Genomic DNA, 72089 nt, shown 5'->3' on the forward strand with positions numbered 1-72089 from the left:
ATACAGTTCCTGGGCAATCCTTCAGGGCCAATGGGACATGGAAGTGAGTTTGCAAGACCCTCTTCCCCAACTCCTTCCTACTGAGATCTCTTAACTCCCCCACTCCCAAGCCCCACTGACCAATCACTCTCAAGCACTGGATCACATAGATTGGGACGTGGCCTCTTCTAGGCCGAGAATTTCTCAAGTAACCTCCTTTTATCCATACTGAGAGGACGGGGTATATCCATTCCCTAAAACCATCTGCCCACCGAGGGGGGGTCTCTGAAAACAGACTCCCAAAATTCATTTTTAAAAAAGCTGTTATAAAAAATACCACCGGGTTGACCATATCCAGCCCCCCTTTGGACCTCGGTTTGCATGCAATGCCTCTCTTGACCATATTCATTTTGTTTCCCCACAACAGCAGAAAAAACAAAGAGCCAATTTTAGACCACAGTGGTTGTGGTAAAAAAAACATACATAACTGACATATAAAAACAATGGGATCAGATAGGTTTTAACAAGTCAACCCTTTCCCTCAGAGAGAATTTCCATCCTTTCCAGCTTCTTACTTTCTGGGTCGCCTCTTCCAGTTTCCTTTCCCAATTTGCTGTGGCATAATTGCCCTGGTCGAATCTTATTCCTAGAATCTTAATTTGATGGCTGGCCATGGGGAGACGGTCTGGAAGGTTGAATTCTCTACCTTCCTCCCCCATCCAGAAAACTTTACACTTGTCCTAATTTATCATGGAGTCCGAGGCTCCTGAGTATACGCCTATCAGTTGGTCCACATCACAGGCCTCTGTGTTTGACGATAGAACCACTGTGACATCATCAACATAGGCAATTACCCTTAGTGGTTCTCCCTGGCCCAGCTGCACCCCTCCCACCATGCTGTCCTCAATCCTCCGAATAAAAGGATCGATCGCAAACACGTAGAAGAGGGCTCAGGTGGAAACCCTGACGGACACCAGAGATCACCACAAAGGCAGACCCTACCCAACCATTAAATAGCGGGAAGCTCTCGGCCTTGCTGTACAATATGCGTAGACAATTGACTAACTTAACTGGAATGTCATACTTTTCCAGCAAAGTCCAGAGGTACTCATGGTTGACTCGGTCAAAAGCTTTGGACTGATCCAATGACAGTAAATACTTCCCCCACTTCTCAACCTTGCATCGCTCTATGGCCTCCTGGACACCAAGGACAGCACTAAATGTGCTTTGACCTTTCACAGTACAATGCTGAGAAGCAGAGAGCAACTGCCCGGAAAATTCTATCAGCCTATTGAATATGATTTTTGCCAACACCTTTCTATCTGTATTGAGGAGTGCTATGGGGCGCCAGTTCTCAACACAGACCGGGTCCTTACCTTTAGAGAGTAAGATAAGTGCAGAAAGCCTCATGGAGGGAGGGACTTCACCCTCTGCAAGGCCACTATTAAAAACCTCCACAAGACGAGGTGCCAGGATGTCTGAGAATTCTTTATAGAATTCAGCTGTTAAACCATCTGGCCCAGGTGTCTTTTTTGATGTTAAACCCCCAATTGCTTCTCTGACCTCCTCCACAGATATCTCACTCTCTAAGAAATCAATTGAGGCATCCGGTTCCACGAGCGGTGGTATCCTCCCTAGAAATACCTTTATCCTTTCTTTGCTAAGTGCCTTCTCGGACAGCAGATCAGTGTAATAGGTTCTGATGACTTCCAGGATGCTGTCTCTCCCCTCCTGCACTACACCCTTTCTATCAATCAGACCTCTAATTTCTTTTATCTAGATCCTTCTCCTACAACTCTAGTAGGGATCCGGGGAGTGGTATGTTCCGTAATCTCTCTCCTGAATCAAAGACGAAAGTCGACTATACTGCAACTGCTGCATCCGAGATTTCACCCGGGAGATTTCCCCATCATCTCCTCTTTCAGAGATCAGGCAATCATATTTCCTCCTCAGAGTACAGTAGGCAATTTTCTTTACCAAGATTTCTTTGCTACCAGCCATTTGAAAAACCCTCGGGTCCTCTCTTTGACCTCCTCCCACCACTCCGATCTACTCCATCCTGCCTCCAACAGTGGGGTATATTTACTAAAATTCGTTATTTCCCGGCTGAGGTTAAATATCTAACACGAATGACATTGAAAGTGTGATTTTGCAACTTTTTGAATTTATAACGACTAATTTACTAAGCTGTCGTATTTTTCTACTTCGTGTTTTGCCATGCCGATGTCATTCGTAGTTTTGTTTGGTAGAATGCGGCCAATTTAGTGGTTTTGCGGCCGTGTTCTGTGTTTTTTTACGGCTGCGTCACATTTTAGTCACGGCAGTGTTTGTCCGTTCACGGACGCTTTTTTTTCCTAAGTTTCGTTTTTCTCACTCATCCGTGATTGGTTTGATTCGTGATGGAGGAGTGTCTGTGCACATTACTATAAAAACGCCCCAAACCGTCCGCACCTCGTGGGTTTAGCTAGTGGAGAGGAGAGAGGAAGGTGTGTTAGGAGTTGGTGAGTTTTCTGGAGATTTTGGTGGATTTGTTGTTGATTTTTGCGATTGTTGAGTGCTGTACTGTGTGTGTAAGTAGTCTTGTCATACTTGTTGTGTAGTTTTTTCAAAGTTTGTCTAATTTTTTGTCCTTGTTTTTTTTTCAAGTCTATTGTAATTGTTTGTGAGTGTGTGTGTGTGTGTGTGTGTGTGTGTTGTGTGGTGTGTAGTGGTAGTGGAGGAGTGTGTTTTCTGTTTTTTTTTCTCTGTGTTATTTGTAGTTTGTCGGGATTATGTCCCAGTCAGAGGTCAGTGTGTTGGAGGAGGTGAGTGAGAGGGAGGGAGGAGGTGAGTGAGGTGGAGGAGGTTAGTGAGAGGGAGGAGGTGAGTGAGGTGGAGGAGGTTAGTGAGAGGGAGGAGGTGAGTGAGGTGGAGTAGGTTAGTGAGAGGGAGGAGGTTAGTGAGGAGGAGGGAGTCCCTGTTGCTGCATTCTCCAGTGATAGTGATGGTGTTGTGGCTCCGCAGCCACGCACCACTACAAAGAGTCACTGGGCGCAACGTGAAGTTCAGCTATGCTGAAAACATGGCTTTGGTGCGGGAGCTGATGAGGCATCATCGGCAGTTGTTTGGCCATGATGCTGCAAAGGTGTCCACACGTAGGAAGTCTGTACTGTGGGGGAAAGTCGTTGCGGCAGTGAATAGTGAGGGTGTGGTGAGGCGGACTGAGGACACATGTCGCAAGCGCTTTTATGATATAAAGCGCCGTGTCAAGGCAAAGCTGGCCAAGGAGGCCAAATCAGCCCGCCAAACCGGGGGTGGACCCCCCTTCCGTGCTTCTTATCGGGATTGGGAGGAGCCTGTGCGTTCCCTTATTCCACCCGAAGTGGTTGGTGCGCTTCATGTCCGGGATTCTGACCGGCCAAGGCAGGATGGTGAGTATTTGTTAAAAATTTAAAAGTGTTAACATCTGTGTGTTGTCATTTGTTGTTTGTAATTTAATCCTGCTAATTATAATTGTCACTTTGTTAATTGTTACCTTGTGTTGGTGATGTCGTGCAGGCCTGGGCAACCTGTGGTTCTACAGGTGTTGGCAAACTACAAGTCCCATCATGCATTGCCTCATTTTTGTTAATAGTGAATGCTACATCTGTTGCAGTGCATGCTGTTATGTGTAGTTTTACTACATATTCAGAGGCCCAGCTTGTCCATAACTGTTTGTTTTTTTTTAAACACAAAAAAATGCTGTATTTGCATTTCTGTTTATTGTGTGTTGTTGTGTGTTGTCCTTTTTTATTTTTTTATAGGCATATTTTTTTAAAAAACTTTTTTATGCAGATATTTAAGGCTAGTGTTGTATTTGTTGTTAAAAATTTGTAAGCTTAGCGTGCAATATTGTTGTTGAGTCAAGCTATGTTTTGTTTTTAAAAAAACATTATAATATTGTGCATTATTTGGCTTTGAGTATGGATTAATTAGTGTAATTGATACTTATTTAAAGGATACACACCCAATGAAGTCATCCAGTAAAAAATATACATAAAATTGTTTACTTATCATTAGGTTCCAGATGTTTACATCACAATAAGGAAATTCAGATAACAATGAGTGTTCAAAGTATGTTCATAATGTTTTTTAACATTTTTCAACAGTACGCCAGAGAAGCACCACAGCCAGGCCACAGCCAACACTGCCAAGTGATGCAGATGGTGGGAATGCAGTTAAGAATTCACTGTAATCACATATTCTGCAAACACATTGAAGATCAAAATATTAATGTTTCTCTTATCACATAGGTTCTTCTTCTGCAAGGCGCCCTCCACTAAGGCGACCATCACAGGGCTCGGTGAGTGTGCCTAGGAGGCCAACCAAGAGACGTCGACTTGAGGCTGAGTCTGCTGCTCCATCATCACCACCCCGGCGGCGCATCTCCGCAGTGTTGCCCCTGCCACCACAGTCAATTTTGGCAAGTCCACAAAGTGAGGAGCCACAATCACCTCAGCTGTCTGGTGAGTAAACATAAAATATAATTGTCACAAAAAATTTAAACAGTGTGGTCTATGAAGTAACCTGGATAAGGCTTAATGAATTGAAAAACCACTATGTGCAAGGTGTTCTATGCTGAAAAAGTGTAAAATAAAACATTTAAAATTCTGTTCGTCCCTGTTTGGCTTGTGCCTTTATCACCTTGCACATATCATTGGCTTTGCAAATCCTTAGGTCTTCTCCATGTTAATTCATCTGCACCACTGTTTGTGTAGTGTCAAAAAAATATTTTTGTTTAATTTCTTATTCCAGCCAATAATCTCAAACAACAAGCACATTTGTTTTTTGTCATTTTTTAGTTTACATTTTCAGATGTGATGTTGGCCATAGCAACCATTTTTTTGTTTTATTCTTTAAAAAAAAAAAAAAAACATAAATGTAATCTTGAATCCAAATGTTTGCCATGGCCAACATCTCCATTTCGAAACATAGGCCACCTTAAGACATTTTACTTCTTGCCTTAACTGCCTCCCTACATCTGTACTCACACTGTCACCAGATGTTTCTAACTCACCTACTTGCAGACTGTTTTCTTCATCAACATGTGGCAGATGTTGGCACAAACACAGATTATGAAGAAAACAGCAGCAGAACACAATCCTAGTCACCTTTGAGGGACTATACAACAAAAGCCCAGCAGATTTATCCAGACACCGAAACCTAGATTTCAGCACCCCAAAACATCTTTCTATCACATTCCGCGTAGACTTATGTGCATGATTGTAATTGTGTTCAGCAGGAGAATCAGGTTGGGACAATGGAGTAAGTAGCCAAGAGTAGCAGCCATAACCACCATCACCTGAAATACAGATATAGCCAACATTAGTACATGTGTATTATGAAAAAACACCTAAAAAAAAACAGGACTTTTAAGTTACCACACATACACACCACACACTTGGAACATACCCAGCAGCTAGCCATCAGGCATTTGTCCGTCCTCAAATTTATCAAAGAGGGATGACTGACTGAGGATGAAGAAGTCATGGCAGCCACCAGGGTAACCTGCAACCACACTCATATTTTTTAGATTTGCATCACAAACCACCTGGACATTAGTTGATTGTCTAGAATGCCGATTGGTAAAGACATATTGCCTGCCCCTAGGTGGTCTCAGCTCAACGTGTGTGCAATCTATTGCACCCAGCACATTGGGCATGCCAGCAAGCTCATAGAAAGCTACCCTGACTGCATGCCACTGCGACTCCTGGGTAGGGAAGCAGATAGAGGCATCTATATGGGGTTCCAAGACATCCAAAACCTGAGTGGACATTAATAAATATAAGGTGAGTGTCATGATCTGTAAACAATACAATACTGTGTTCTAAGACCTAACAGAAGCAACACTTAGACATAGACGTGTATGTATATTTAAACTCACCTGATTCAAATATTTGGAAAAGGTGGGCTGGGAGATACCAATGACGTCGCCTGTCACAGCCTGGAAGCTCCCAGTAGCCATAAAGTGCAACACAGCCAGGAGTTTGTGCAGGCCTGAGACAGAGCGAGAGCGTGCTGTCTCAGGGTCTAGGTCCAGTTTGACAAGGTCATACAGACGGAAAATGTTGCTTCTATTTAGCCGAAACATCTGTATGACCCTATCATCAGACAATGCGTTTAAGTTTAAACGCCCCCTAAAACAACGAGGCCGGCGCAACCTCCGCGGCACCTGTACAACCTGCTGACCATGTTCACTTACCTGGCCCTGATTTCTTGAAGACTCATGGAGCAGTCTCAGGTATCCCCCAGCAACCAGAAAATCAGTAGCACACACAGCAGCAGCCATTTCAGAGTGAGAGTTATTCAAAATGTGCCTGGGACTCTTTTATAGGGCCAAACATTCAGGTGTGACGAATGGATAATTGAATACACATGTAAACACGCTTATCAAAAGCAGGTCTACTTTTTTTTAGGACTTTTTTACGATTTGTATTTTTTCACGACCGCAAATGCATTTTCACGGAACACATTACAAATACGAATGGTTAGTAAATGACCGTGATTCATACCTAAACAGCCGCGTTTGGCCGAAGGTGTATTCATTCGTATTTTTTTACAAGAACTACCAAATAAATACGAATGCCCTCATCACTGCCGAGATTTTTGCTTAGTAAATTCCTGAGATGACACTTTGAAGAAAAAACGTCATCTCGGTCAAAATCGGGACCTTAGTAAATATACCCCAGTGTTTTTACCGTGCTTGGAAGAATTCTCTAAAGGATTGTCTTACCCTCTATTCCTTCAGGAGCTCTGAGTTCAGCCTCCATAGGCCCCTCCCTTTCGAGATGGACTGTGAAGCATTCAAAGAAAAAGTCAAGAACCCGTGATCCGAAAATTCCACCAACCTTACCTGTGAAGGCAAAGTCGTGGAAGTTTCTTTAACGAAAAACCTATCAATTCTAGATCTACTCTGACCACTAAAATAAGTGTACCCCGTGAGGTCTGGGTGATGACGATTATGAACATCAACCAACCCAGCCTGCCTAACCATTGACACTAAATAATTTGAATCATGGCCCAGGGTTTTTTTTGTGCCACCCCTGTCTTTTGGCCTAACTACGGCATTGAAATCGCCACCAAAAACAACCTGCTGGGCCGCAAAAAGAAATGGCTTGATCATCTTGAAAAGGCATTTCCTATCCCAGGCTGTCTGGGGCCCATAGATGTTGATCAGCCTTAGGTCGTGCCCTCTCAAGGTGACATCTAAGATCATACACCTTCCAATTTGTAACTCAATAACCTTGTGCACAGTTACTATGCCGGCAAAAAGTACAGCCACCCCACTGTAAAGCTCATCTGCAAGAGACCAATAGGAGGGCCCACCTCTCCACGCGCTTTTGGCTTTGTGGAGAACGGCCAACCTGCTAACCCGGGTCTCCTGCAAAAACAAAATATCAAAATCCTGGTTGTTAAAAAAATCAAAAGCCATAAACCTAGCTTTATCGGAAAGAATGGAAGCCACGTTAATCGTGGCACATCGTATAGGGTGGAGATCCATGTTTCTTTGGTGATTGAGTTTCACTACCCATTTTCCTTTTTTACTTCTCCCCACCACCTCCTTCACCATCGCCACCACCAACACCACATTCCATTCTTACGACAGCCTCACCTTCTTTCATCCCGGCTCCCTCCACGCCTGAACCAGGATCTGGGGGTTTCCAGGCAGGATCCATTGAAGGCGAATCCTTCTCTATTGTGGATTCCTGCACTCCCTCCCCAATTTCCTCCATGTTTGATTCTACATGATCACCTTTCTCCTTGTCCTTCCCCACTTATGTAGATCCTACCGGGTCCCACTCCAACTCACTTTCTGATTCTTCCCCTGAAACCTCTGTCAAACTTCCTTTTCTCTCCTTCTTCTTTCTTCCGCCTTCCCCACTCCCTTTCTCTCTCTTCCTTCTCTTCCTTACTTTCCTTTGCTTTAGCACTAGCTCTCCTTTTTCTCTCATTATTTCCCCCTCTTCTTTGTCCATAGGTGCCCCTTCAAACCTATTGAAAAGTAGTAAATTTTCTTTCATTATCCCTGCCTGCCTTTTTTCTCCCTTTACTACTAGTTGGAACCCCTCATCCTTCTCTTCCTTTCCTTCCCTCTTCCTCTTGCCAACTTCCATTCCACCTTCCCTTCCTGTACCTTCACTGATCCTACTTGCACATTTTTCTCTCTTTCTTCCATCTCCTTTGCCCTCCTCTGTGTTACTAACTCCTCTACACTTTCTCTTCTCCTCCTCCATTCCTTTGTTTTCACCGCTTCCGGGCATCTACTATATGGGTGACCTTCACCCCCACATAAATTGCAACAAATTATAATACATGTCTTTGAAGTATGGTCCAGTCCGCCGCATAGATTGCACTTGACCGTGTCGCACTCATGGTTCAAGTGCCCAGGGTCACCACACCTGAAACAAGTCTTTGGCTGACCCTGGTAGAACACCTGAATGCAATCGCGGCCAATGTATGCGGTGGACGGCAGTTGTTTTACACCTTCTCCACTTCTCAACAAGTGCACATTTGCTGTCCAAGTTCCCCCCCAAACCCCAAGTGTATAATCAGGTTTTTCCAAACTTAATACCTTTTTGCATTGGCTGCTGAGCCAGAATTTGATGTCATTTTCCGGTATTGTCTCATTTCTTACCAGTATAGAAACCTTAATGCTTTCAATCCTCCCCCACATGAAAAAGGAAAATTGAAATAACCACCTTCCTCTAGGTCGGTTAATTTCAAGAAGCACTCCAGCATCACCCTGTTTGCCATAAAGGCCACGCCAAACTCTTTCAAGTTCACAGGGTGGATGCAGGAGTACAATTGTCTGGCCGAGAACCCTAGGGCAAAGAATTCCCTCAAAAAATCTACCTTAGAAGGAGTTTCCCCTTTCCCATTCCATTTAAGATTGATTATTTTTCTCCTTCCAAAGCCTCCCGCCTCCCCTCCATCTCCCCAAACATCATCACTTTGTCCTACTGTTCACTCAGTACCTTTGCATAAGATATGTCACCATCCTTAGATGTACCATCTTTACCTGCAACAGGGACAGCGACAAACACAGGGGCAGGGGTTGGAAGAGGGACAAATGCAGACTTCACTTGCATACATTTTATAACAGGCACAACATTTTTACATTTATCTTTATGTTTTAATGTTTCTGTACTTATCAATTTTGCTGCCGCTCGCATCCTCTCTGGCACTTGCAGTTCTCCATAAACAGTGTTCACCACCTCCATCTCCTGTTTCGACAGTGAGCTTTTATCCAGTCTCGGCTGTCCTTGCACCATAGCAGGCTTCTCCATATTCCCTCCTTCTTTATTTGTTTTATCATTTTTACCTGTATTTTCTTTATTACTGCCTTGGTCCCCCTCCCACCTGAAAAGCCCAAGTGGGCCCCCTCCACCCAAAAAAATTTCTGGAGCCCCCCTTGCCTCCTTCACTCCTCCACTGCCAGGGACACTCATTTCCTGCCTGCTGTTTTCAAACACTTTGCAGATTTCCCTGCTGACCGGGACTCCCGCTGACGTCACCTTCCTTTCAGTCGGGATCCCCGCACGGGTCTTTTCTGTCTCCTTGATCTCGGAGTTTACCGCTCTGGCTACCGGTTCTTGGTCTTCTTGCTGCCTCTGCATCGCTGCTGGCTCACCTTCGTCCACGGACCCCGGCTTTTCCTCCGTCTCCATGGCAACCGGAGTTTCCTTCATGCCAGTTGCCGTGTCATCGGGGTTCCCTCGGCTGCCGCATTGGTCTTCTGCTCCCGGGACCACCTCCACACTGATGTCACAGGGAAATCCTTCCTGAAGCTGCACATCCTGCACCGCTGGCTCCTGCTGCACTACAGGGGAATCCTTGCCAGATGGCAATGCTGTTAACCCCTGTTGCGCCGGCAGATTTTCAATACTGCTCTTCTTACAGCTTTCTTCCCTGGAAATTATAATTTTCTCCTTAATACGAGCATGGTACAGTGTCAAATCCTCTATTTGATTTCTATACCTCTGCCTCTCCCACACTTGACCTTTATTCTGTCTTTTCTTTGCTGTTGTAATATGGTTATTAATTTTCTTTGACTCCATTATTAGCTCCTGTAATGACATCTTGGATAATATTTCTTCAGTGTCAGATGTGTCTTCAGAAGAAGAATTTTCCCCAATTCTGACACTTCTTCCATGCCGCTTTTCTCTTGATTAACCCCTAACCCCCCAGTATCCGCAGATATCCCCCCAGGGGATGGCATGCCCCCAAAGGTACTCTCCGCTAAGTCGAGGGGCTCGGGGGATGCATCATACCATCAAATTGATTCTTCAATTTTAATTTTAGTTTTTCCAACTAGCGGCACCCTCCGCTCCCCTCCGTCCTGCAGCTTCCCCCCAATCCTCTCACGGGGACCCCCGGTCATTGCAGCATTCTCCCTGGGAGCTGCACTACCCCTAGGGATACCTGCTGCTAGCACGGGAAGGGGGGCTGCCCTGGACAGGGACCATTATCTGGATTTGTTTATTTGCTGTGCCGTTCGCCGCTCCTCTTCTCCAGACAGACCCGCAGACACCACTTTCCCTTCTACGAGCGGGCCTTTCTCAGCTCCAGGATTCTCTGCTCCCACCGCCTCTTGCTTTGAAGTACCCCCCCTTTGCACAGAGGGGGTGCTTTGCCTACCTCTTGTTTTCACAGGTCCCTGGCATTCAGCTTTAGTCTCCTGTATCTTCTCTCTAGCTTCCTTCACAGCAGCAGCCGCCGCTCCTTCTTCATCATGATGATAGGGCACCACCAGGCACCCCCTGATGTTTAGGAATACAAGACCCAGCCAGGCAGGTGATTCCCTTGCTGCAGCTTCCCACTCCCCAGCTCCCACAGCTGGAAGAGGGTGCGGGATCCCTCAGGTAACCAGATGGAGCCCAGGAGCCCTTGCAGACATGTCCAGACACGTCCAGAACTGAGTCTGACACTGAGCAGCAAGAAACAGCAATGGCCTACTGTACTGTACTACGATATACTAATGGTCACTACAATGCTGCACTGTACTACTATATACTAGTCACAACAATGCAGCAGATATTGAGCACTGATATGGATACTAGAAGTGACACAGAGCAGCAAGAAACAGCAATGGCCTACAGTACTGTACTACTTTATACTGGTCACAACAATGCAGCACAGATATGGATACTAGAAGTGACACAGAGCTGCAAGATACAGCAATGGCCTACTATACTGTACTACTATATACTGGTGGTCACCACAATGCTGCACTGCACTACTATATACTGGTCACTACAATGCAGCAGATATTGAGCACTGATCAGGTTACTAGAAGTGACACAGAGCAGCAAGAAACAGCAATGGCCTACTGTACTACTATATGCTGGTGGTCACCACAATGCTGCACTGTACTATTATATATTGGTCACAACAATGCAGCACAGATATGGATACTAGAAGTGACAGAGCTGCAAGATACAGCAATGGCCTACTGTACTTTACTACTATATACTGGTGGTCACCACAATGCTGCACTGTACTACGATATACTGGTCACAACAATGCAGCAGATATTGAGCACTGGTCAGGATACTAGAAGTGACACAGAGCAGCAAGAAACAGAAATGGCCTACTGTACTGTACTATTATATACTGGTGGTCACCACAATGCTGCACTGCACTACTATATACTGGTCACAAAAATGCAGCACAGATATGGTTTCTAGAAGTGACACAGAGCTGCAAGATACAGCAATGGCTACTGTACTGTACTACTATATACTGGTGGTCACCACAATGCTGCACTGTACTATGATATACTAGTCACAACAATGCAGCAGATATTGAGCACTGATCAGGATACTAGAAGTGACACAGAGCAGCAAGAAACATCAATGGCCTACTGTACTGTACTACTATATACTGGTGGTCAACACAATGCTGCACTGTACTACTATATACTGGTCACAACAATGCAGCACAAATATGGATACTAGAAGTGACACAGAGCTGCAAGATACAGCAATGGCCTACTGTACTGTACTACTGTATACTGGTGGTCACCACAGTGCTGCACTGTACTACGATATACTGGTCACAACAATGCAGCAGATATTGAGCACTGATCAGGATACTAGAAGTGACACACAGCAGCAAGAAACAGTAATGGCCTACCTTACTGTACTACTATATACTGGTGGTCACCACAATGCTGCACTGTACTACTATATACTGGTCACAACAATGCTGCACAGATATGGATACTAGAAGTGACACAGAGCTGCAAGATACAGCAATGGCCTAATGTACTACTGTAAACTGGTGGTCACCACAATGCAGCACTGTACTACGATATACTGGTCACAACAATGCAGCAGATATTGAGCACTGATCAGGATACTAGAAGTGACACAGAGCAGCAATAAACAGCAATGGTCTACTGTACTGTACTACTATAAACTGGTGGAAACCACAATGCTGAACCGTACTCCTATATACTGGTCACAACAATGCAGCACATATATGGTTTCTAGAAGTGACACAGAGCTGCAAGAAACAGCAATGGCCTACTGTACTGTACTTCTATATACAGGTGGTCACCACAATGCTGCACTGTACTACTATATACTGATCACAACAATGCAGCAGATATTGAGCACTGATCAGGATACCAGAAGTGACACAGAGCAGCAAGAAACAGCAATGGCCTACTGTACTGTACTACTATATACTGGTAGTCACCACAATGCTGCACTGTGCTACTATATACTGGTCACAACAATGCAGCACAGATATGGATACTAGAAGTAACACAGAGCTGCAAGATACAGCAATGGCCTACTGTACTGTACTACTGTATACTGGTGGTCACCACAATGCTGCACTGTACTACTATATACTGGTCACAACAATGCAGCAGATATTGAGCACTGATCAGGATACTAGAAGTGACACAGAGCAGCAAGAAACAGCAATGGCCTACTGTACTGTACTACTATATACTGGTGGTCAACACAATGCTGCACTGTACTACTATATACTGGTCACAACAATGCAGCACAGATATGGATACCAGAAGTGACACAGAGCTGCAAGATACAGCAATGGCCTACTGTACTGTTCTACTATATATTGGTGGTCACCACAATGCTGCACTGTACTACTATATACTGGTCACAACAATGCAGCTGATATTGAGCACTGATCAGGATACTAGAAGTGGCACAGAGCAGCAAGAAACAGCAATGGCCTACTGTACTGTACTACTATATACTGGTGGTCACCACAATGCTGCACTGTACTACTATATACTGGTCACAACAATGCAGCACAGATATGGATTCAAGAAGTGATACACAGCCGCAAGATACATCAATGGCCTACTGTACTGTACTACTATATACTGGTGGTCACCACAATGCTGCACTGTACTACTATATACTGGTCACAACAATGCAGCAGATTTTGAGCACTGATATGGATACTAGAAGTGACACAGAGCAGCAAGAAACAGCAATGGCCTGCTGTACTATACTACTATATACTGGTGGTCTCCACAATGCTGCACTGTGCTACTATATACTGGTCACAACAATGCAGCACAGATATGGATACTAGAAGTGACACAGAGCTGCAAGATACAGCAATGGCCTACTGTACTGTACTACTATATACTCCTGGTCACCACAATACTGCACTGAACTACTTTATACTTGTCACAACAATGCAGCAGATATTAAGCACTGATCAGGTTACTAGAACTGAGTCTGACACGGAGCTGCAAGATACAGCAATGGCCTACTGTACTGTACTACTTTAATATACTGGTGTTCACCACAATACAGCACACTGAGCACATATATTGAGCTTTTCAGGCAGAGAACATAGCCACGTCATCTCCGCTCAATCTACAATGCATGAGTGAAAATGGCGGTGACGCGTGGTTCTTTATATGGAATACAAATCTCGCGAGAATCCGACAGCGGGATGATGACGTTCGGCCTCGTTTGAGTTAACCGAGCAAGGTGGGAAGATCAGAGGCTGCCTCGGACCCGTGTAAAGCACGTGAAGTTCGGGGGGGTTCGGATCCTGATGAACTGAACCCGCTCATCTCTAGTTCCAGGTACTGTACCTGATGTATCAAATGACCCTCTAATTATGCAGTATGAAAAATCAGCAACAGGCAGTGCTGTCTCCAGAGTTGGTGTTGTAGCGCAGTCCAAAATTCAACTGCAACTCTAAATGCTGTCAAAAGTCGCCAGCCGGGACTCACTGGCAATCAGTGTGGGTTCCCTATTTGAATTTTGGACTGTGCTGCAGTCCCACCTCTGGAGCCGCCGCTGGTAACAGACAGTTACTGACAGTGAGAGGTAATGCCTATTCTCAGGTAGAGTGACCCTCCAATCCTGTATCATCTGGCAGAGTAAGACCTTTCAGTCACACACTGGATGGGCCATTTGGTTCTTATCTGCCGACAATTTCTACGTTGTTATGTTTCTAATAAACAGCAACTTTCACTGCAAATGGCAAGACTAAAGAACATATTTGTAAACCTAGGAAAACCAGGCCACATTAAAGCATGTGCTCAAAATAAAATAGTTGTTTTAAAAAAAGGTACTACCAGTGGTGGCTCTACATAAAACCTTAAGGGGGGTGCACTTGCCTACCTACAGTTTGTTGTACATGGTAAAATATAAACATACTGTATAATTTACTTTAAATTACCTTAAGCTATGGTATACAGCGACACTCTCATATCAGGCCCATAAGACAGTTAGGGGGAGATGTCTTATGGGCCATGCCCCCTTTTCGGATGCCTGCGGCTCCGGCGGGCTGAGCCGGGGTGGGAGTGTAATAGTATTTCTTCACTTTTATCACTGCCTAGTACATTTCCCTCTAAATTTTCATGGGGGCAGATTCAATTTATGGTGGGAAATTTGAAAAACCCCTCAGCGCTAGGTTTTTTCTAAAACCGCAGAGTCTTGCTATACAATTACAGGACTGAAAATTAGATGCAGTTATTTTAATATAAATCACTGCACCTTTTTTTCTCACACCCCCAGAGCACATCTGATTTTTTTTGTATAATACTGTAGTTAACTTTTGGAAAAATCACTGGGACTTGCTCTGGAACCCCCTCCCCCATGACTAATTAAGCAATTGTAAGTTTCCAATTAGTCAGAAATTACTCACATTCCAAAGCAGTGTCTTCTCTCTTTTCCTCCAGCATCAGGAATCAGATTCCTGCAGCAGCGGTGAGTATATGAGTGTATTGAAAGTGTGAGTGTGTGTAATGTGTGTAAGTGTGTGTGTGTGTGTGTGTGTGAATGAGTGTGCTTGTAAACACCCCCACCTGTATTTCAATTCCCCACAGGGCAAGGGCTGGGAGAACTACATCTCTCAGCAGTCCTTGAGACTCCCAGCCTCCCCCACAAATCCAAGTAGCCCCCTCCCCAGTATACAGATGGAGGGGAGACAACCAGACAGGTGAGTACCAGTTTTTCTTCTTTACTCATGCTACAGTGTTTTGAGAGCTGAAAACTCCACAACAATTTTTTTAATTGGATTTTTACCTACAGTATATAAAACTCAATTGAATTCCCACGCATGTGTCTGAATATTCACCACCCAGGAGCTCCTTCATACTGTAAATTTCCAATATATTTCTGCAACCATACAATTCAATCACTACTGCACATCTGTGTGCACACACTGTGGGACACAGGAGCAGTGTAACTTTTTAGTGACTTAAATGAATGTGCAATTGAAAACAATTGACCATTTGTGTAAATATCGCCTGTCTGTGCAACTGTGAGCCAAATGTGCTTGTGTGCTACGGATAGGGTACTGTAGTACAGAGTTCACTATAGGAATATATAACATAAGTCGAATCAGATCCAATTAATTATCGATGGGGGTCAATTAAACATTGGATTTTTCCTTACATTGTTGACTCTTGTTTCGAGCAGGGGCAGATTTAGAGGTGAGGTCACCACTAAGCACAACTGTAATAGCTTCACCCTGCCTGCCTAATTTTATTATATTTTTATTGATTGGTTATAACCCCTGATTTGATGATAGCCAATTTGATAGAATAAATCAAGCCACTAACTATGAATTGAAGTATGTGCTAGAGATGAGCGGGTTCGGTTTCTCTGAAACTGAACCCGCACGAACTTCATGTTTTTTTTACGGGTCCGAGCAGACTCGGATCCTCCCGCCTTGCTCGGTTAACCCGAGTGCGCCCGAACGTCATCATGACGCTGTCGGATTCTCGCGAGACTCGGATTCTATATAAGGAGCCGCGCGTCGCCGCCATTTTCACACGTGCATTGAGATTGATAGGGAGAGGACGTGGCTGGCGTTCTCTCCATTAGAAATTAGATTAGAAGAGAGAGAGAGATTGTGCAGAGTCAGACAGAGTTTACCACAGTGACCAGTGCAGTTGTTGTTAGTTAACTTTTATTTATTTTAATATAATATATCCGTTCTCTGCTATATCCGTTCTCTGCCTGAAAAAAAACGATACACAGCAGCAGCCAGTCACACAGTGTGACTCAGTCTGTGTGCACTCAGCTCAGCCCAGTGTGCTGCACATCAATGTATAAAAGGCAAAGCTTATAATAATTGTGGGGGAGACTGGGGAGCACTGCAGGTTGTTATAGCAGGAGCCCCCAGGAGTACATAATATTATATTAATTTAAAATTAAACAGTGCACACTTTTGCTGCAGGAGTGCCACTGCCAGTGTGACTAGTGGTGACCAGTGCCTGACCACCAGTATAGTAGTATATTGTTGTATGTATTGTATACTATCTCTTTATCAACCAGTCTATATTAGCAGCAGACACAGTACAGTGCGGTAGTTCACGGCTGTGGCTACCTCTGTGTCGGCAGTCGGAACTCGGCAGGCAGTCCGTCCATCCATAATTGTATTACAATATATACCACCTAACCGTGGTATTTTTTTTTCTTTCTTTATACCGTCGTCATAGTGTCATACTAGTTGTTACGAGTATACTACTATCTCTTTATCAACCAGTGTACAGTGCGGTAGTTCACGGCTGTGGCTACCTCTGTGTCGGCAGTCGGCAGGCAGTCCGTCCATCCATAATTGTATTATTATTATAATATATACCACCTAACCGTGGTTTTTTTTTCATTCTTTATACCGTCATAGTGTCATACTAGTTGTTACGAGTATACTACTATCTCTTTATCAACCAGTGTACAGTGCGGTAGTTCACGGCTGTGGCTACCTCTGTGTCGGCAGTCGGCAGGCAGTCCGTCCATCCATAATTGTATTATTATTATAATATATACCACCTAACCGTGGTTTTTTTTTCATTCTTTATACCGTCGTCATAGTGTCATACTAGTTGTTACGAGTATACTACTATCTCTTTATCAACCAGTGTACAGTGCGGTAGTTCACGGCTGTGGCTACCTCTGTGTCGGCAGTCGGCAGGCAGTCCGTCCATCCATAATTGTATTATTATTATAATATATACCACCTAACTGTGGTATTTTTTTTTCTTTCTTTATACCGTCGTCATAGTGTCATACTAGTTGTTACGAGTATACTACTATCTCTTTATCAACCAGTGTACAGTGCGGTAGTTCACGGCTGTGGCTACCTCTGTGTCGGCAGTCGGCAGGCAGTCCGTCCATCCATAATTGTATTATTATTATAATATATACCACCTAACCGTGGTATTTTTTTTTCTTTCTTTATACCGTCGTCATAGTGTCATACTAGTTGTTACGAGTATACTACTATCTCTTTATCAACCAGTGTACAGTGCGGTAGTTCACGGCTGTGGCTACCTCTGTGTCGGCACTCGGCAGGCAGTCCGTCCATCCATAATTGTATTATTATTATAATATATACCACCTAACCGTGGTTTTTTTTTCATTCTTTATACCGTCATAGTGTCATACTAGTTGTTACGAGTATACTACTATCTCTTTATCAACCAGTGTACAGTGCGGTAGTTCACGGCTGTGGCTACCTCTGTGTCGGCAGTCGGCAGGCAGTCCGTCCATCCATAATTGTATTATTATTATAATATATACCACCTAACTGTGGTATTTTTTTTTCTTTCTTTATACCGTCGTCATAGTGTCATACTAGTTGTTACGAGTATACTACTATCTCTTTATCAACCAGTGTACAGTGCGGTAGTTCACGGCTGTGGCTACCTCTGTGTCGGCAGTCGGCAGGCAGTCCGTCCATCCATAATTGTATTATTATTATAATATATACCACCTAACCGTGGTTTTTTTATACCACCTAACCGTGGCAGTCCGTCCATAATTGTATACTAGTATCCAATCCATCCATCTCCATTGTTTACCTGAGGTGCCTTTTAGTTCTGCCTATAAAATATGGAGAACAAAAAAGTTGAGGTTCCAAAACTAGGGAAAGATCAAGATCCACTTCCACCTCGTGCTGAAGCTGCTGCCACTAGTCATGGCCGAGACGATGAAATGCCAGCAACGTCGTCTGCCAAGGCCGATGCCCAATGTCATAGTACAGAGCATGTCAAATCCAAAACACCAAATATCAGAAAAAAAAGGACTCCAAAACCTAAAATAAAATTGTCGGAGGAGAAGCGTAAACTTGCCAATATGCCATTTACCACACGGAGTGGCAAGGAACGGCTGAGGCCCTGGCCTATGTTCATGGCTAGTGGTTCAGCTTCACATGAGGATGGAAGCACTCAGCCTCTCGCTAGAAAACTGAAAAGACTCAAGCTGGCAAAAGCACCGCAAAGAACTGTGCGTTCTTTGAAATCCCAAATCCACAAGGAGAGTCCAATTGTGTCGTTTGCGATGCCTGACCTTCCCAACACTGGACGTGAAGAGCATGCGCCTTCCACTATTTGCATGCCCCCTGCAAGTGCTGGAAGGAGCACCCGCAGTCCAGTTCCTGATAGTCAGATTGAAGATGTCAGTGTTGAAGTACACCAGGATGAGGAGGATATGGGTGTTGCTGGCGCTGGGGAGGAAATTGACCAGGAGGATTCTGATGGTGAGGTGGTTTGTTTAAGTCAGGCACCCGGGGAGACACCTGTTGTCCGTGGGAGGAATATGGCCGTTGACATGCCAGGTGAAAATACCAAAAAAATCAGCTCTTCGGTGTGGAGGTATTTCACCAGAAATGCGGACAACAGGTGTCAAGCCGTGTGTTCCCTTTGTCAAGCTGTAATAAGTAGGGGTAAGGACGTTAACCACCTCGGAACATCCTCCCTTATACGTCACCTGCAGCGCATTCATAATAAGTCAGTGACAAGTTCAAAAACTTTGGGTGACAGCGGAAGCAGTCCACTGACCAGTAAATCCCTTCCTCTTGTAACCAAGCTCACGCAAACCACCCCACCAACTCCCTCAGTGTCAATTTCCTCCTTCCCCAGGAATGCCAATAGTCCTGCAGGCCATGTCACTGGCAAGTCTGACGAGTCCTCTCCTGCCTGTGATTCCTCCGATGCATCCTTGCGTGTAACGCCTACTGCTGCTGGCGCTGCTGTTGTTGCCGCTGGGAGTCGATGGTCATCCCAGAGGGGAAGTCGTAAGCCCACTTGTACTACTTCCAGTAAGCAATTGACTGTTCAACAGTCCTTTGCGAGGAAGATGAAATATCACAGCAGTCATCCTACTGCAAAGCGGATAACTGAGTCCTTGACAACTATGTTGGTGTTAGACGTGCGTCCGGTATCCGCCGTTAGTTCACAGGGAACTAGACAATTTATTGAGGCAGTGTGCCCCCGTTACCAAATACCATCTAGGTTCCACTTCTCTAGGCAGGCGATACCGAGAATGTACACGGACGTCAGAAAAAGACTCACCAGTGTCTTAAAAAATGCAGTTGTACCCAATGTCCACTTAACCACGGACATGTGGACAAGTGGAGCAGGGCAGGGTCAGGACTATATGACTGTGACAGCCCACTGGGTAGATGTATGGACTCCCGCCGCAAGAACAGCAGCGGCGGCACCAGTAGCAGCATCTCGCAAACGCCAACTCTTTCCTAGGCAGGCTACGCTTTGTATCACCGCTTTCCAGAATACGCACACAGCTGAAAACCTCTTACGGCAACTGAGGAAGATCATCGCGGAATGGCTTACCCCAATTGGACTCTCCTGTGGATTTGTGGCATCGGACAACGCCAGCAATATTGTGTGTGCATTAAATATGGGCAAATTCCAGCACGTCCCATGTTTTGCACATACCTTGAATTTGGTGGTGCAGAATTTTTTAAAAAACGACAGGGGCGTGCAAGAGATGCTGTCGGTGGCCAGAAAAATTGCGGGACACTTTCGGCGTACAGGCACCACGTACAGAAGACTGGAGCACCACCAAAAACTACTGAACCTGCCCTGCCATCATCTGAAGCAAGAAGTGGTAACGAGGTGGAATTCAACCCTCTATATGCTTCAGAGGTTGGAGGAGCAGCAAAAGGCCATTCAAGCCTATACAATTGAGCACGATATAGGAGATGGAATGCACCTGTCTCAAGTGCAGTGGAGAATGATTTCAACGTTGTGCAAGGTTCTGATGCCCTTTGAACTTGCCACACGTGAAGTCAGTTCAGACACTGCCAGCCTGAGTCAGGTCATTCCCCTCATCAGGCTTTTGCAGAAGAAGCTGGAGGCATTGAAGAAGGAGCTAACACGGAGCGATTCCGCTAGGCATGTGGGACTTGTGGATGCAGCCCTTAATTCGCTTAACAAGGATTCACGGGTGGTCAATCTGTTGAAATCAGAGCACTACATTTTGGCCACCGTGCTCGATCCTAGATTTAAAGCCTACCTTGGATCTCTCTTTCCGGCAGACACAGGTCTGCTGGGGTTGAAAGACCTGCTGGTGACAAAATTGTCAAGTCAAGCGGAACGCGACCTGTCAACATCTCCTCCTTCACATTCTCCCGCAACTGGGGGTGCGAGGAAAAGGCTCAGAATTCCGAGCCCACCCGCTGGCGGTGATGCAGGGCAGTCTGGAGCGACTGCTGATGCTGACATCTGGTCCGGACTGAAGGACCTGACAACGATTACGGACATGTCGTCTACTGTCACTGCATATGATTCTCTCAACATTGATAGAATGGTGGAGGATTATATGAGTGACCGCATCCAAGTAGGCACGTCACACAGTCCGTACTTATACTGGCAGGAAAAAGAGGCAATTTGGAGGCCCTTGCACAAACTGGCTTTATTCTACCTAAGTTGCCCTCCCACAAGTGTGTACTCCGAAAGAGTGTTTAGTGCCGCCGCTCACCTTGTCAGCAATCGGCGTACGAGGTTACATCCAGAAAATGTGGAGAAGATGATGTTCATTAAAATGAATTATAATCAATTCCTCCGCGGAGACATTGACCAGCAGCAATTGCCTCCACAAAGTACACAGGGAGCTGAGATGGTGGATTCCAGTGGGGACGAATTGATAATCTGTGAGGAGGGGGATGTACACGGTGATATATCGGAGGGTGAAGATGAGGTGGACATCTTGCCTCTGTAGAGCCAGTTTGTGCAAGGAGAGATTAATTGCTTCTTTTTTGGGGGGGGTCCAAACCAACCCGTCATATCAGTCACAGTCGTGTGGCAGACCCTGTCACTGAAATGATGGGTTGGTTAAAGTGTGCATGTCCTGTTTTGTTTATACAACATAAGGGTGGGTGGGAGGGCCCAAGGATAATTCCATCTTGCACCTCTTTTTTCTTTTCTTTTTCTTTGCATCATGTGCTGATTGGGGAGGGTTTTTTGGAAGGGACATCCTGCGTGACACTGCAGTGCCACTCCTAGATGGGCCCGGTGTTTGTGTCGGCCACTAGGGTCGCTTATCTTTCTCACACAGTCAGCTACCTCATTGCGCCTCTTTTTTTCTTTGCGTCATGTGCTGTTTGGGGAGGGTTTTTTGGAAGGGACATCCTGCGTGACACTGCAGTGCCACTCCTAGATGGGCCCGGTGTTTGTGTCGGCCACTAGGGTCGCTTATCTTACTCACACAGCGACCTCGGTGCAAATTTTAGGACTAAAAATAATATTGTGAGGTGTGATGTGTTCAGAATAGGCTGAAAATGAGTGTAAATTATGTTTTTTGAGGTTAATAATACTTTGGGATCAAAATTACCCCCAAATTCTATGATTTAAGCTGTTTTTTAGGGTTTTTTGAAAAAAACACCCGAATCCAAAACACACCCGAATCCGACAAAAAAAATTCGGTGAGGTTTTGCCAAAACGCGGTCGAACCCAAAACACGGCCGCGGAACCGAACCCAAAACCAAAACACAAAACCCGAAAAATTTCAGGCGCTCATCTCTAGTATGTGCATGTCCTACCCATTTACACGCCATTGAAGCTGGCATATGATACAGTACAGTGGAAATATTTTGCAGTTACTGGTACTTTTTGGGCTGACGTTGCCAACACAAGCATCCAAGTGCCACCCTCAAAGAAGTGCTGCCCCTAGGCACGTGCCTCATGTGCCTAATGGGAAATTTGCCACTGCTTTTGAGGGTCAATGATTTTTTTTGCCAATACTAATGATAAACTACAGTACATGTTTCTAGAGGTAACGAAGGAAAATGGGTTGGAAAAAAGCATAAGAATTTTGTACACTGCAAAAAAAAAATACTACAGGTATTTATTAAACATTTTCAGTAACTTTTGTAAACATGCACAAATTGTTACAATATACGGTGAATCCAGAAAGTATTCACAGCGCTTCACTTTTTCCACATTTTGGTATGTTACAGCCTTATTCCAAAATGTAATAAATTCATTTTCTCCCTCAAAATTCTACACACAATACCCAATAATGACAATGTGAAAAATAGTTTTTATGAGATCTTTGCTAATTTATTTTAAAAAAACTACGAAATCACATGTACATAAGTATTCACCACCTTTGCTCAATACTTCGATGATGCACATTTGGCAGCAATTATAGCCTCAAGTCTTTTTGAATATGATGCCACAAGTTTGGCACCCCTGTCTTTGGGCAGTTTCGCCCATTCCTTTTTGCACCACCTCTAAAGCTCCATCAAGTTGGATGGGAAGCGTCGGTGCACAGCCATTTTCAGATTTCTCCAGAGATGTTCAATCGGATTCAAGTCTGGGCTCTGGCTGGACCACTCAAGGACATTCACAGAGTTGTCTTGCAGCCATTCCTTTGATATCTTGGCTGTGTGCTTAGGGTCGTTGTCCTGCTGAAAGATGAACCGTTGACTTAGTCTGAGGTCAAGAGCACTCTGGAGCAGGTTTTTATCCATGATGTCTCTGTACATTGCTGCATTCATCTTTCCTTCTATCCTGACTAGTCTCCCAGTTACTGCCACTAAAAAACATCCCCACAGCATGACACTGCCACCACCAGGCTTCACTGTAGGGATGGTATTGGCCTGGTGATGAGCGGTGCCTGGTTTCCTTCAAACATGACATCTGGCATTCATGCCAAGGAGTTCAATCTTTGTCTCATCAGACCAGAGAATTTTGTTTCTCATGGTCTGAGAGTCCTTCAGGTGCATTTTGACAAATTCTAGGTGGGCTACCATGTGCTTTTTACTATGGAATGGCTTCCTTCTGGCCACTCTACCATACAGGCCTGATTGGGGGATTGATGCAGCAATTGCTGTCCTTCTGGAAGGTTCTCCTCTCTCCACAGAGGAATGCTGTAGCTCTGACAGAGTGACCATTGGGTTCTTGGTCACCTCCCTGACTAGGGTCCTTCTCCCCCGATTGCTCAGTTAAGACGGCCGACCAGCTCTAGGAAGAGCCCTGGTGGTTTTGAACTTCTTCCATTTACTGATGATGGAGGCCACTGTGCTCATTGGGACCTTTTAAAGCAGCAGATATTTTTCTGTACCCTTCCCAAGATTTGTGCCTAGAGACAATCCTGTCTCGGTGGTCTACAGACAATTCCTTTGACTTCATACTTGGTTTGTGCTCTGAAATGTACTGTCAAGTGTGGGACTTTATATAGACAGGTGTGTGCCTTTCCAAATCATGTCCAATCAATTGAATTTACCACAGGTGGACTCCAATTAAGCTGTAGGAACGTCTCAAGGATGATCAGTGGAAATAGGATGCACCTGCGCTCAATTTTGAGCTTCATGGCAAAGGCTGTGAATTCGTATGTACATGTGATTTATTCGTTTTTTAAGTTTAATAAATTTGCTAAAATCACAAAAAAAAACTTTTTTCATGTTGTCATTATGGGGTATTGTGTGTAGAATTTTGAGGGAAAAAATGAATTTATTCCATTTTGGAATAAGGCATAACAAAACAAACATAACAAAAAGTGGAAAAAGTGAAGTGCTGTGAATACTTTCCGGATGCACTGTACAATATCCTGGTATGAACTACAGGGGCCCTTCGGCAACTGCCTATTGAGCCCATATGAAAAGATGGCTGTGCATCCAAGGCTTAGTAAATAGACCCCATAATCACTGTGGCCTGCTTTGTTTTGCTAAGGCAGAGTTAAGGTGATTATATAGTTTACAGTACACATACCAGGTTAAATATGTCACAAGTTTAGTCCTCAGTTCAGTCTTACTATACTTGACAATGCTCAAAATATATAAAGAATGTGAATTAAATGTACTATAAAGGTATGATATATAAAAAGGTTATTAATTAAGGGACTTGTGTGAATTTAATCTAGAGCAGGTTGAGTCTGCCATCTACATGTGATTGTTACTAGAAGTATTTTATGTTTTGGACATTTTCCATATTTTCAGATATTTGTATTCTATAATTAGATATATTGGGGATGGAACTCATGCCTAAACAAAAAATACATTTATATTTCTTACACATAGCCTGAAGGTAATTTTATACAAAAATTTCAATAATTTCATGAATAAAACAAAGTACATGAAAATGTGTTTGTTTCATGTATACTATATATATATATATATATATTTATTTATATATATATATATATATTTTTTTATTTATATATATATATATATATATATATATATATATACAGATGGATAAGGCACTCCAAAAAAGCTCCACTATGAATAATACCGGTGCCTCCGTTAAGACAAAGCATAGGGAGAAGACAAAGACGTGGCACTCACGGCAACTTGCAATAATCACAGACACATCAGCAGTTTGAGCAGAGCAATGTTTCAGTGGCACCCCACTGTCGTCAGGCTTTAATAGAATACATTTAAAAACATCCTACCTTTATAGAACCCCCACGTGCATGTTCAGAGACAGTCCGGACCCGAACTTCCGGTCAAGCGGACTGAAATGATGTGATAGTGCCGTCAGCGCACTGAAAGAAAAAGCCATCACCATGGAAACCGAATCGCCCATATACAGATATAAATACTACTACTTTGAACAAAATTGAGCATTGCAGCCACCCGATACAATATAGTTAGACAGTATCAGAAAAATAGACACATCTTTAAATACACTGCTGGATACATAATCACAACAATACAGTTGATTAGAAAACTTATGCTTAAGTGTCACTAACGCATTACATCATGTCACAGACTAGTAAAGAACTACCGCAAGTTCCTCATAATCCATATATACATACACATCAGTGCATAAAATCAACATCACATCGCCACAATGGGGAATGATTTTATAAAAAACATGCATAAGACAAATGTTCATTCAATCCCTTTGGGTGAATAACATCCAAATAGGCTATCCACTTAGTCTCCATTTGGAGCAATTTGGATGCACGGTCACCACCCCTGATATTATTGGGGATGTGATCTATCATCCTGTAACGTATGCTGCTAATGGAGTGTTTGAGAGCCGCAAAATGCCTGGCTACAGGCTGTTCGCTGCTCCCAGTCTCCAAAGCTTTTCTTATAGCCGACCTATGATAGGTCATTCTCTCTTTAAATTTACGTTCAGATTTGCCAACATAGCTGAGCCCGCACGGGCACACAATTTGGTAAATGATGAACGTCGAATTACATGTTAATTGATGTCGTATCAAAATCTTTTTCCCAGTCTGTGGGTGATTAAATGAGTCACCCGTCAATAAATATTGGCAGGTGACACGTGCACCTAAAGCAACCTAATTTGTAATTTAGTTGTGACAAAAAGTGTGCGGTTGATGTTGACGGATCCTCTGATATACCTGAGACATCAGTTTTAACCAAATAGTCTCTTAAGTTTTTCCCTTTGGAATAGCACGGCATTAACCTGGAACTGGACAAATGTAATTGTTCGTCCGTTTCCAACAAAGGCCAATGTTTTTTAGCAATTTTTGTAATAGTGTTGGATTTAGTATTTAATTTATTCACCCATGGAAATTTGGTGTGTTGTTCATCCCTCTTAATATTCTTCTGTAACAAAGATCTTCTGTCAATATTCATGACCTTAATTTTAGCTGACTGTAACAACTCTTTGGAATAACCACTCACAAGTAACTTCATAATCAACGCATCAATCTGAAGTGAGGCCACTTCTGCATTGCTATTAATACGCCTAATCCAGATCATTTGGGAATATGGCAGCCCTCTTTTAAGTGAGGGAGGATGACAACTACGTGCATGCAGTAGTTGATTGCAATCAGTCGGCTTAACGTAGATTGTGGTATTAACCCTGATGTTCTGAATTCTCACCAGGACATCCAAAAAATTAATGACATTCTGACTAAACTCAAGCGTAAATTTGATTGTACCAGCACCTGAGTTATACCTCTCCAACAACTCAGCCAGTATCGCTTTGTCACCTTTCCATAAAATTAATAAATCATCTATATAACGATTGAAAAGAATTGCCCCCAATCTAAATCATTCATTGCTGTAAAACAGATCCTCTTCAACTGAAAACATAAAAATGTTTGCATACGTGGGAGAAACAGCAGACCCCATCGCACAACCTTGGACTTGCAAATAAACTTGTTTCCCATAAAGAAAAAAATTATTAGTCAAAACTAATTCCAATAATGACACAATTACATTGATTTTGTCTACATCAAACGTTGATTTTCTATTAAGAAATCTTCTAACAGCTGTTAATCCCATATCATGGGGAATTGATGTATATAGACTGACAACATCAACAGTTGTTAGCCAACACTCATCAGGTAATAACTCAAGAGATTGAAGATTGTTTAAGAATGCAGTAGCATCAACCAAAAAGCTGGGTTCTTCACAAAGCAATGGTTGCAGCAAGCAATCCAAAAAGACCGACAGGGGCTGCAAAAGCGACCCCCTGGCCGACACAATTGGTCGACCCGGGGTAGGATTTGTTCCCTTGTGGATCTTGGGCAATAGATAAAATACAGGGACTATTGGAAACTGTGGCACCAAAACCTCCATAATCTCCTTTGTAACTAAGTCAACCTCCACAGCCTGTAAGATAATTTCACTAAGCCGCTTTTTGCAACTCACAGTCAGATTAGTGTGCAATTTAATATAAACATCAGCACAAGATAATTGCCGTAAGGCCTCTATGTTGTAATCACTAAAATCTTGCAATACTATCACACCACCTTTGTCCGCTGGCCTAATGATCAGTTTATCATTCTTAGATAATCCTTGCAAAGCAATTCGTTCAGCTTTCGTGAGATTTGGATGTATTTGCTCACCAGAGCCAACGGCATTCTTCACTTCATGTTCAAAGATTCTCATAAAAGTTTTTAAACTTGAATTGTTTGACAAAGGGTCAAACACAGATTTCTGACAAAAAGGAAGAAGTTTAGTGGGCATAGAGTTCTGCGTAACAGTACTGGTGTGATCCCCAAAATGTTCCCTAAATTTAACCTTGCGTTGAAGTTTGTATTTCTCTATATTCCACTGAAGATCATTAAAAGGAACAGACGGCACAAATGAAAGTCCCTTACTCAATAATTTTATTTCAGTGTCAGATAATTCGTATGATGATAAATTGCAGATCATTTCTTTTTGTATCGTGGCGGCCTGCCGACTCGACCCCTGCCTCTGCCATTGGCGGCCTCTACGGGTAAACCAGCATTTTCTAAATTGGTTAAACCGTTTGTTGCAACCCCTAAAGGGGCTGTTACTTGATTTGATCTCTCAGATTCACTCGTAGATTCGACTGAGGAATCTGTATCTAATCTGTAATTTTGCTTGAATTGGCGACGAAAAAAGGGACGTTTCTTATCCGTGGAATTGGTACCAGACAGCCACCTGTATACCGTATGTCTCTCATAGTCCTCCTCTACTGTGGACAGCTTTTTCTTTTTGAAGTCAATGAGCTCCTTCTTGTACTGTGTAATTTGTGTTTGTAGCTTCTTAACCCGCGTCCGCAATGAGGAAAGACAGGTTGGTACTTTCAAAAGCTGCAATTTTAGATCTAACTGATTCTAGTTCCTTAGTAGATTGTTCAAAAACTAATAAAATTAAATCCAGTGAACATTTATTTAAAATGGCAATCCACCGTCGGCAGAAACTGGCATCATATCTGCCTATCGTGAGACAATTGTGGACACGGAAGCCCCTTGGTATTTTTTTAGATCTAAAATAGTCACTAAGGGACAATCCATGGAGGTCAAAATCAACTTCCTTCTTTTTTAGTTTAAGTAGGTCTCTAAAGATAATGTTTGGGGCCATAGCTTGTACTTCATCCCGTAATCCCTTCTTCCGCAGGATTGCCTCTGCATCTGATTCAGAGAACGAATGAACATCCCCGACAGGAAAATTTAAATGACCCCATTGTTCCTGAATTTCCTCCATTGCAGTATATCACTCAATGAAAACAAAGTTACTGAATTCACTGTAGTTAGGTCGGTATTCCAGAAATAAACACCTATAGCAGGTGTTCAATTAAAAATGTCCAATACATGGACCGAGTAACAAGCTCCGTGGACAGTTCAGTGTTCATATAAGCTGGTTGCCATTATCAGGGGAAGCACAATGCTGTATTTCACCATATACATACAGATGGATAAGGCACTCCAAGAAAGCTTCACTATGAATAATACCGGTGCCTCCGTTAAGACAAAGCATAAGGAGAAGACAAAGACGTGGCACTCACGGCAACTTGCAATAATCACAGACACATCAGCAGTTTGAGCAGAGCAACGTTTCAGTGGCACCCCACTGTCGTCAGGCTTTAATCGAATACATTTAAAAACATCCTACCTTTATAGAACCCCCACGTGCATGTTCAGAGACAGTCCGGACCCGAACTTCCAGTCAAGCGGACGGAAATGATGTGATAGTGCCGTCAGCGCACTGAAAGAAAAAGCCATCACCATGGAAACCAAATCGCCCATATACAGATATAAATACTACTACTTTGAACAAAATTGAGCATTGCTGCCACCCGATACAATATAGTTAGACAGTATCAGAAAAATAGACACATCTTTAAATACACTGCTGGATACATGAAAATGTGTTTGTTTCATGTATACTATATATATATATATATATATATATATATAAAGGGGAGGATAGGGGTTCAAGCGACGGATGCTGTCAATATGCTAATATATAGCTCTAATAAGCAGAATCAAAAGATTTTTCAAGAAAAGATCTTTCACAAAATAAATAAATAAAGGGGAATTTATTTCAGACAGAGTTAACACTTAGTAAAAAATGAGTAAATGGCAAAAGATTAATAAAAAACTTAATAAAGGACTTCCGGTGGGCGGGCCATCCAGCATGGCTGCTTTTAACATGGGCTCTGTCTTGCAGGCTAAGAACCCTTAGACATCCTCCTGCAATTTACCATCATTCTCCTGAGAGACCCATCCTGCTTTTCCCTGAACTGTGGGGAACTCGGAGATACCCTGCACGAGTGGGTACAGGATTGTATGCCCCCGGAATTCGGCCTTCACAGAGACGGCCTGCATGAACGCCGGTGAGCTGACTGGCGCGAAAAGTGCTACCCCGTGTCCTGCTGACCTAGCCCCTGTTGTGGGCTCTGAGATTCTCCCATACCTGCTGCTCCCCGGTGAGGACAAGTGCACGCAGTGACCCGTGGACTAGCCGAGGCGGACTGGAGACGCCTGCTTCCCTGCGACCGCCTGTTTGATCAGCCGGTGGGTGCGTGTGGAGGTTTCCGCGGCTGTCCGTGACGTGGAGCCGAGACGGTGGTGACCTGTGGCCGGGCGATCCCTGCATCCACCCCATCCTCTCCGGCCCTCCCCTGGCAGAGCTACAAAACCCAGGAACGTACCTGACGCGGCGGAGCAGTGGACGGCTTCCGCGACTGGAGACGTGCGTGTGACGGCGGTGGACTCAGGGAGAGACCTGCCTGATACAACGCAGTGGACGCCAGCTACACCCGAGGCCAGAGGACGACTGCCAGGCGTGGTTGGATCGCGGGAGGGGGTGAGCGACATTCTTGTCTGAAGTCCGGGAGAGTGTCCGTCACTGCCCCTCTATTGCCTTCTATACCCAGACCTTACTCCCAAGCCCAGTGACTCTGATTCCTGGGATCTTACTCAGACACCTGCCGGACTCACTTGTCATCCTGCAGTGGGCAGGCAGCGGAGACTGCTGCAGAGGGCTGTACCTGTGTCCAGGACTGCTGGGGTGCCTTGGAGGAATTGCTGGAGTGCCCCCCCCCCCTTTTTTTTTTTTTTTGTATATATCTATTGCCTGCAGCTTTGGAAGAGGGGCTTTGTCTCAGTGTGGTTTGCTGCAGCTGACCCTGCATTGGCAGCTGGGAGGACTATTGGCAGTAACTTTGAATGTGTCGCTAGCTGCATGGTTCTGGGACTGCAATCTCCCTGGTGACTTTATGTGGATCCCTCTTTATTTTATTAAGGCTAGCTGGTTATCTACCTCCTCTTAGCCTTTTCTTACTTACACACACTTTCTTATTGCTGTTTGTAACTCTACTCCTCTCTTACTATTCTGCTTTTTCTTCCTCTTTTTTTATTTTTATTTATTTATTTTTCCTTCTCTGTGTGCCCACCCTCACTATAGGCATTATTATTAATGTTTGCTTTGCCTCACAAGGCTTTATCATACACTTGATTGAATTGGGATTGGAGTTATCCCAGAGCTAGTCCATTTCCTGGGCTGTGTTGCCACCTGGTGGCCACTTGGGGTTGTGCAGTCCAGTATTACTGGCTCTATTTCTCTGCTGTTAAATGCACATTGGGGAGCCTTTTATCCTGAGTAACCTCTGTTATTACTAGCAAAGTCACTGTCGTTTCCATTTGTTTTATGGTTCTACCGTATAGGCCTGAAAGGTATTATTAACTCAACAAGTTATAGGATTGGGCTAATGAGCGAAGGTTCACTGTTCACCTCAAGTGTTATTATGTAATAGTGAGCAAGATGCTCAGCTACGTTTTGCTAACTCTCTTCCCTTACTGATACTGTTTGTTTGTCTTATTTTGTATTTTTTTTTCTCCTATGGTTATTCTCACTTGAGTAGTTTTATTCAGCAAGCTATTGTACTGCCCTGGGTTTTGCCTCCACCTGGCGGTTACGAGTCGTCATGACTATGACGCACCTTGATCTGCATAGTATGTGAATTGATGTTTGATTTTCTTTGATTTTTTCGCTGAGTGGCTCTGACATATCTTCCAACTTACGTGAGGTGTTTTATTATCATATACCACCGTGTGTTCATATCAGGGCCTGTTACCCTTGTGTATTGAGGTCTGACGACCGTGGGATGGACAAATACGTCCACAAGACTCCAGCGGTTAGACCTTCCCAATCCTCAGTGAATACAAGAATGAGTAAAAATAAGAACGCTGCGGGGAAACCTGGCCCCCCCTCTCCTCCAGCTGTGGGCAATCCCCAGGCCCAGCCTCAAGAAACAGAGGCTCTACCTGACCAGCCCTCTTTAATGCATATGGCACAGGAGCTCTCGCGACTCCTCATGCCCCAAATTGACAAGAAACTTGAAAATATCCCTCTAATTGACAAGAGGTTGGAACAAATACAAACACTACTAGACTCCACACTTACAAAGATTGATCAGAACACCTCACGGATAAATTCCTTAGAGCAAAGTGTTAGTGACGGGGAGGATCAGATACACACACTCCAACGTTCCACTGACACCCAAGATTCGTCCCTTAAGGCTTTGCAGGCAAAACTAGATGATCTTGAGAACAGGGACAGGAGATCGAATTTACGCTTCGTGGGCATCCCCGAAGCAATCAGGGATGGACAGTTATCAGATTTTATATTAAATGACCTATTCTTAGCTCTAGTTATCACAGATTCCCCATTTCTGCCACACATTGAAAGAGCACATAGAATTGGTCCTACTCGCCCTGATGTTGATGTGAAACCAAGGCCTGTTATCGCAAAGTTTATGGATTTCCGCATGAAGGAACATGTTTTGCGCTCCTACCGCAAAATCCCGCAATTGCTAGTAAATGGCAAATGTATTTTGCTTTTTCAAGATTTCTCTGCCTCTGTTGCGCAAAAGAGGAGAGAGTTTTCTGACGTTTGCAAATTGCTTCATGAGAGCAATACTAGATTTGCGCTGATCCAGCTAAATTGCGTATTCAGGACAATGGTCGCACACTACTATTTGCTGATCCTGTCACTGCCAAATCCCACGTCACACGTATGTTGAATCCTGGGAACCCCTAACACAAGGAATCCTGGGAACCCCTAACACAAGCTACTGCATGTTTATTACCCTAAGTTGGTTTATCTTCCACATTTACGAGACCATAGGTCCCGTTCTATGCTATTCAGCTTAACCTTGAATGCCATATTTAATGTTGTTGTGGTCCTCGCCAGCGCTACCGGAGTCTAAATATTTTGGTACTCCATACCTTATACCCTGAGTTGGTTTAGTTTACACATGAGTGAGGCCTTTGTTCTCATTATATGCTACTCAGCTTAATTTAATTTAAATGCTACATTTAGAATCCTGAGAACCCGTAACATAATTATTAGTTATTATTCCACAACGTGTTTATAGAATGTAAGCTCTCACGAGTAGGGCCCTCTTCCCTCATGTGCTTATACTTTTCTTACTTTAATAATCCTCAACTGCCCAGATCCCACAGTTTTTTGACCACCTGGAACTTATCTCTATGTTTACTGGTGTAGATATGCTTAGTTGCCCTGTACTTGTCCTATATTGTATTCAACTGTAAGTCACTGTTTTCCTATTTTTTATGTGCATTTGTACTCTGTAATCGGGCGCTGCGGAACCCTTGTGGCGCCATATAAATAAAGGATAATAATAATAATAATAATACTGTCTTGGGTGGGATTATCCTTGACGGCTGTGAGACCATGAGTCCCATACCACACCAACCAGCTTACTCTTCAATGCAGTATCTATTATTGTTGTGGTCCTTGACTATGCTGTGGAATTCTAGTTGTTTTGGTATTCCCTGCCCTATATACAGAGTTGGTTTCATGTACACATGAATGGGGCCTTAGGTCTCATTATCTGCTGCTCAGCTTAATGTAATTTTACTGCACGTCAATTACTACAGTTATTAATGATGTGTTCCTCGCCAGTGCTACCGGAAGGTTTAGCACTTGCGCAGTTACTAGTTTGGTTTGGAAAATATGAAAATTGTTATGTGAAGCAATGTGTGTGTTTTTTGTTTTTCTTTTTGTTTTGCCCGTGCCGTGCCTCCCTCACCAGATCCGTTAACGAGCTCTATGGTTCATTGTGGTTCAGATTGTCCCTCTCCGCTCGCTGGGACGGGGGAGGGCAATTGTGTGATGTAGTGTTCCTTCTGGATGGCCACCCTCGGGTGGGGGTAGGTTAATAGACTCATGACTGCCTTTGATACAAGAGCCTCCTCATCGGATGATTTGTTTAAGATTCTGTCCTGGAACGTGGGTGGCCTCAACTCCCCGATTAAACGTAAACGGGTCCTTACGCATTTAAAACGGTTTAAACCTCAGATTATATTTCTCCAAGAGACCCACTGGATGTCGGGTGCCTCCTCTGCTCTTCGGGCTCCCTGGTTAGAAGACTGTATTTCCGCTGACAACACACGAAAGATCAGGGGGGTTGCGATCCTATTTAGTAAGAAATTACAATACACTATTCTAGACTCTATTATTGACCCACAGGGGCGCTATTTAATTTTGGATGTGGAAATTTGGGGTACTAAATATACATTAGTGAATGCCTACGCACCCAATGTCGAAACTGCTGCCTTCCTCCAGGAATTGAGTTCTCAGTTGCTGCAGCGCGACAATTTTCAGCTTGTCCTGGGGGGTGACTGGAACACTGTAGAAGATCCTACTGTTGATAAATCTCCTGTCCCACGCACTTCTCAGTCTTCTTTTTGGTCACACCTTCAGACTTTAATGGTCTCCCTCCAGCTTACTGACGTTTGGCGTCTCCTAAACCCCTCCGACAAATCATTCACTTTTTTCTCTGGGGTTCATCGATCCTGGTCCAGGATTGACTCGATTTTAGTTGCGGATTCTCTTGTCATGCGAGTCGCGCATGCTGATATCCATAACATTTTGATTTCGGATCACGCCCCGGTGTCACTGATGCTAAAGAGAACTCTTCAGTCAGGGGGCTCCAGACACTGGAGGTTTCCGAGTTATCTTTATAATTGCGATGACTTTCGGAAGTTCTTAATAATTAATTGGGCTAACTTCTTAGACAATAACCTGGAGCACTGGGATCGCCCTAATATCCTCTGGGGTGCAGCGAAGGCTGTTCTTCGAGGCCAGATTATTGAGTATGTCCATAGATTGAAAAAGAAAAATCTGGCGACTTATACTGCACTACATTCAGAGTTAAATGCTACGCTGCAGAATCACCATGCCCTACAAACTGAGGAATCTTTGTGGCTCTACTTGCAGGCAAAATAACTACTGAATGACCACTTGCTGGCACAAGCAAAACGAGACGTGGTGTATTCTTCTCACAAGTATTACCAATGGGGTAACAAGTCTGGTAGACTTTTGGCTAATATGGCTAGGAAAAAAACTGCTAGAAAATTCATAACGGCTGTCAAACATCGGGATACGGGGCAGCTCCTTACCTCTTCCCCTGCTGTAGTGAAGCATTTTGAATCTTATTTTGCCGACTTATATTCGGATCGCCCTTTTAATGAAGGTGCTCATACCACACTTATACCTGATTCAGCTTTGCCTCATATAACGAGTACGCAGTCGGATTTTCTGGTGAGTACAATTACTGAGGAGGAGCTTGTCTCGGCTATGTCCAAACTCCACCTGCACAAATCCCCAGGCCTGGATGGCCTCTCCAATGAATTTTATAAAATCCTTCAACCTCATATAACTCCGACTCTGCTAGAACTGTTTAACGGCCTGCTGCATCACCGTGCCCCTTTTCATCATTTCACAACAGCCCATACCATTATGATCCCCAAGCCTGCTCAGGACCCTCAATTGGTGACTTCATACAGGCCCATTACGTTGTTAAATACCGACATAAAATGATTCATCAAGATTTTGGCAGATCGACTGCAGACGATTCTCCCCCATGCTTTAACTTCTCATCAACTTGGTTTTGTTCGTAATACACATTCGGTAAAGGGAATTAGGGCTGCTGTTGCGGCGGTCATGGCCTCTACTCATTTGCCCCAATCCAGGAATATACTCCTCAGCCTAGACACTACCAAGGCCTTCGATATGGTACTCTGGCCCCATCTATTCAGGGTTTTAGAACGTAGACTCTTCCACCAAGACTTTGTTAATATTATTCGTTATTTATATGACTCTCCTTCCACTACCCTTCTACTGAATGGCTATACCAGTGATCAGGTGGTTATGCATCGTGGCACACGTCAGGGCTGTCCCTTGTCACCCTTATTGTTCAACTTGGCCATAGATCCCCTCCATCGTTTGCTATTAACTGACACTCAGTTTCATGGCATTCAGATAGGTCGCAGGGAGCTGAAGCTCACGGCATTTGCTGATGATCTACTGCTGTATGTTTTAGATCTGGGGACTTCCTTGACTCATATATTCAATCTACTGCAGGCGTATGGACATATTTCTGGCTTCAATGTGAACTGGTCGAAGTCGGTGGCACTATGACTGGGGAGTGGTGCGTTTTTGAGAAACGGGGTGGGGGGTTGACCACTGACATGGAGCTCGGATCAAATCACCTATCTGGGGATACAAATTTCGAGACAACCGGAGCGACTTTACAACCTAAATTTTACCTCGGCCATCAGAAAGATTGAGTCAGAACTTGACTCCTGGAAATCTCTGCCTTTATCGTACATGGGAAGAGCGAATTTGATAAAGATGATATCATTCCCTCGTCTGATGTACTTTATACAGGCCATGCCACATGTCCTCCTACCCAAAGATGTTCAACGCATCAATTCTCTTTTTCGACGCTTTATTTGGCAAGGGAAAAAACCACGTATAGCGCTGATTAAATTACAGCAAACCACGGAGAATGGGGGAATTAATTTTCCTAATGTCATGTGGTATTCCCATGCCGCTCAACTACGGTATTTGCATGACTGGGTGCACAATGACAACAACTACACAAACACTGACTTAGATAGGGAATTTTTACATGGGGGTGACCTGGTCACATTCTTACATCTGCATGCTCGAGAGGTGTCTGGGGAGTGGAGGAGGAATCCACTATTGTGGACCATTAAAAAACTATGGACTGACATGCGTAATAAACTAGATCTGAACTCCCACAAATCACTGTACCTTCCGTTCATGGCGAATCCAGACTTCCAGGAGGGTAGGGCGCACTATCCATACAACATATGGCGGATGTGGGGTATCTCCAAGGTAGCTAATTTGGTGGATTCGCAAAGCTTGAGGCCGCTCACGTTCCAGGAAGCCACTGCTAGACATCCAGTTTTACTGGCCTATCCGTTGGCCTTTCTGCTAGCCCAACATTATGTTTCTAATATTATTAGCTATTTATCTCCTAGGGATTGGAAAAATCCAATAGATAAACTACTACAACAAGCCCCTAGAGTTAGGAAAGCAATATCAATGGCATATGGGTACTTTCGGACTGTTCTAGACTACTCTGCGGGACAGGGAGGTATCCGGTCCTGGACGGAATGTCTCCCGGGGATAGAGACGACTGACTTGCTTAAGGCCCATGTAAAAGCTTGTAAACTGTTTCCCTCTTCTATATATAAAGAAATGTCCCTCAATATTTTGCACAGGACTTATTTATCACCTCATAGACGATGTCTCATAGGGCTAGCTGACACACATGCTTGTTGGAAATGTGGTTCTCCCCAAGCAGACCTTTATCACTGCTTGTGGACATGCCCTATGATTAGACAGTTCTGGATAAGGATAAGGGATTACTTAACGACTAACCTAGTGAATTATTGGAGTTTGTGCCCAGAATGGGCGCTATTCGGTATTTTCTCCTCAGACCTACGTCTCTCCCAGGGAAGTAGAAAGTTACTGCTAGCAGTTAGTATAGCAGCCAGAAAGGCTATTCTGCAAGTATGGATTGCTAAAGATCCACCTACACTTTCGTTGTTTAAAGCAAAATTATTTTATCTCTTTCGGATGGAATGGATAGGATGTTTGCTAGACAAAGATACTAAAATACAGAAATTCTTTGAAGTGTGGGAGAGCTATATAACAACCTTGTCGATAGCAGTCAGGACACAGCTCCATAACTCTTTCTCTAATACAGAATGGTTTTTGACTAGAACGATTGCGGGGGATCCGCCGATTGTGCTATAGGAATGACTGCCATTCACAGCTCGATAGACGACTGGGAGAAAGTTGGCATAAGGATACGGGGTTTTTTTTTTTTTGTGTGTGTCCTCCTCCTCTGTATATGTCTGGGTCAGCTGACTAGACCAGCCTTTAATCTGATGGTGACTGAAGCCATGAGAGGCATGTTATATATAAGTGTAATATTGTTATTTGTAATGTGTTTAAAATGTCTCTTGATTGGGGACTCAACTGTAATATTATCTACTCCCCTTCCGCCTTTCCCTATTTGATATAGGTTTGACCTACTGTGAAAATTTATGTATGTATTACATATATTGCTTCAATAAAAATATGTTTAAAAAAACAATAAAAAAAAATAAAAACTTAATAAAAAATCTAGATAAAAAAATTCAATAAATGGAGGTTCTTATCTTAGTAAGCAGGAGGTCATAGAGGAAAAGCATAACACTTTTTGTCCTTTAGACTTCTTCAAGAAGTCTAAAGAACGAAACGCATTGGGCTTTCCCTGTATGACCTCCTGTTTACTAAGCTAAGAACCTCCATTTATTTATTTATTTATCTTGATTTTTTTATCTAGATTTTTTATCAAGTACTGTAACAAGTATTTCCCATGTAAGAAGGATAAGTACCTAAAGTAATAGTGTGAAATTGAAGTTAATGTGGACATGCCCTAAAAAAAATATACATTAAGAAGACTTTTTGCATACTTGCCTTTTATATAATTTACATCTTTTAAAGTTTCTTTTGCATCTAGGAAATCACTGACTCAGACTCTTATAACGGAGATGATTTTTTTTTTTACTATGGTCGAAATGCACTATTTGCAAAGTTTTGACTATACTTCTGAATTAAATAAGGGTTTAAGTTTTTATTTCAGAATTTTGCACTCTGCACATCACATGGTAGAGTTTGTGTTTTTGTTGATACATAGTGGTTCCTAGACAGTGTTTAAAGTCTGAAAATTGAATACATTGTTTAAGAAAAAAATTTCAATGAAACAGGCATAGAAAATCTACACAGTTAATAAAGAGATCTGTTTCGGGCTACTGCTGTAGATAAATCACTTCAGTTAGCTATATAGGTTTTGTGGTCTGCCACTAAACTCTGTGTCCTTGTATATGTTTGTACACTTGGCCAATAAAATTAATTCTGATTCATAACCCTGTTGATTATTAAATACTGGGGTAAATCAATATTGTTCAGAAAAGTAGTCTTCCATAATCATGTGATTATTGTGTCGTAGTTGGGTTGCCTTCATCTTGCCAAGGAAGGAAGAGAACCAGGGGCAGATTGGACAAAGGGAAGTTCCCCGGTGGGCCAACGTGCATGTGGGGCATGTTTTGTTTGTTGACATGTGAGGGGTGGAGATGCTGCCATGGTTACACAGTATACCTCTAGTGCTGTCCATGTGAGACCACTTCTACAAATTTTTCCAGGGCCACTTTCAGTTCCCAAACTACTCCTGCTGAACTTTGGAAAAAGTGCAATGTTAGTGCTACCATGAATGTTAATAAATATATTATTATATAAATGTTACAGCCAATAACTATAAATCCTTTTGGTGTCACTGGGCCTTTCAAACAGCAATGGAAATTGTAAACTATTTGTAATACCAAAAGTTATTTATACACTGATATATATTTTTTCCACCGTGAGGGACAATTTGTTTTATTGTTTTCTGTGGGGGCCAATGTGTGTATTTTTTCCTGTGGGGGCCTAGGTGTTTTTTTTTTTTGTGCAATGTTTTTCAACTGCATATGAGTCTGAGTTACACCGCACATGCATTCACCGAATGGTGTTCAAACAGATTTGCAGTACAGAGTCAGACACATGCACAAAGAAGTGTATGTGAAATGTGTTGGGCATTCCTGTGTTGTTACAGGGGATTGGCTAATCAGACACAGATGTAACGTAGTGTGGGTGTGTTGCTGAAACTGGGTACACAAAGAGACGTTCAATTGCTTACATTAGGGGCCATACTCAGACAGATGATCTGCATAGCATAGGGCTGGTGAAAGTTTCAATGGTTTGATAATGCTGGCATCTAAAAATGCACAAAGCATGATTGCAGCATCTGTAGACACTAAAAGTTAGTGCCTCAGTCCTTGCATATTTGGATGCACAGATGTTCACCAGGGAAGGGCACTGTAGCGGCATTAGCTTAAAGACACAGATGCAAATGCAGCCAAAGAAGCAAGGAAGGCTGCAACTGCATCCAACTAAGAATCAGACACTATGAGGAGTAATCCCACCCCCTCAACAGACCCCACCCCTACAGCAGACCCTGCTTCCATAAATTTCCCTGGATGGTTTTCCATCCAATACTCCCCTGAAGAGAACCTATCAAATCCCCCAGACACCATTGGTGAGTGTTAGACTATAGTGGGGGATGGTGTTAGGGATATTTGTGCAAACTTTTGGCACATGCTTTCACAGAAAAGAGGTGTGGTCTAACTGCAAGGGGTGTGACTTCACAGAATGTGTCGACCCTATTAGCCACACCTCCCATTTCATCATGCTGGGATATGGGTGCATACAATAAACAAGATCTTACCTGCTTGCCAGGTAGCTGTTAACAGTAACAGCATCTGACTGTCTCCTCTGCAGTCATGCCCTGACTGTGGAGAGGGCCACTAAGGAGGGGGAGGGGCCCACCAGAACTGTTGAAATAGTTGAGTCTGTTGGGACTGTGATCATCACTTAATCAGGGTCCTGAGTTTATTAGTAACAGAAGGTACTTAGCTAATGCACACAGTGGTAATGGAAGGGTTAAAACAGTAGTGGTTTTATAGTGTGGAATTCTGGATCATACAGAGGTTTCTAGGCATTGTAGTGCACCTGGTGCACAATGAACCATCAGGATGCACACTTACTGTGAAGGCAGTTGGGTTCTAGAGCACTTAAGCAGTCCAGGGAGCCTGGGGTACGTTCATATACATAGGATGCTGGAGGAGAACATCAGTCAATAACCACATCACAGTACCTCTTCCCCTGCCCCTCCAATGTACACCAATTATCCCCCTCTTCATTGTCCACCTCCTTGCACTGCCCCCTTTTCCATATCTGCTTTAAAGTCCCTCTCGTTACTGTCCACCTCACAGAAGTATTCTCTTTAGTGTACTTTCCCCCCTTTAATAACCATCTCATAGCCCCCCATGGCCCTTTCAATTTCCACCTCACAGTACTACCTCCTACTCCCCTACCATTCCAATATCTATACCACTGCATTCCATCCAACCCATCCAAAAACACCTCACAGCATCCCCTGGTATGGCAATCAAACTTACCTTCTTTACATTTGTTTGGTGACTGCAACATTGTAAAGCATTAACAGTAGAGCATATTGTGTTCGTCAGCTGTATCAAACCTGATGGAGACAGTGCAGCGTGCTGTTGCTGAAACTGGGTGCTTTGAAACAGAAAGTGGCAGAAATGAAAGGGTGGCGGGACAGCATGTTAATAGCATGTTTTTGTTTTTATCACTTAGTTGCACCAATATACTGTATTTTCACTTATTTGTATAAATTTGTATCACAGTGTAAGTATTGAAATATGTCAATCAAAGTGCCTTACACTACAATCTGGTATTTATTGCAGGTGTTCTCGAAGAGCCTACATACTGCTTGGCAGTAAACTATCTTTTACACATTCTATTATTTCACTCTTTCACACTGAGATGTACTAAGCCTACGAAAGTAACACATTTCATGGTGATAAAGTATCAGCCAAGCAGCTCCTAACTGCCATGTTACATGCTGGGTTTGAAAAATGACAGGAGCTGGTTGGTTGGTACTTTTTCACCGTGAAATCTGTCACTTTTCAAGGCTTAGTACATCTGGCCCTAAGTGTCAAAAATACAATGCATATTATATCCTATTGTTTTCCCATTGGAAACCAGTACTTTTCATTTCATCAATATTGCAGGTGCCTACAAGTTTGAAGGTGCATTGTGGATGTGAGCGAAAAGATGAATCAATATGTTTATTCCAAACTAGAGAAGGTTTTCTTGAATACAGTATAACAAGATGCACATAATAGAAGACAAACAGCAGTCAATATGATAAGGTATCATTCTCTCTTGAGCTAAGTACTGTACAGCTATTCAGCACTGTGGCACTACAATAACATAGTGACAGTCTTGTCCACATGTGTATACTTTTATAGATGCATGTAAACAAGTCCTGCACCTGGAGTCTAGACAGTCTGATCTGACCTTTAACTTTGGTGAAAATTTTTTAATATTAATATTTAATTATACTGATGAGTAATCTCAACATCATCAAATCCATCTGGGATTACATGAGGAGGCAGAATGATTTCAGCAAGCCATACATCCACAGAAACTCTGTGGTTACTTCTGCAAGATGTTTGGAAAAATCTCACTGCAAAGTTTCTTCAAAAACTGTATGAAGGCATATCTTTTGTATAGTGTGGTCACAAGTATTGGTTTGATTTAGTTTTATCTTCTGTTCATTTACTTTGCTTTTTGTTAATTGGTAAAATTAAACTTGTAACACTTCTACTTTTGAATGCATTCTCACTTTGCTTTTTTTTCCACATCTGCCTACAACTTTTGCGCAGTACAGTCTCTCTCTATGTATATGTATATAGAATATAATTAAAATAAGACTGATATACAACTTAAATACAAAAGATGCAGACAGTCACAGCTTCACATAACATATTGTAGGAATAACACTGAAACATTAAGTACTATTGGTTAAAGGTGTCAATTCAGCCAGTTGGAGACAACTAGCTACAGTACTGTTGCTTATCATTATTGTGTCTTATTGCAATATCCTTCTAGCACTCCTAAAATATTTGCCACCTGTCAGATCCAGGTCTACTTTTATGTTGAAATGATATCAAAAATTCCTTGCTGTACTCTGTTTGCTTGTGTATCTTTTCTATAACCAATCTGCCTCTCCAAAACTGAGGAGTTGCAACTTAAGATGCAACAAAAACTGCAGAAGTACAAATGATTACATCATTTTGTGGTGTATGCACAATTTGGAAACTCAGTTTTGAAGCAAAGAAAACATATATTGTACAACTATACATGAACTCATGGAGTTTTTTGAGGAATTTAGAAACTGTAACATCCGGAGGACTTTTGTATGATATTTAGTTAATACAATAGTATTAATATTTATTAATACAATTAATATTATTCAGTATTAATATTTATTAATACAATAGTCAAATGAATTTAAACATAAGTAAAATTAGAAAATTACATTTACAGATAATCTGTTAAAGTTAAGATTGAATTTCTTGTGAAACTCTGCTGTGTGTCAGAAGAAATAACGATTCATAGAATGTTTCAACTATTTTCATAATTCAAGTTTTTAGTTAATTAAGTATTAAGTAAGAAGAGACTTAAGAGTATGCTTATGGAAGAAAAATGGTTGCTCACACAGCATTTTAACATGGTTAAAAGAAAAACTTAAACATGTATAAAGGAAGCAGACAATTTGAGTAGCAATGAGTCTGTTTTTTGGATAATAAATTAATTTGGCCCAATGAACTGAAGCGCAAACTTTAGAGAGTTCACTTTTAATTACTATTGGTCAAAATACATACTGTGTCAACCTACCTTAATAAAGATACCTTCCTACACTGTATATCTGCTTAACTCTTTAATGCAAAGAAGCTTTGAGAATTAATGCTTGAATGTCAGACCAGACAGTTTGATAAAAGTGAAAAGAGTATTAGAAGCAGGAACTCCCAAAGAGGAGCTCAAGGTGGATTAGAGTTTTTGGAATGACTACCATAGAGATCCTCCATTACAGTCCAGGTTTTAAGTTAAGATGAGCTGTTTAGATTTTATGAAATTCAAACGCACCCAAACTTATGGGTTCTGAGTCAAATCAAGGCAAAAGGTCATCCTCCCTGCATCAGATTCTCAAAGGTTTTGTAATCTATATAAGAGTGCCATGGCCAGGACTTGGCGCCACTTGACTCCAGGCACACTGCTGTGTATACAAGTGTCTGTGGACTTCAGACTCATTCAAGTGGTTGCACTATTGTATACAAGTGGCTGTGCTGAGTCCAGACTAATAGTGGCTGTACTGTGTATACAATTGGCTGTTCTGTGTCCATCTAAGTGGCTGTGCATTCACATAGAAGCAGCATTATAGTGTGTATTGTTGTCACTCAGTTGCAAAAAAAGAAAAAAATTACAACAAAGGAAAAAAGTTAAAAAAAATAATTAGTTTACATTTGTACAACCTGTGTGCTCTGTACTTGTGTGTTTATTATTCATGTGCATGTAAAAGGAGACCTTTGAATTGCTTCAGTTTGAGTTCAGCTGCAAAGTGAAAAATAAATATAGTGTTCTATTGTTTGTACTGTTCTGATGCACTTTACTCCTGTGCATTTATTATTGATGTACAGATAAAGGGAGGCCCTTTAATTTGCCACAGTTTTAGTTGAATTACGAAGTAAAAATAAATATTGTGTTCTTTTGTTTGTACTGTTCTGGTGCACTGTACTCCATCTAATATGGTCAGCATCCAAAGAATGGTTGAGGGTTATTTTAATGACAATGTACAAGCAGGCATGTCACAGAGTCCCTTTGACTACTGGAAGAAAAAAGGCAATTTTTGGAGGACCTTGTACAAACTGGCTTTTTATTACTTAAGCTGCCCACCCTCCAGTGTGTACTCAAAAATAGTTTTCAGCCAGCAAGAAACCTTGTCAACAATCTGCATAGGAATTTACTTCTAAAAAAATTAAAAATAATGATGTTCCTCAAACAAAGTACAAATTTCATGAAGAAGACCTTTACTGGCATTTACATCAACACACAGAGACTTCTGCAATCGTGGATGCCAACAGGGATGAATTGATATTGTGTGAGGATGATGTACACACTGATGAGAGCAATGATAAGGATGGTAGTGACCATGACAACTTACAACTGCAAAGGTGTTATCTGAACTGCCTTAAGCCCATTGGTAGCTTATTTTGTGGTGCCTAAACAAACCAAGCACTTCAGATATGAAAGTGGTAGACAGTGTTGCTGACGTGCTTGGTTTATTATACAGTGCATGTCCTTTTTAATATCCAATATAAGGGTGCATGGAAGGGCTCAAGTACAATTCCATCTTACTTCACTTTTCATTTCTGCCACTGCTGTGTGGCAATGTTTCATAGATGTGCTAGAAATTGCTGTGTGCTTGTGCCACTGCAGTGTCGCTTAGTAACCAGCCACTTTGCTGCAGACTTTGGCCTAAACTAGATGAAATCAATATTGTGAGCTGTGAGGTAGTCAAAAATTACTGGAAATAAATGCTTTTGAGGGTAATAATACTGTGATTTTAGCTTTTTTGTCTTAAAAAAAATACAAACCAAAACAAGAACCAGCATTTAGGCAAAACCAAAACCGGAAAACAAATTAGAACCAAAACCAACAAATGGTCCAGTACACATCTCTAAAATGCATTAATGGGTCCAGAGGGTAAAATGACACTGGCTGAGGTACTAATTAAATCACCTGTGCTTAAGTATGGATATCTTTAAAATGTTAACTGGAATGGCAGAATTAAAGGAAAATCTGCCATATAGAATAAATAGTCATTTAGGTAATCCCTTGGATGGAATATAATGAACTGAAGAAAATCTTACATATGATTTTCTGGCAAAAGGATTCAGATCATTTTAACATTACAAAATTTATTCCAATGCATACAGTAATCAAAATGGTCTATTCTTTGAGCCTGAACAGGTGATAATTTTTAACAAAATTTCCATTTATTGTGAGAACAATCAAAAGTATTTCTGTACTTATGACATACTAATTTCCAATTAAACTTGGGGCAAAACAGAAAATAATGTTCCCAATTTTTTGATCATCAGGGCAGTCTGGGAGATTTTAATATATCTGAGGCTCATAACTGTGTAAATATACTATTTCTAAAAAAGTAAATTAGTCATCGTAAGAATGGAATTAGCAGTGGAAGAGTTGATACTAAAAGAAAGCAACAAAAAATAGTGGTTTGCATAATTGTATTTTTGTAGAGATCCTAATAATAATAAATCATATTTTATTCTGCTATATACATAAATCTATATTATAAAGTATACTCTTGTACACTATGTAGACCAAAGTGATTGGACACTGAAAGCATATAGTTTAATAAGATTTTATTAGAGCTTTGTGCCTGACCATTTTTGCTGTTTTTGGTTTTGGTTATAATTTGTCGTCTGGTTTTGGTCTTGCGAAAAGTTTGTGACTGGTTTTGGCTTGGCACTTTTTTCATAAATTGACAAAAAAAACTACAATTACAGATGGAGCATCCCTCACCATTGCAGTTTCTCTGCTTAATGGAGTATTTGTTGCGCTATAGCTCAGGTTGTTGAGGTGTTGCACAAAGAAGCTCGTTGTGGTGCGACAACATACACAGCATGCAATACACATATTCACCACTCGTGGCTAATGCTCCACTAATCCAGTACTATAGAGTGAATAGCAGCGGATGGATATACAGTACAGTAATCGTACTGTAATAGTGTACTCATAGAAAGCTCTGGCAAATGTCCAGTGACAACTGTAATGTTATACACACAGCCCAATGGTCACACTCAGAGAGTCAATCAGGAATTTGAAGTGTATACTGTAAATAAAGGGAAACTGTAGAAAATATTCATTCTCTGTCAGGACCAAAAAATAAATCAATAAATAAAAATAGTGTATACAGACGCAAACTTAGGTGTTAAAGCAACGGTACGTTGCTCAGTCTCATAAAGATAAGACTCTCGTAATTTGAAAAGTCACACTTGTATATTTGTGTAATAAGTAGCACCGTTTTTTTTCTAATTTTGACTGTATATCTGTGTGCATGTCTGAAACTGTATACAAAGTGTGACAGGACTTGTTTTGGCAGAATTAGAAAAAACTGTGGATGCTAATCTTTACACAGATATACAATACAAGTGTATCCTTTGTGTGAATCAAACCCTAGTTCACAGGCATGGAAAGCATCGGTGATACCACTATGCCAAGCTGTGTATAACTTTGAATTGTGCTTTTCTTTGTGTGCATTGGAGTCACTGAGCCAATCTACAGATATGTCCTCTTACATCCTTACGGCAGTCTCTCTAAACAGCCCTTGAAGTCACACCATGCCGCTGCAGGACTCAGTTGCGCCAATCATCTTTGTTTGCAGGTTTTTCTTTCTAAAGTGCATCTTAGATGCAAAGTAGTATAATAGGATGCACAAGCAGCTACTGCTGTTTAAAATTATATGCAGCATGCCTATATTCTGTGTGTGACTGCGACTGTATTTTCATACAAAATGCTCTGTAATGTTTAATTTTGGATGCAGATAGAGCCACTATTACACAAAGAATGGTGAAGTGCATGGTAACCATCGGTGATACCACTAGGCCTACATAACCACATTTGTGTACAGTAAAGTAGTTCTTGCGCTATAGTGTATTTCAGTAGAGACCTCACTCATGTGCAATTGTGTTTCTTGTACTATAGTATTTTATAGGACACCTCACACATGAACAATGGTGATTTTCAAAAGCAACATCTGGTGGATGATCACTGGTATTACACTCACTGGTAATGCCATACTTCACACTAAGCTCTATGTGCCACCCTGTGACCAGGCACCCTTCAACTCTGCGATTAGGACAACTGCCATAGATGGTACTGATGAGTGAGGATCCATCTGTACACAATTTGAAGGCTTTTTTATTCATAGAGTATTATCAATCTCAATTACATTAGTGTCCATTCATTTTCACTCAATTTTAATAACCTCACAGTTCACAATATTGTTTTCATCCAGTTTAGGCCAAAAGGCTGGACGGAACAAGCTGGCTGAGGTGAGGCCTAGCAGTAAAAGACGAAAACAGGAGAATTTAAAAAAAAGATTGATAATTGATTATTGTAGGCAACTGTATGGTCCATGTCATCCATATTGATGAACTCAACATACACAAGGTGTACTATTAAAAAGAGCAATCCTTTTTTGATGTTTTTGCAAATGACAACCCACAGTGGCAAATCACCCCTCTTATATTTATTATGTCAACAATAAAATAATAAAAAAAAAAAAAAAAAATATTGATTGTGATAGGAACTGTTAACTGTATGGTCCACTAGGGAAGATACTGATGTGAATAAAGAAATCATTTCTGTGAGTTGAGGCCTAGTGGCGAAAAACAATAAAAGAATTTTAAAAAAGATTGATTTATTGTGGTAGGCAATGGAAAATGTGTGGTCCTTATTCTCTGTGTGGTGAGGCTTATAGGCAAAAAGACAATAACATAAGTCTCAAAAGTTGATTAATTGGGGTGGGCAACTGTATGTGTATGTTAAATTTTAGCATCCTACCATATCGGGAAGTGAGAGAATTGGCAATGAGTCAGTTAGCAAATGAGGGAGTGTGTGACTGAGGGCTTTCAAATTTTTGTAGTTTATTAAATTCTACACACTGAAAGTGAAATCCAAATTTTGATTTGATTGTCTGTTTGGGCATCATCATTCACACAATGCAAGCCATGCTTCGGTAATGATGCCATTATGTCAACCCCCTTTTCGTCCCCTCATGTAAGGTTTACTAAAATTCTTATTACATAGTTTTCCTATTTCCCACCTGCAGAATGCCTACTGTACATTAAATTTCAGCTTCCTAACATATCGGGTAGTGAGAGAATTAGTGACGAGTGAGTGAGTGAGTGAGTGAGGGCTTTCACATTTATATACTCTCTCTCTCTCTATATATATATATATATATATATATATATATATATATATATATATATATATGTGTGTTAACAATAAAATAAAATAAAAAAAATAAAATAAATTATTGATTCAGATTGTGGTAGGCACTGGCAACTATATGGTCCATTAGGGAAGAGACTGATGTGGATAAACTATTCTCTGTAAGTCCTAGCAGCAAAAATACAATAATAGAAGAATAAAAACATTGATTAAGTGAGTGAGTGATTGATTTATTGATTGTGGTAGGCATTGGAAACTGTATGGTTAACAAGGTAAGAGACTGGTGTGAGTGAATAAATAGTCTCTGTGAGGTGAAGTCTAGTGGCAAAAGTACAATAAAATAAGAATAAAAAAAGATTGATTGATTGATTGATTAATTGTGTTAGGCACTGACAACTGTATGGTCCACTAGGTGCAGAGGCTGAATGAATGTACTATTCTCTGTGCATTCTAGCAGCAAAAAGTCATCAAAAGAATAAGAAAGTCACCCAATGCTCCCAAAATGCAGCATATAATAAAAATAAAACATGGCGCAAGATGGAATTGTACTTGGGCCCTCCCACCCACTTTTATGTTTGAAATTAAAAAGGACATGCACGGTTTAACAAACCAAGCACTTCCGTGACAGTGACTGACACTTTAGTGGCTGAAGTGCTTGGTTTATATGGGCTCCCACAAAACAAATTTTTGTAAGGACTACCTCTGATCATTAATGAGGAGTTTGATGATGAGAGTGGTAGTTACATTATAATCTAGTAAAATATATTTCATGAACTCACTGCAAATGATGTAACATGGAGGATGTGCCTAGATGGATAACATCCCTACCTCTACTAACATTGCACTCACAAATGGTGCAGATGCCTTCACAAACATTGTCAGGATTTGGGTAAAAATAATTCCACACCCAAAAGGTGTTTTTTTGGTCTTATGCACAGGCATCACAATGGCTTTTATTTTATCATGGGCAAGAGCTCCTCAAACAACTTACACAAACAACATCATCAACATATTCATCTGCAGTAGCAGTACACAAATATCCCCCTCATCCTGTTCCACTTCCACACAAGTATATTTTGTCCTCATCACCATCTTTACTTGTACTGCTCCCCAAATGTGCAAATGGTGCATAAATAGTGGAAGGAGGTAAAAGAGGCTTCTACTGTATATGAGCACAGTGTGAGAACTGTCACACTCACACAAACCTTAATTGGACATCCATAGACTGTCTGCAGGGATGTGTGATAGTTCTGAACACAGTCTGTTCTACTGCTTAAGTGGTTTTTAATTTTTTTTACACCTTTAAGACTCTAAGTGAAAATGCCTTGCATAGTCATGAAAGCCAGAAGATGCTTAGCTGACATTTGTAGAACCACAGCTCATAAATAAAAGCCAATCCCTGAGTCAAACATGTGTCTTTAGTAATAATAATAATAATAATAATAATAATAATAATGTTATTTATATAGCATTCTTTCTCCATCAGGACTCAAGGTGCTAGTAAAGAAGTGGGGGAAGTAAAAGAAAATAGATGACACTCGAGATTAAAGAACAGAATATAATGCAAAACTGTGTCTAAAACCTGACTCAAAAATGTTGTAGGGTAATACTATAGCCAATGACTTGAAAGACAATGTGCGCCACAAAGTGCACAAAAAGTAGTAACAAGTCTTTCCATCCAACTGTGCATAGCGTCAATAATAAATAAACTGAACATCCATAACAGTTGATTTTCCATGTGGTATTGTGACCCTTGACATATTTTCTATTGTATAGTATGTTTGAGACTTGTCTGGTATAACTGAGAAAATAGCCCTATTAGCTAAGTAGGATAAATATAATTTTTACCTTAAGAACACATCACAATGCCAGTGCTAGGAAGTCCTTGCAGGTGGCAGATATTACAGGGAGGGCTCATGTCCTGTAGCCTCTGTTCAATGCTGTTACTGTTATCTTAATATTTAGTTTGAAAGTGTATCATATAAACTATACAGTTTTAAACTAGCATAAACAATAAACTAAGCTATTGTATATTCGCTACAGTAAGTTTGTTAAAAAAATACGATTCACCTTTAGCTTTTATGTGTGTGTGTGTGTGTGTGTGCAAAATGAGTATAAAACTACTTGAGGAAAGCATGCAACCAATAGCTGGATAGCTAATATCCAAGTGAGTCTATAAAATTGATTAAATAAGTTTAATTTTGTCCTCTTTTGATGCTCAGTGTCTGCATAGGCATTGTAAGTTCTAAACATTTAATGATTTCTGCTTTTTTACTTTGACTCTTAAAGTATAATACACTATCTAAGGAGATAATACCATTTGGCAAAGCTACAGACTATTCACAGACTGAGACATTACGCTGGCTTAGAAGCAAAATTATGTGAAGCCCCTAATTGGCAGTTTGACCTTCATAGATCCCAGGTTTCCAATAGCAGGTCTTAGTTTTGATAAAGCAGAAGTGAAAACCATGGGGACAGAGTTGTCTACTAGGACACCTAAGTTTGGCATTCTTCATGCTCATAATAATACTAATTACAATCTAATGACTTCCTTTTTTGCCGAGATACGATTGAATAGTCAGTAACTTTTGGCTATACCAGGGACACTACAGGGAGAACATCTAAAGGGCAGCGAAGTTCTAAATTAAAATACATCAAGCATAATCAGATTAAGAGAATACACCTCCTAAACAATGCTAACTACATTAATATTCTAGGAAATTACATTACAATATCAGATAACTAAATGAGAGTAATTTAAAATTTGGGTGATTATAAATGAATAATTGTATCAACACTTTCACATTGACCATAACTTCGATAGTAAGCTACAGTATATGTTTCCCACAAATGCATCTGTAAATACAGTACAGCACATTGAGTTTACCATGGACCTGGACACTGTTTAATGTAAGCAACACAGGTATAAAATGCATCTGAATGAAAGATGCAATTATACCCGTATGCTGCTTACGTCTTATAACATAATATCAATTTATTTATGATAAGCTCAACTGGAGAATTTTGATTTCACAGGATAAAAAGTGCCACCAGGAGTGACCATAGACATGGGTACTGGGGATGAGGCAAATCTGAGGATTTCAGAGAAAATATTATGTGCGTTCTGTATAGGGGACACTGATGGCTCCACAGTGGAACATTTGTCCTGCTCAGCAACACTACAATGGGGGACAATGACCCCCAATGGGCCCCACTAACAAGCCTGGGCCAGGTTAATTAGTAAATGATCCATTCCCTTTCATCAAATCTGAGAATTACAACATTCTTTACTTTTTTATACATGTTAAAGAACACAGACAAAATAGTTATAAAGAACTTTCATTAAAATAATAATTTCATCCTAAATAATACACTGATTACCAATTGTAAAGTTTTTGTAGTTCACATTTAGTTTAAAATATTTTGAACACTTTACAAAAATGTTTCTTAGAAACCTATTGATATAACTTTAAAGACTATTTATTAATACAATTTGGAGTTTTATACTTCCTGTGTATACAAGTGCAACATTATAAGATATTACTTTTTATTTTTTGTATTTAAAGCTTTATACTATTAGAAGTAATACCCATTCAGAAAGTTGTCATGTTTGGTTATCTCTCTTTGTAAAATCTAGATTGTACAGTAGCAAAAATTAGTAGACCATTTTATCCAATTCTGGAAATGGCTAGCGTAGTCTTTTGACATGTTTGAAAAGTAATAAGACTGATTTTTTTCACGCCATGCAGAACAGGCACATGGCAGCGCTTTAGGCTGGGATGGGTGAAGGGGTGTCTCAGCTACACATTCCTGGTGATGGCAGTTGTCTGTAAACCTTTACAGTGTATGGATCGAGCTGTAAATGAAATTTCCTTTTTTACCTAGGTCAAGGTTCGAGATGGAGTGTACCATTGAACAATGATATATGATCAAGTTTTGTGTCAAAAGGGAAATCGGGTACCAAGACGCTTGCCATGCTTCAAAAGGTCTTCAGGGAGAAATCATTTTCCAAGGCAAAAGTTTACAACTGGTTTAAATACCTTGAGGAGGACAGAGAAGATGAAGTGGACGATCCAAGCTCTGGATGGCCTTCAATAAGTAGAAATTAGCAAAATGTGGACTGGCCATCGTTTGAGTGTTAGACTGGTTGCAGAAGGGTTGGGACTTCCAAAAACTACTGTGCAAGAGATCTTGACAAACAAATTAGTGATGCAAAAGTTGTGTGCCCAATTAGTTCTCAAGGTTTTGACTCATAATCAAAAATAGAAGCGTGTGGAGATTTCCCGCAGACTTTTGGAGCGTGTGCAAAGTTTGCCAAATTTTATTAACAGAGTGATAACAGGTAAGGAAACTTGGATCTTTGAGTATGATCCGGAGACCAAAAGCAAAGCACAGAGTGGCACACCCCACTGTCACCTTGCCCCAAAAAGGGCCGAAAGAACAAATCAAAGACCAAATCCATGCTCGTTGTCTTTTTCGACTCGAAGGGTGTGGTCCACAAGGAATTCAAACTGTCAATGGTTTATTTTACATGGGAGTGTTCAATTGGTTGAGAAACAGGGTCCTCCACATCTGCAAGGAGATTGCCACTACCTGGGTCCTCCATCATGACAATGCGCCAAGTCACACATTGCTGCAAGTGAGGGAGTTTTTGGCCAAGCACAACGTGACAACGTTGCCTCAACCACTTTACAGCCCAGATCTGGCCCTGGCTGACTTTTTTTGTTCCCCCGCATCAAACGCAGCCTGAAGGACACTGTTTTCAGACCATAGACAAAGTGGTGGAAGCGGTAACAACAAGGGCACTGAAGGATGTTCCGGTTGATGCCTTCCAGGAGGCATACCAAGCTTGGTAGACATGCTGGCAATGGTGTATCGATGCTCAAGGGTCATACTCTGATGATTATTAACCCTATGTATCTGAAAGTTCAATAAAACATTTTTTTAGAATGTAGTCTCATTACTTTCTGGACAGACCCTGTATACACTAGTGGAAGTAGCTGCTTTAAAAAATTCAATAAATTTAAACTCGATGATGTATCTTGATGAATGTCAGCATGATAAGGTGAGCAATCATACCCATTTAAAAAATTTTTTTTACAGGTATTTCTATTTTTTTCCGCTGTTGCATGCAGACCCGGCGCTAGCTGTTCAGCAAAGAGATGCAAAGCAGGGAGGTGCCAGGCTGGAAAGACACTGTGCCTGCTCTGCATCCCTGTATAGATGTACTGTATATCGGTTGCTTGAATTTCTCATTATATGGGTAATATTCCTGATATGTGAGCAAGCCTTGCAGTTACTGATTGTGTTAGCCATGTAGTACTGATTTTAAATTGGAAGAGTGTGTGAAGTAGCTTCTCGCCAACTTATATTTGAGATTTACTGCCCTTCACCAAATCATTTTGATGTTAACCCTGATTTGTTTGGACAGATCTTCATCCATTTTAAGATACGCCAATGTGTCTGCAATATATTCTAGCATATTTTCGGTTGTTACAGAAGTCTCAGATGAATCTTAAAGTTCCTTTATCTTCTTTAGTCTTATTTTCCTGGAAGATTAAATAATCTCTGTGTACTACTTTTTGTACTTCTGATTTAGCTTTTTTGATTAGCCTGTTGCTATGACTTCATGCTGGACTTATTGGTGCATCTGTGTACATAATGTGCTGCGTGGTGCATTTTGCCATGTTTCACTCGATGTCTGGCACATCATTTTTGTAACTAAAATCTCATGTATATAAATTTAGAACCAGTCCTGAGCTCATATTGTATGCATTTGATCTGATACCAGTGGTTTGGCTATGAAGGAACATTTTTTTCCTATGATTATCCTTTTGAAAGGTGATTATCACCACATGACTTAAGTTCAGTGCTTTTTTATTGATTAAAAAGCAATTTAATTTTATACACCAGGGAATTAATAAAAGTTAAGTTTTACTGTATAACAATTATCTGCACTGTATAGTATTCAAACAGTGTGCATGTATAGTGTGTTGGTACTTTGTATTCTTTAATTAATAACAAATGAGTGCTCCCAAAAGTGTTTTTCTTATCTTTGCTTTTAACTCTAACTGTCGTTCGATCTACAAAATATTTGAGAGCACCAACATTAAGTTACTGTTCTATAAATTACTTTAACAGTCTCAATATTAGTTTTCATACAGTATATCCTTAATATCATTTATGTTGTGGTTGGCACGGACCCATACTTTTTTCTTTGAAGGTTTTTTTTTATTTCTTTACTTTGTTTCTATCTATTCAATTTACCTTTACCTTCTATCCTGGCATAAATAGTGGATGTATTTTATATGAAAAATTCACATTTTACATTTATTATTGACAGTGCAAAAGTAACCAAGTCTGACAAATGTATGTCCCATCACTTTTCATGCAATTTCAATGATTAATCTACTATATATGGATAGAAATGTCAATGATCAACGATGATGAGATTTAATACCTCTTGATTTTTTCCCCAAAATAACCAAACAGCTGTTATAAAACATAAACTATTTATCTCTTTATTGTGATTGTTCTCACAAAAAATGAAAAAGAATAGTTGACAACACAATACTGATTTTTTTTGTCTTGCCTAATTTATTAAACACATTTTGCCGGCTGCCATTACTGTGAGTTTTCAATGTTAGGTGCATGTATTACAATAATAAAGTTAGGTTCTTAAAATAAAACTTCAATCAATAAATACTGTAACAACACAATTTCAAATGGAAAGAAATCAAATGTATAATATGTCATGGGGTTTTTTTTATATTGCATTTAAAATCACATCTGAGAAAATAAATAGCATTGTTAATTGTTAAAAACACTTTCTATGAATATTTGTATGGCTCTTCCAAAGCCAATTTTATTTCGTAATGTGCTTTTATACTGTAGTTCTGTATGTGAATGGTAAGGCTCTTAAAAAGAAAATAACATTTGTAAAAATGACATTTTGTATTTTTTTCTGTGTCAAGAGCTTTACCAGATCAACCTGACCCAATAGGCAGTAGCTAGTGGTTTTACTTGAAAATGTGAAAAAAAGGTTTTATGTGTTCTGTAGCAATTCTCTGATTTATAACATTTGAGCAGGTAGAACACTGAAGCTGATCATTAGTAAAAATGGCATCCCACTGCCTATACATTTATGCTACCACAATACTCACTTAATCAGGATATGACATATCTCATAATTAAGAATATGCATGATTTCCGGTTCCAGCATGGCAGAGTTAGCAGTGCCTTCTGATAGCTCTGTACCCCACGCCAGCCCCAGCAGCGAATAAACTGTCTGCGCCATGGAATCACCATTCCCAGTGCCCCCACAGACTAACCCCAGAGATGGACAAGTTTCTGGGTGCATTGGCTGCAGAGAAAACATCCCCCTCTCCACAGCAACAGCACCAAGAGAAACGCAGAGGAGAGCACAATATGGCGCTGGGCGCTGACAATGCCAAGGGGATGCCAGTCGCCAAGAAACCTAATCACGGACTCAGTGACTGACCACGTCTCCACTATTGAGCAGTCAGGTATATCTTCCCTGTTCTATGATGAGATAGTTACCGCGATTCAAAACACCATAGCCCCGCTGTTACAAAAAGCAGTAGCAGACATTTCTGGTCAAATCCTCAGAGTGTTTTACCGAATTACTGAAGCAGAGAGACAAATAGGGGAAAATACAGATAATATAATGTTCCTTCAGAAATCAGTGAATGATTTACTACTTAATAATAAACGCCTCTCACAAAGTATAGACAATATTGAGACCAGGACCCAACGTAACAATTTATGAATTGTGGGATTACCTGAATCCATTAAAGGCAACATGTTAAAGCAAAATAAACAGAAGAAACCAATCTGTGCGCAACAGGATCACTTTTAAATGTATCGTTTTATTAATAATCCAAAATATGGATAGAAAAATAAAAATAAGAATATGGATAGAATATATAAATATAATTATGATACTTCAGGAGTGACCACACAAAGAAAATTATATATATTAAAACAATTTAACACAACCAGATTCTAAGCCATCTGGATCATATGAAAAAACCCCGCAAAGATATCACAGTAGTTAAAATCTGAACTCTTGGTATATTAATCAAAATGGAATCCCTAAATAGAATCACAATACAGTGCACTGATTCAATAATTATAAAACGTCCACATAGGCTGGCCAGCCTGTAATTAAATAGGGTGTATTTCACCCAAGGGTTCTCCAAGAGGATCAGTTATTTGGTCTCTGATATAATACTGTGATTAAAATGAAGAAAGGATCACCATAAAGTAGGTCATCTGTATACCAACCAAATGAATGCCGTCAGTGTATAACGAGTGTGTCCTCCAGCCGAGCGGTAAATATCCTCCCCGTGCCACCGATGTATTGAGCTGTTTAGTGGAGATAATTTCAGCTGAATAACCGTCTCGTGCTGTCTCTTGCACCCGCACTGGTTCCCTTGTTGGGATCACCCGAGGCCTCCGTTATCCGTATTCCACATACCGGCATTCACCGTGCTGACTGGGTGCTGGCCAGACAGCACGGCTGGAAATTCCTTTACAGCCGGAGTCCAATCCACGAGGATAAATGGAGTCCCTTGCAGCGGGTTCCAGAGGTTCTATTTATCCCTTTCTTTATTAATACTCTTAAATTGGTTCATACCTGGAGGGCCATAAACCCTAAAGAGAAAGAGTTTATGTGCTTATCAATGTCTCACAATATGTGGTTGAGAATTGATTATTAATTGCTGAATCTCTATTCCCGAATATTACCTCAGCATCAATTGAACCTCCGATATTATCTGATCATGATCTCAGTGTTGTATTGGCCCTCAAAAAGTCTGGAAAAGCAAAACCCCTGTGGAAATTTCCTTCTCACTTGGCCCACTGTAAAGGATTTAAGGATAAATTACCCACAATTTGGGATGACTATTGTTTGAATAATGGCACTGATGGTTCTGCTAACCCATTTACTTTTTGGCAAGCTGCTAAAGCGGTAATAAGAGGAGAATTAATAGCATATACTTCCCAAATCAAAAAATTACAAAACAACTCTTATCTGGATCTTCAAACCAAACTTTCAAATATATTTCAAATATATAAACTTAACCCATCCTTAGAAAACAAGTCCCTTTATAAGGAGGATAAACTACATTATTCAGAGTTTTTACAGTTATGTGGTGATAAGTATCTTTTTCATGTTGACTCTAAATTCTATAAGTTTGGTAACAAAGTAGTATGACTTCTTACCAATTCATTGCAAGGCACTAGACAAATGATGGTGATTCATCCCCTGTTGCAATCAGATGGTTCCTTAACTGACTCTGATGAGCAAATTGCTGATATTATGATAGGCTTCTATAAAAATGTATATTCCACAGCTATCACACCACCAAATAAGTCAACTAAAGGTTCCGATCCTATTGCACAATCCTCTGCAACCTTAGCTTCTTCCTTCTGGGATTCATTAAAGCTGCCTTAGCTCTCTGAAACACTTTCCCAGAAGTTGATTACTCCCATTACCTCAGAAGAAGTAACCTGGGCTATTAAACATTTGAAATTAACCAAAGCACCAGGCCCTGAAGGATACTCAAATGAGTTTTACAAGATTCTTTATACCGAACTTGGAAAACCATTAGCAGTGTATTTCAATTCTATCAATACTAATGGTAAGCTCCCTCCTTATTTTTCTGAGGCTATAATCAAGGTTTTACCTTAAACCAGGCCGTGATTTGAAGCTTCCTGGGTCATACAGGCCAATATCTCTGCTAAATATTGCTTATAAATGCTTCACCAAAATATTAGCAGAGAGATTGAAGCTTGTATTACCTCACTTAATACATAAGGATCAAACGGGCTTAATATCTGGAAGACATTCTGTGGTAAATTTGCAGAAAGTTTTGGTAGCTATACAACGGGCAAACTCTACCTTCCACACCCAATCTTATCCTAGTAAAGTACTCACATTAGATGCTGAGAAAGCTTTTGATTTAGTCTTATGGCCCCATTTATTTAAAACATTAGAAAACTTTGGCTTCCACTCTCAATTTTTGAATGTTATCCGTACACTATATTCATCCCCCTCCTCTCGTATAGCTTGCAATGGACATCTTTCCTCTTCCTTTATGTTAGGAAGGGGAACAAGTCAAGGTTGTCCCCTATCGCCTTTACTCTTTGCGATAGCTAATGAACCCTTGGCTGTTGCTGTTTGTAGCTCTTCTACTAACCAAGGAATTACAATCGGCTCTGATGAACTAAAAATTGCTTTATTTGCAGATGATACTCTTGTTTTTCTATCTAACCCTACTAATTTTTTACCAGCCTTCTTACGCCTCATTGACTCTTTTGGATTGATATCAGGTTATAAGATTAACCTATCCAAGTCCAACATACTTTTAATCGGTCATATTGATCCAGACTTTTTAAAATCCCTTAATACTTCACTTACAATAGCCACTTCCAAGTATAACTATCTTGGGGTACAGATATGCTCTGATCTATCTCAGCTTTATTTTCAAAAATGTTCCCACATGATATCCAATATAGCTACTAAATTAGAATCTTGGAAAGATATACCCATTTTGCTTCTAGGACGATTGGCTATTATTAAGTCCATTATCATCCCAAAGATACTCTACTGTATGCATATGTTGCCAATAGCAATACTTAAATCGGACATTGCTCAACTAGATGCATTGTTTTCCAAATTTTTATGGCAGAACAAATGGCTGAGGATCTCTAGGGTAAAACTTAAAACCCCTAATTCAGAAGGAGGCTTAGGATATCCAGATTTCCAGATTTAGAGGCCTATTCTGCAGCTATATTCTTCAGGTATATTAGTGAGTGGATATTGAATACATCCTACTATTCCAATCACTCACTCGATTTAGCTGTTTTTTTTATCCATATGCTCCTGAGGCCTTGCTTCAAACCACACACTCTAACATTCCGAAGGAAATAAAATCACATATCTTATTCTTTGACACGTACTCAGCTTGCTTCTTTATTAATAAATGTTGTAACAGGAACCCATATGTTTCACAATTTATACCATTATGGGGTAATCCCCTATTCCGGATCTGGAAATTTAAAGGTTTGGATTCTCAAAGTTTTTGACCTGGGCAGTTATATTACATCGTTTGCAGATCTATCTCAAAAATATAATTTACCTATTACACATTTATTCATGTATTTTCAAATGCGTCACTTCCTACTCTCTATAAAAGCCACTAAACCATACACTGGAACCTATCCAGTACATGTCTCACAGGTAACCAATGTAGATATGATGCTTAACTTTTTTCTTACCAAAACCTATAATTTAAAATATATTTATTTGATGTTAACAAAGGTGTCTTACAAATGACATAAACAATTAAATCTATTATTAGATAAATGGTCGGCTGATATATAGACAATCACCAAGATATCGGATTTAACTGATTTACATGTTTATTCTATGACAGTTTTGAAATCTACATACTTACAAGAAGTTTTTATCCATACTCTACATAGAGCTTATATCACCCCCATCAAATACGACATACTGTATGATAGCTGATGAGGATGGTCATTGCCTTAAATGTGGTGTAGTTATTGCGGATTTCACACACTGTATGTGGTATTGTTATTAATTGAAATGGTTTTGGTGTAAAGTAGTTTCATTTCATAACTATATGTTCCAGTTACGACTAACTCCAAATCTGCCATCATGTATGGGACTTAACTTTCAAGCTTGGTCATTCGGCCCTATAAAATGTATATTTGTTTTCCCCTTCTTACTGTTTTGGCTGTAGCCAAAATATGCATATTAATACATTGGACTAAGAAATCTGCTCCGCAATTATCAAGGGTCAAACTGAAACTCCTTAAAATGTTGTACTATAAGAGGAAATACATAAACATTGATGTATGATACGAGGCTAAGAACTTTGATCATAAATGGGCTCCCTTTATTCTCACTCTCGATGCCTATACTCAACTGTACATTTCAAAAATATTTGACAATTCTCCTACTTTACTTGTGTGATCTAATTACTGTTAACGTACAGTGCCTTGCTAAAGTATTCACCTTCCTTTGCATTTTTCATGTTTTATTGCCTCACAACCTGGATTTAAAATGGATTGTTTGAAGGTTTGTATCATTTCATTCACAGAACATGCCTACAACTTTGAAGGTGTTTTTTTTATTGTGAAGCAAACAACAAATAGGACAAAATAACAGAAAACTTCAATGTGCATAACTATTCACCCCCTCCTAAAGTCAGTACTTTGTAGAGCCACCTTTTGCAGCAATTACAGCTGCAAGTCATTTTGGATAAGTCTCTATGAGCTTGCCACATCTTGTCACTGGGATTTTTGCCCATTCCTCAAGGAAAACTGCTTCAGCTCTTTCATGTTGGATGGTTTCCGCTTTTGAACCACAATCTACAAGTCCCAGGGACGTGCAATGAGCTAAATTGCTTAGGAGGCACTGGCCAGCACCAGAGCCAGATTTACATGCAATATACTGTATTAGCCAAATGGTACACCTGGACATTATACACACGTGGAAATTTGTTGAATTTTGATCAGAGATGTGCGGAAAAGATAGGCAGGGGAGGCATTGCCTCACCTGCCATAGACTTTTTACTCCATGGTTTTGGCTATAAAAATGATTAGAATAATACAAAGAAGATATTTCAAACAAATTATTTTTATTTTCCATATACTTTATATAGTCAAAACTCTGGTACAAACATTAGTAGGACAGTGAAGGCTCTGCCTCACCTGCCTCACACCACTGCATGTCACCGAGTCTGACCATAGAGCTCCATTGGATTGAGATCTGGGCTTTGACTAGGCCGTTCCAACACATTTAAATGTTTCCCCTTAAAACACTTGAGTGTTGCTTTAGCAGTATGCTTCGGGTCATTGTCCTGCTGGAAGGTGAACCTCCATCCCAGTCTGAAATCACACGCAGACTGAAACAGGTTTTGCTCAAGAATATCCCTGTATTTAGCACCACCCATATTTCCCTCAACTCAAAACAGTTTACCAGTCCCTGCTGCTGAAAAACATCCCCACAGCATGATGCTGCCACCACCATGTTTCACTGTGGGGATGGTGTTTTTGGGGTGATGGGATGTGTTGGTTTTGCACCAGACATAGCGTTTTCCTTGGTGGCCGAAAAGTTACATTTAAGTCTCATCTGACCAGAGCACCTTCCTCCATACATTTGGGGAGTTGTCCACATGCCGTTTGGCAAAATCAAAACGTGCCATCTTATTTTTAACACTAAGTAATTACTTTTTTCTGGCCACTCTTCCAAAAAAGCCCAGCTCTATGGAGTGTATGGCTTATTGTGGTCACATGCGCAGTTATATCAGTCTTTGCTGTGGATCTCTGCAGTTCCTTCAGGGTTACCTTTGGTCTCTGTGCTGCCTCTCTGATTAATGACCTTCTTGCCCAGTCTGTGAGTTTTGGAGGCTGGCTCTCTCTTTTCAGGTTTGTTGTGGTACCATGGTCTTTCCATTTGAAGATGATGGATTTGATGGTGTTCCGGGGGATCATCAAAGATTTGGATATTTTTTTTATAACCCAACCCTGACTTGTACTTCTCAACAACTTTGTCCCTAACTTGTTTGGAGAGCTCCTTGGTCTTCATTGTGTGATGCATCTTGCTTAGTGGTGTTGCAGCCTCTGGGGCCTTTCAGTAAAGGTGTGTTTATACTGACAGATCATGTGACACTTAGATTGCACACAGGTGGACTTCATTTCACTAATTATGTGACTTCTGAAGGTAATTGGTTGCACCAGAACTTTTGAGGGGCTTCGTAGCAAAGGGAATTCATTCATAAGGAAGATGCTTGGCTGAACAATAGCCGGCTGAACTGGGCTTTATTATAAGGGCTGTTTAAAAGGGCTAAGAAAATATTAAAATATAGACTTACCCAGGACTTACCAGGACGTAAACAGATGGAAACATACCACCGACAAAACATAAAAACATCCTCCCTTCCTTTCATTCCCAAACATCTATGCATTTAAGCGTATGTATATATTTTACCAACTACAATCCTCATGACCTCTAAGAACAAAATGCAATTAATTTTGTATAAAACTTTTTACATTGTGATTTACATGTGATTGTACATACCTGTTTGTCACTTTGCTCTATCATGCACAGCTAACATACAGCGTAACAACACCAGTAAATAGGCACCTGAACTTTTAACTTGAACAAGAGAAACCTTACACTCTCAGCCTAGATAACACTGGTTTCATCGCAAACTAACTATGCTCCACAAATTGATTTTCTGCATTGTTCTTCATGGAGTAGTCATAAAGACCATTGCATCATTCAGTCTCCCAGCAACTCAGCCCTCTGTACATGTTGCCCCCTCAATTCTACACTCCCCTCTTATTAGCACTCATGAGCTTTTTACTTCCCTATACTCATTGACAATAACATCTACAACCTCTCCCCATAAATAACTTTCACAAACCTCTGACACCCACATTTATCTCTCTCTTCTGCTTCTGATAGCTGGTGACATTTCACCAAATCCAGGACCCAGCCACTTGCATCGCTCACATTCACCTGATTCACAGCAACATAGAAATCCAGCTAACCTCATAAACATCACATGTCTTCCATCACCCTCCAGATCACTAAAATGTGCCTTATGGAATGCACGCTCTGTTTGTAACAAATTAACGTCCATCCATGACCTCTTCATATCCAACAACATCAATCTGCTGGCTATAACAGAAACCTGGCTTACACAATCTGACACAGCCTCCCCTGCAGCACTGGCACATGGTGGTCTCCACTTTACACACACCCCCAGACCCAATAACCATAAAGGAGGAGGAGTTGGACTTTTACTTTCCCAATCTTTTGCATACACTGTTCTACCACAGGTTCCATCACTCACATTTACATCATTTGAAGTGCATTCCATTAGGGTTTACTCTCCTTTCTCTCTGCGTGTTGCAGCTATCTACTGCCCACCTGGGCATCCAAAACAATTTTTGGAAGATTTTTCTGCCTGGCTCCTTCACTTCCTATCCTCTGACATCTCCACCATTATCATGGGTGATTTCAATATTGCTATTGATTGTCCAAAATCTGCTGCGCACGCCTCCAAACTACTCTCTCTAACCTCCTCTCTTGGCCTCTCCCAATGGACTGACTCCTCTACTCATCAGGCGGGCCACTGCCTTGATCTAGTATTCACCAGACAATGCTCCATCTCTGAACTCACTAACACTCCTTTCCCCCTCTCAGATCACAACCTTATCACCTGCATGCTCTCCTCTGTTAATTCAAACCCTGTGTTGCTGAAGTCCTCCAATCTTCCTCAAACCCACAGAAATATTAACACAATTAATTTTCAAGAACTTTCCACTTCACTCCAACAACTGCTTTCACCTATTTCTGCATTCACCTCTCCTGAGATGGCTGTATCACACCTTAATGAGACTCTAGAACTAGCCCTTGATGAAGTGGCTCCAGCTACCCATCACACTCCACGTAGGCCTAGATGTCAACCATGGCACTCCAAATTAACAAGACAACTACAAAAACTCACACGAAAACTTGAACGTCAGTGGCGTAAATCTTGGATTTCAAGTGTCTTCCTCACATATAAGTCTGTATACCATTCTTATAAAAATGCCCTGGACACTGCCAAACAAACATGTTTCCAAACTCTTATCTCTGCTCAAGCCTCTAACCCCAAACGACTCTTTAATACATTTAAATCACTTCTGAATCCTCCCACACCTACCCCACCCGCCACTATCAAGGCAAAGGATCTTGCTTCCTACTTCAAGGAGAAGATTGATAAGATCCGAGATGAAATGGTATGCTCTTCGGCAGCCAGTGACCTGCTCCGTTCTTTACCTGAACCCTCTGGCACTCTTTCTTCATTTGATCCCACAAATGAAGATTAAGTATCATCACTCTTCTCATCCTGCTTCTCTACTACCTCTCCTCTTGATCCTTTACCCTCACAAATAAGTAAAGCTCTGTCTCTGGTGCTCATCCCTACCTTAACTAACATCTGTAATCTCTCCCTCTCTACTGGTATTTTTCCTTCGCTCTTCAAGCATGCAGTGATTACTTCCATTTTAAAAAAACAAAATTCTGACCCTAATGCTCTCTCAAACTACCGCCCTATCTCTCAGCTCCCTTGTCTCTCTAAGCTACTTGAGAGACTTGCCTACTCTCGACTCACACACTTTCTTAACTCATACACTTTGTTGGACCCACTTCAGTCAGGCTTCCGTTCCCAACATTCCACAGAGACAGCACTGACTAAAGTGGTTAATGATTTGGTCACTACGAAGTCTAAAGGCCACTACTCACTACTTATTCTTCTAGATCTATCTGCTGCATTTGACACTGTAGACCACTATCTTCTCATACAGACACTACAATCCCTAGGTCTTAAAGACACAGCCCTTTCTTGGTTCCTATCGTACCTATCTAATCGCTCCTTCAGTGTTCGCTTCTCTGAATCTACCTCCTCTTCGTTACCTCTTTCAGTTGGAGTACCGCAAGGCTCAGTCTTGGGTCCTCTGCTTTTCTCTATCTATACCTTATCTCTTGGTAAACTAATCAGCTCTTTTGGTTTTCAGTATCATCTGTATGCAGATGATACTCAAATCTACCTATCCTCCCCTGACTTGTCCCTATCTGTACTGGACCGTGTCACTGAATGCCTTTCTGCCATTTCATCCTGGATGACATCTCGCCACCTCAAACTGAATATTTCAAAGACAGAGTTAATTATATTTCCACCGGCCAATAGTAGGTACCAACCTGATATCTCTATCACTGTTGAAAACTCGACTATCTACCCTACCCCACAAGCTCGCTGCCTAGGTGTCATCCTTGACTCTGATCTGTCCTTTGTTCCCCACATTCAATCTGTGTCAAGATCATGTTACATGCATCTAAAAAACATATCCAAAATACGACCATACCTTACACAAGACACTGCTAAAACTCTAATCCACGCTCTCATTATCTCCCGCATTGATTATTGCAATAGTCTCCTAACTGGTCTTCCCAAAACGAGACTCTCACCACTACAATCCATTCTGAATGCAGCGGCGAGGCTTATCTTCATTGCTAGACGTTCATCGTCTGCAGATTCACTCTGTCAGTCCCTCCATTGGTTACCTGTACTCTACCGCATTCAATATAAAATACTTTTACTGACACACAAGGCCATTAACCAAACTACACCAACGTACATCACTTTGCTTATCACAAAATATCTCCCAACCCGACCTCATCGCTCTTCACAAGACCTGCGTCTCTCATCCACACTCATTACTCGCTCCCACTCACGACTGCAGGACTTTCATCGGGCTGCACCCACTCTGTGGAATGCCCTACCACGCACAATAAGACTCTCCTCTAGTCTCCAAACCTTTAAGCGTTCCCTGAAAACTCACCTCTTTAGGCAAGCGTATCAAATTCCAGAACCGCCCAGATAACTTTCCTAAACCTTCCTATCAAATTGCATCCACTCTGTACAGTCCACACATATTCTCACATGTCTTCTCATTCTATGCAATAGATAGGCATATGTACACAAGGAAAGGTGCTATTTCCTTATAGATTGTAAGCTTGCGAGCAGGGCCTTCCTACCTCTATGACTGTTATCACCCAGTTTGTTATTGTTATTGTTATTTTAAATTGTAAAGCGCAACGGAATTTGCTGCGCTATATAAGAAACCGTTAATAAATAAATAATAAATAAAATAGGGGATGAATGCATATATGTACATATGTGCATATGTACATATGCACATGCCAATTTTCTAATTTTTATTTATAAAAATTCTTTTTTATATACATTTTTCTCATTTCACATCACCAACTTAGACTCTTTTGTGCATATCATTCACATAAAATTCTGAAAAAAATGAATTTCAGGTTGTAATGTAACAAAATAGATAAAAAGCCAAGGGGGTGAATACTTTAGCAAGGCACTGTAGCTGAATACTTTACTGATAGCTTATGCATTACAAGATTCCAGATTTGTAGCATTGGAGGATTCAAGAGATGAACATTTTTCACCTTTGACCTTCCCACCCCCCTTTTTCTCTTCTATTCTCATCCATTATTTTCATTATTTTTATTTTTCTATGTTCCATACGTGTTTACAAATTTATGACTGATCGTTTAGTGTAAGATTCATATGCTTCATATATGTATATGTTAAAATGTCACTGTTATACACATTTATTACCCTGGTTTATACACAATCCAGGTACAGGATATCTCACTCTAAATCTTTATCAGAATCACCTACCTCAATATGGCTAAGATGAGATGGACTTTATCTTAACTCCACTTTTGGAACATTTGTACTTTTACATAAAGACTTTATCAGATGATCTGTATCATATTTAACCCTACCAGTTGCTCTCTGTCCTGGGATATTTGATGCTTCCTCTGAACTCTTTGGTGCTATGTGTGAACCATTGTATTCAGTTTACAGAGTATTCTGTAAGCTTCATCTCACTCTGACTTTGAGGAAACCAGAACTATGGTGCATCGCTAATGATATATACTACCTGTAATGAATACCAAATCTTGCACCCAATTACTCCTTACAATATATTGTACTTTCTTTGATTTGTACTTTGTTTTGTGTATTGTAAAAGCTAGGGAATTCTTGAGATAGGGGAATGGTGTTTGAGGAGCTATACCTCAAAAGTGTTTAGAAGTACTGAGCTGCATTTTGGCATGAACACGTAGAATTGTCGCTCTGTGCTGCATGTCAAATTTCAGGTTAAAAATAAAAAATGAGTAATTGGTAGCAATCTAAATTACACACTGTCGGGGAATTTTGGAATGACATAACTCAGGGTAAAGGACAAATTTACACTTGGGTTTGTTTTATAAGATAGAGCTTGTCCCAGTGTTTGTGGTTAAGATTGTTTAGAAAATTACAGTTTTTTTTTAATTCAGTATAGTATACCCTATTTTAAAGATAGGGAAATTCAATTTGTTGTACATGCTCAGTATCCGCCTGCAAGGGGTGTACTACTCTGGCTTCACTTGGGTGTACAAACATGACTGCATGTGTGTATTTCAATGAGCACACAAATCTGTGAATTAGCATTTCCAATATTTTGTGAGTGACAGCAATCTGTAGTTACAAACATGGGGGGTAATTCCAATTTGATTGCAGCAGGAATTTTTTTAGCAGTTATGCAAAACCATGTGCACTGCAGGGGGGCAGATATAACATATGCAGAGAGAGTTAGATTTTGGTGGGTTATTTTGTTTCTGTGCAGGATAAATACTGGCTGCTTTACTTTTACACTGCAATTTAGATTGCAGATTTAACTCACCGCACCCAAATCTATCTCTCTCTGCCTCCCCTGCAGTGCACATGGTTTTGCCCAACTGCTAAAAAATTTCCTGCGATCAACTCAGAATTACCCCCCTGGTTTAGTGGCATACCATATCTGTATTGCACAAGGAACACGTCCAATGTTTAAGTGTAAGAGTTACAACAGGTTTCTGAAATTTTGAATCACGTCTAAGAAGCCTCAATAGGACATGTGAAATCGTTAGGTATATATATATATATATATATATATATATATATAAATAAACACCTATATCTATCTATCTATCCTTCTATCTATCTATCTATCTTTCTATCTATCTATCTATCTATCTATCTATCTATCTATCTATCTATCTATCTATCTATATATAAAACACTGCTCCATGGACCGGCACTCACTCCCTTCAGTGCCAATGTGCTCGTCATATATGAAGGTATAGCGGCACTCAGAGAATTAATCCATATAGAAGTGTATTCAAAAGTATCACAGCAACATACCAACTTTTTGGGGCCGTTCCGCCCCTTTGTCAAGGTGAGTAACAAACATCAAAAACAATCTTACCTATATACCCGGAGAAGCCCACCAGTGCTCAGCGCCGCCCGTTATCTGAACTTCCGGTCCCGGACTGCGACGCCTTCCAAGCACGTCATTGACTATGTGGCAACAGGTCATCATGGAAACCAGGATGCCCAGCGCAGCTACAACCCTGCACTGGAATGAGAAACGGGGTGACTGTTTACAGAAACCACTATCCCAAACAAGTTCAGCGTGTAATCACTAAATAACAGACCATGGGGGTCATTCAAACCTGATCACATGCTAGGTATTTTTGCAGTGCTGCGATCAGGTCAGATCTGCGCATGCGTATGCACCGCAATGTGCAGGCGGGTCGCACAGGTACAAAGTAGATCGTTGCTGTGCAATGGGTTTTGCGAAGAATCCATTCACACAGCTGATTGCAAGGGGATTGAAAGGAAGAAGGCGTTTGTGGGTGTCAACTGACCGTTTTATGGGAGTGTTTGGAAAAAACGCAGGTGTGTCCAAGCGTTTGCAGGGTGGGTGTCTGATGTCAATTCCGGGCCCGGACAGGCTGAAGTTATTGCAGCAGTTGAGTAAGTTCTGGGCAACTCAGAAACTGCACAAAACTCGGCTGCACATGCACACTTGCAAAGCAAAAATACACTCCTCTATGGGTGGCAACTATCTGCTCGCAGCAGTGCAAAAAAAACCTAGTGTGCGATCAGGTCTAAATGACCCCCAATATCTTAACTTAATAAAATTTACAATCACCATATCAGAGGCAGCCTTAATCAACGCCATTTGTTTCATAATAAATAAAAGATGCCTTAATGAATCCCTCTGCACTTCATTCTCTATGTGTACTAGATAATTAAAACATGAAAGTTGTTATTCTTAGCAGTAAATAGCAGCCTATGGGGTATATGCAATTGCTGTCAAATTCCGGCTGACCGCGAGTAACCTCACCGCTGACCGCAAGGTTCCCACCATTGAAGATAATGGAGCGGCAGTTCTATGCGCCGTCTGACAGCTCAGACGCGCACAGCCAATCAGGAGAGTGCCACGACGTGGTGCTCCCTGATTGGTTGAAGGGACCCTCTGTGACAGGAGTCACGGGGGGTCTCAGCAGTTGGGGAAAGGGGTCCCATGTGTAAACATGGGACCCCTTTCAGTGCTTGTTCCGGCTTTTGCATTTTTGTTTTGCCAAATACGTGGATTTCAAAAAAGAAGAGGACAGATCTACACTGGATTTTAGTGAGTATAATTTTTATTTTCAGGTACCCCGTGGATTCTACTTGGAGAAGTGGACTGAGTCGGCGTGTAAACATAGGTAAGTATGTGTGTGTCGGCGTGCATGTATGTAATAAAGTTTTACTATCACGGTGTGCGTGTACTGTTTTTATTTGGGTATTTTTTTTGCAGTAGAACTACAGGTACCAGCGGGCCCGTTTCCCCCCGCATGCTGGTACTTGTGGTTCTCCAAGTACCAGCTTGCGGGGGAGGCTTGCTGGGACTTGTAGTTCTGCTACAAAAAACAATATTCTTTATTTTTGTCACTTGGCTATCAGCCCCCCATCCGCAGCCCTTGGATTGAGGGACAGCCTCGGGCTTCACCCCTGGCCCTTGGGTGGCTGGAGGGGGAGAACCCTTGATTTAAGGGGTCCCCACTCCTCCAGGGTACCCCGGCCAGGGGTGACTAGTTAGTGATTTAATGCCACGGCCACAGGGACCGATATAAAAGTGTCCCCCGGCTGTGGCATTATCTTTCTGACTAGTGGAGCCCGGTGCTGGTGTTAAAACTACGGGGGACCCCTACATTTTTTGTCCCCCATATATTTGGCACCAGGACCAGATGCAGAGCCCGGTGCTGGTTGTGAAAATACGGGGGATCCCCTTTCATTTTTTATCTCGTATTATTACAACCAGGACCGGCTCAAAGAGCCCGAGGCTGGTTATGCTTAGGAGGGGGGACCCCACGCATTTTTTTACACAATTTTTTACACAGTTTTATGACGTCCATGAAGTCGAATCCAGGATGTACACTATCATCAATTGGTCCGTTTTTCGACAGCGGGACTGTCGAATCCATTTTTTATTGAATATGTCGAATTCGGGTCCCGGCAAGAGGGTGTCTGACTGTCAAATTGTGTCGAATTTAAAAATGGATTTAATACCACGGCCGCAGGGACCGGTATAATAGTGGCATTATCTCTCCAGCTGTGGCATTATCTCTCCAGCTAGTGGAGCCCGGTGCTGGTGTTAAAAATACGGGGGATCCCTACGTCTTTTGTCCCCCGTATTTTTTGCACCAGGACCGGACACAGAGCCTGGTGCTGGTTGTGAAAATATGGGGGATCCCCTGTCATTTTCCCCCCGTATTTTTACAACCAGCCCGAGGCTGGTTATGCTTAGGAGGGGGGGACCCCATGCATTTTTTTCACGATTTTTAAACCATTCCCCCCCTTCCCACTAAAAAACATGCTCTGATCTCTCCATATTATTTTAGTCAGTAAAAAAAAAAATATTCTTTTAAAAAATATATAAATAATACTTGTGGCTCCTAATAGACAAACCAAGTACATAATCCCTTCTAATATAAATAGATATGCTATTAGCAATAAAAAAAACACAAAAAAACATGTTTTTAAATTTTTTTATTAGATTCCGCCAGCAAAAATGAGGCGGACTGAAATTGACGAAATGACTGTCGAAAAGCACTGTTGTCGAATCGACATTCTTCAATTGAATATACTTTTGTCGAAAAGCCGCATTTTTACCATTGCAGACATGTCGAATTTGAGTAAATGTCGAATTGCAAAAAGTCGAATCTGAAACGGCAGGTTTATTGTCGAAAAGTACTGTATTGCATTGTCAAATATTTTTTTTGTGTCGAAAATGCCCCGTTTTTCGACATTTGCGGCAATTCGACTGCAATTGCATATACCCCTATAACTCTCATTCAAGAAGGAACATAGTGTATTATAAAATGTGAATAATAAATTACAGTGATAAATTCCTTAAACCTATCCAGTGTTAATACACTTAAATTTACCCCTACCTCCAAAATATGTCACATCCTTTAAATAATCCCTTGTTGCCCTATGCAACTGGGAGAATGATAGCTCAAAAAGAAGCAACTTCATTATTTTGATATCCTGTCACCAGGGATGTGCAGTCAGGGGAGACAGGGGAGGCAGTGCCTCCCCTGTCATTAATGATTACAATAATACAAAGATACTTATGACACATTCTGTGTCATAAGTATATGTTTTATATTATTGTAATCATTTTTACAATTTAAAAACATGCTTAAATAATTTTCAGAGGCACCGAGAGCAGTGCCTCCCGTGGTCAATAATAAGGGTCGGAAGCGGGGGGTGGGCCCAAGCAACAGGCAGTAAAAAGTGCATTAAAAAAAGTGAGGTAATTGGAACTAGTATAAGTGTCTCAGTGACAGGGGCATGCTTTCAGCACATATGACAGCACGCCCCTGTCACTGATGCATATATGATTCAGCACCAGAATCACAGCTCTCCCTGGTGTCCAGCCCAACCTCCTCCCCGAGCGAGGCCCCTGCACCAGTGCACCTGCTCCCCGGCTCACCTCTCATTGATTGCCGCTAATGGGGGTAGCCACTGTCACTGCCATTACTCCAGGTACGGGTTGGTGTCACACTTAGGGGGGCGCTGAAGTCCGACATACTCGAGCCTCCAGCATCCTTGGCTCATGAACTATACTCTCTGCCCCTCCACAGGTCAGTGACTGTCCCTGCTGTCAGCAGCGCTGCCATACAGCCAGTCGGTGTGTATAACCCATTTCCCGGAGTCCGTGCTGAGTGCTGCTGTGTACTGACCATGGGCTGCCCTGCACTGTGTGTAGCAGGCCAGCCCATGATCAGTACACACAGCAGCGCTCATCACGGAGATTTGCAC

Source organism: Pseudophryne corroboree, chromosome 1, assembly GCF_028390025.1.
Source record: "Pseudophryne corroboree isolate aPseCor3 chromosome 1, aPseCor3.hap2, whole genome shotgun sequence".
NCBI lineage: Eukaryota > Metazoa > Chordata > Amphibia > Anura > Myobatrachidae > Pseudophryne > Pseudophryne corroboree.